This window comes from Dipodomys spectabilis, unplaced genomic scaffold (assembly GCF_019054845.1).
Source record: "Dipodomys spectabilis isolate Male_0828 unplaced genomic scaffold, ASM1905484v1 ptg000046l, whole genome shotgun sequence".
NCBI lineage: Eukaryota > Metazoa > Chordata > Mammalia > Rodentia > Heteromyidae > Dipodomys > Dipodomys spectabilis.
Window position 1 is genome coordinate 6,599,524 of NW_024870723.1, and position 71,876 is coordinate 6,671,399.

Here is a 71,876-nt window from a genome sequence, read left to right on the forward strand (position 1 = left end):
TTTTTTCTGTGAAGAAAAATAAATACAAATAGATTAAATATCATACAGTGTATACACAGTAAGTTGTGTGAATCCCTCTTGATAATTCAGATGATTTAAGATAAACTAATTAGCAATTAAGGCACTTCAGCTCCTTCATTGGATGTCTGTTTATATGAAAATAGTTGAGTCAGTGGATATTCTTGGTTGTATTTCACCTAGCTACAAAAAAGTCTTAGAACAGGGGCAGGGAAGTGTAGTGGTGGAAATGGGAGGGCAGGGATGTTAGGGGAAAAACAAGGGAGGAGGCAACAATGCTTGATAAGAAATGTAGTCATTATCTTGCTCATGTAATTGTAACCCCTCTGTATGGTATTTTCACAATAAAAAAAACCAAAACATTAAGAGGCTGGAAAGGTGGCTCAGTGGTAGAGTGCTTGCCTTGCATGCCTGAGGCCCTGAGTTTGATTCCTCCGCACCACATAAGCAAAAAGAAAAAAGCCGGGAGTGGCGCTGTGGCTCAAGTGGTAGAGCACTAGCCTTGAGCTAAAGAGCTGAGGGATAGCGCCCAGACCCAGAGTTCAGGCCCCATGACTGGACCCAAAAAAATTAAAAAAGAAAAAACTCTTAGAACATTAGCTTGTTTTAGCTGTTTGTGGTATAAAAGAACTTACAAACTTCATTTCTATTTTCCAAATTATGAAGGACTTTTATCTTCAAAAAAGTTTCTACTACAAAAAAAAATCTACTTCCCAGACTAACTGTATAAAGTGAGGTATTAATAAAAAAGATTTACTTATGAAAGTACTTATCTGGATTCTAAAAAGTTGTATACTTATGAAGTTAACTATCTTTAGTCAAACGATTTTTTATAGTTGGTTACTTCAGGAAAGACTGTAGCATACAACATATACTGTTGCATACAGTATGTATATACTTTCTCCCAAGAAATTGAATGTATAGTTATTTAGCTCATGAGTTAGGAGATAAACTATAATTTTTAGATTATCTGTACATTGATCTTGGAATTTTAGCCATCAAACTTTAGCCAAACTCTTGTGTTATTTATTCAACCTGGTATGAAATTATGCACAGAAAAAGAGATGTGGCTGTTTGGTTGAATTAAGGACGGTCTCTTACCTATCGTTTTCCTCAGATCATGTAGGAATTTTATAGTCTTCATTAGAGACTTGACATTTATGGGAACTGAGAAGATATGTGGAGAATATTAAATAGGCAGTTTTGAAAGCTTTAAGGAAAAATTCAATGTATTGGTTCTATGACACCCTCAAGTTTGTGTACTTATTATTCTGTCTTCTGTGAATGATGATATCATCACATTCTTAAGATGATGAAATAATTAGATTGTAAGGATATTCTTATGCCAGTAATTTCTTCTTCATTGTCAGAGAACTATATTGTGTCCTGTTTATCAAAGATCCTTTAAGCTGCATTTGTTTTGAGGGGATTTTAAAAGATATATATATATATAATTTTAATATTATTTTTTGCTGGTCCTTGAACTCAGGGTCTGGGTGCTGTCCCTGAGCTTCTTTCTCTCAAGGCTAGTGCTGTACTACTTGAGTCACAGCACCACTTCCAGATTTTTCTGAGCAGTTCATTTGAGATAAGAGTCTCATGGACTTTTCTGCCTAGTCTGGCTTTGAACCTCAGTTCTCAGATCTCAGCCTCCTCAGTAGCTTTATATGAAGCAAAACATGTAATTAAGTATACCATTTCAATGTATTTCCTATACACACATGGAAGTGTGCAACAACCATCTTAGTTAAGAGAAAGAGTATTTTCATAAATTCCCTTATGCCTCTTTAAGCCAGCACTCTCTTCTATCCAATAAAATGTTGAAGAAGAAGTTGGAAATGTCAAGGACTTTAAATAGCAGTGATTCTGAAAATATTTTAAGAACTTAACAGAAAACACTGTCAGAATGAATGAATACATAGGAATTGTCAGCCAACCAATGGAAATTACAAAAACAATGACTGTTCTATAACAATGAATGAATTGAGAGCCAGGTGTGTTGGCTCACATATAACTGCCATTCTAGCATTTGGGAGGTTAAAGCAAACTCATCATGAGATCAAAGCCAGCCTGGCATATGTAGTGAGAACCTGTCTTAACAACAACCACAACAACAAAAAAAGGCCAAAATAAGTGTATATTTCAAATAGAAAACTTACTGAATAAGCTTACCAATGGGACCCTAAAGAATAAAAGGCTAGTGACATGAAATATAACTCAATGTGAGGTAGGTTATGAGAAAAAGAGAGAGGAGTGATCGATAAAATAACAGTGCCTCACCGGGCGCCAGTGGCTCACGCCTGTCACCCTCGCTATTCAGGAGGCTGAGATCTGAGGACTGCGGTTCAAAGCCCACCTGGGCAAAAACTCTGTGAGACTCTTTTTTTAATTTATTGTGAAAATATTGTACAGAGGGGTTACAATGACATGGGCAAGGTAATGAGTACATTTCTTATCAAGCATTGTAGCCTCCTCCTTTGTTTCCCCTTCCCATCCCTTCCCATCCTCCCCCCCGCCCCCCACCAAAGTTGTAAAGTTCATCTTCCACATAACAACTTGTACATCTCACTGTTGGAATGGGTCCACCTGTATCCCTATTTAAACGATTTGTTTTTTCCCTTCCCCTCCACAAATTATACCAACATCAAATACAGTGAAAGCAGGGGTTATACCGTGGGGGAGGGACATACAAAGCAACAAAGAAATAGTCTTATAAATGTGTTAGAAACAATCGCATGAAAGAAAAAAACATTTGAATACATATCTTAGGGTTCATTTCCCTAACATCAACTTATCTGACCTTTTCTGCTTGACTCAGACATATACTGTAAGACTCTTACCTCCAATAAACCACTCAGAAAACCATAAGAGGCACTGTGGCTCAAGTGGTAGAGTGCTCGCCTTGAGCTGAAGAGCTGAGGGACAGCACCCAAGCCCAGAGTTCAAGCCCACGACCAAAAAAAAAAAAAAAAAAAACAGTGCCTCAGTTACCTATGAGACAATATGGAGAAGTCTAACATGCGTGGAATTGGATTCTCAAAAACAGAGAAAAAAATGAAAGAGAAATTAAATCTTTATTATAGCCAAAATTTCCCAGATTTTATTTACAAAAAAGTACAAAGTTATGAATCCCAAGCAATAAAAATACAAAGAAAACCATACCTAGAAAATTACAGGGCAGATTGCTGTGTTTTGTGCTAGTCAATTCTCAACTTTGTAGCATACTTAAATCATGTAGAAAACTTTAAAAACAAAAAAACAAAAAACTAATCTCTTGGTTCTACTCCATGCCAATGGAGTAAAATCTTTGGGGTGGGAGTTAGGTATGAATATTAGTAATCCGGGAAACTGTTATATAGCCAAGATTGAGAACCAGTGCTTATGTCCCTTACCACTAAGAAATAATTATAGGGCTGGGAATGTGGCTTAGTGGTAAAGTGTTTGCCTAACATTCATGAGGCCCTGGGTTCAATTCCTTGTTGCCACATAAACAAAAAATAAATGAATAAAAATATTTTTTAAAAAAAAGAATAGCACTGAAATAAGGATACAGGTTGACCCATTGTAACAATGAGATGTACAAGACACTATGTTGAAAACTTTAAAACTTCCAGTGGGGGGGAGGGGGAAGGAGTTGGGGAGATGGGGAGGGAAGCAATGGTAGAGGAAAAACAAAGGAGGAGGTAACAATGGTGGATAAGAAATGTACTCATTACCTTACTCATGTAACTATAACCTCTCTGTACAGTATCTTTACAATACAAAAATACATACAAAAAAGAAAAGAAATAGCTATAACTCTCATGTGTTCCTGTAGATTTTGGAAGCAGTGTCCCACATGTGTAAATAGCAAACTGCCCCCCATCTAGCTGATGGATGTAAAAGTAGTGAACTTACAGTGCAGCCTTGTATGCAAGTTAACTGGACAGCGGACCCTCACGACCAGTCATAGTCTATATAGGTAAGTGGGTCTAACAGCCACTATCAGGATCATTAATCCAGTCCTATAAAGAGATTTCACTTTTCCCTCCATTTTTTTTTTTCCTGTTGGGGCCTATACTGGGGCCTTGAACTCAGGACCTCACATTTTCTCAGCAATTTTTTTCTCATGATTGTCTCTCTACCACTTGAGCCATGCCTTAAGTTTTAACAAGCCAGTAGGAGCCAGTTTCTGCACACTGCTGCCTGCCTTTCCACTTTCCCCTGTTTTAGCAGAACTTTCCAGCAGGTTCCTTTTGGGATTTACATGGATCATGGTCATTTCTGATCCTTGCAACCAAGATATCTTTAACTAAAACTTTCAGCTCCTGTTATTCTGGACAGTTACAGACAATTCACTAAAAATATGTTCTAACCAGCTAATTTTTTTCCTAGCCACATTCTTTAAAAATTTATAGCAATTTTCATTTCTTTTTTTTTACAGTGAAATTATTATTTTTTTATTGTGAAAATACTGTACAGAGGGGTTACAATTACATGGGCAAGATAATGAGTACATTTCTTTTTTTTTTTTTTTACTTTGAACATGAAAACTCAATGTTGGGATTTTTTGTGTGTGTGAAAATACTGTACAGAGGGGTTACAATTACATGGGCATGATAATGAGTACATTTCTTATCAAGCATTGTAACCTCCTCCTTTGTTTCCCCTTCCCATCCCTTCCCATCCCCTCCCCGCCCCCTACCCAAGCAATTTTCATTTCTATGCAGTATTAATACCTATTTCTTTTTTTGGGGGGTCCGGTCACGGGGCCTGAACTCTGGGCCTGGGCACTGTTCCTCAGCTCTTCAGCTCAAGGCTAGCACTCTACCACTTGAGCCACAGCGCCACTTCCGGCTTTTTTTTTCCCTTTTTGCTTGTGCGGTGCTGAGGAATCGAACCCAGGGCCTCAGGCATGCAAGGCAAGCGCTTTACCACTGAGCCAACTTCCCAGTCCCTTTAATACCTATTTCTGCAAACTCCCAGTCTTCGCCAGCTCTAAAAATGCTTTTCATCATTGTAGTTGCTGAAACAGGTTTGTTGTTGGAAAATCATGCCCTCTTGTGTCCAAATGGAGAACTTGATATTAGATTTACAAGGGGCTTCATCCAGGTATTTACATATATACATACATACATTACATCATAATTGAATTCATCTCCTGAATCAATCATTCTCCCTCATCCTCTTTCCCCTCTTAAAACATTCAGCAGGTTTCATTGTTGTTTTCATGCATGTATATAGTTCCTGGACCATATTCACCTGTCTTCACATTTCCATTTGCCCTCCTCACTCCCACTGCTACCCATTCCCACTGGTCACATGTTTTGATTGTAACCGTGAGACTCTATTTGAGGGAACAGATTGTCAATGAATTTAGCTATGGTTTTTTTTATGAGGACCAAGACGTGCACTAGAAACTTGATGGCCACCAAGTCCTATTCCAGGACCCAGAGATATTGTGCATGTTTGTTTTCACACAATGTTTCTTTCTTAATAAAGCCCAAGAGAACTTGATGCTAGAGTTTGTTTTTTTTGGGGGGGGGGTCTGGTCGTGGGGCCTGAATTCTGGGCCTGGGCGCTGTCCCTCAGCTCTTCAGCTCAAGGCTAGCGCTCTACCACTTGAGCCACAGCGCCACTTCCGGCTTTTTTTCTTTTTGCTTATGTGGTGCTGGGGAATCGAACCCAGGGCCTCGTGCATGCAAGGCAAGCGCTCTACCATTGAGCCACCTTCCCAGCCCCTGATGCTAGAGTTTCTTAGCCTTGGCACTAATGGCATTTTGAGCCAGGTATTTCTTTGCTGAAAGGGAATGTCATGGGCATTTTAAGCTGCATCCCATGCCTCTACTCATTAGATACCTATGCACACACCACATGCACACACCACTTGTGACAACCACAAATGCCTTCAGACAAGACATTACCACTGCCAAATGTCCCTAAGAGTGGGGAAAGGAGGGGAGTAATTCCCAAGCTGAGAAGCAATGATAAAGCAAAAGTAAACCACACAATACTGCCCTTGAAGTAGCACTAAACCCTGTAGGTTTTGGCACACTGTTGGAGCCTAAACCTGAAAACAAGCTGCAAGTCCTCTGAGTTCCCATATTGTGTACCACGGGAAGAAAAGTTCCAGGTGCCAGGTGCAAAACCTCCTGTTTTTTAAATAGGACATACGACCTGCAATCACAAGATGACTTTTAAAAATTAAATTCATTTCTTATAAGGCATAATAGGAGTGAAAGTTAATGCAGTCATCCACTTCTTTAGTAAATAGGTGAGATAATTGGTACTGGAGCTGATCCAAAGGCAGACAGTCCTGCCTGTGAAGAGCTAACGATTCTAGAGGGGTTTGGTGGGGGGATGATTCAATTATAAGTTAAAGAAAGTCCAGTTCCAACTTGCTTAACAGCAAGGAGACTTTACTGGCTCACATATTTGAGAAGCACATGAGCAGTACAGATGGTTAGGTAGTTCTGTGTCTCATTCTAAGGCTTACCTACTTCTCATCGGAAGCAACTAGAATTTTAAGCTTCCTTATTTCTAGGAAAACATCTGAAACTCACTTGTTTGGGCTACTTTAGGTACTTGATCATCCCTTAACCAGTCACTGCAACTGGGTAGGGAGATGGAAAGTGAATGAGCTTGGCCTAGATCACTTGTTCCAACGATGGCAGGCTTCCATAGAAATAGAGTAGGTTCCCTAAAGAAGATGAGACTGCTGGGAAGTAGGAGAGAACCATACATCCTAGGTGAATGTGAGGCAGGCAGTCAGAGCCCTCTGTGTTTTTTGTCATGCAGGCTCTGCCTGGTGATTTTATCCAGTCCCAAAGCCCCATTTTCATGGGTATCTAGGAATTTGCAGGCTTCCCTGCTTCACACCTGCTGCTTCTCCCTCAGAGACCTCAATCCATCCAACTTCCCAGTGACTCCTCTTCTGTCAAAGATCAGTTCATGGGTCAGGCCTCTTAAGTTTTTTGTTTTTTTTTTTCCCCAGATCCCTAGATATTCTTCCTTCCTCCATAATTCCATAGCCGAGTACTCACCTACATTTTGTACTTGCTCAAGTTCCACAGTCCTGATTTTCAAGCTATATAGTCCACGATCTGGCTGTTAAAAGAGTTTTCAGGATGCTCAATTCTCTCCCTTTGGTACATAACCCTTCGATCGTGATTCCCTAGATGCCCAGACATGTCAAGATAGTTACAGTATGTGTAAGACTGTTACAAAAACTGCATTTGTGGACTGGGAATATGGCTTAGTGTAGAGTTCTTGCCTAGCATGCATGAAACCCTGGGTTTGATTCCTTAGTACCACATAAACAGAAAAGGCCACAAGAGGCGCTGTGGCTCAAGTGGTAGAGTGCTAGCCTTGAGCAAAAGAGCTGAGGGACAGTGCCCAGGCCTGAATACAAGCCCCAGGACTGAGGGGAAAAAATGTATTCATTGCATGACATGTGACCGTAACCCCTCTGTACATCACTTTTACAATACACTTTTACAGTAAAAGAATGAGGGAGGTAGTCTAGTGCTGTTGTATGAGCACAGGCTTTAGACAGAAATTTTGAATCCTAGCTCTGCACCCCTCCAGATTTGAGTCTTGGACTAAGATCCCTACTTACCCCTTTTAAAATGTATGTGAAGTGTGTTGTACATTCAATAGACTCGATGGCTGTCGAGCTGATATATTCACTAATACAGTACACATTTAATAAATACTGGTACTGTCAGAACAAAAGGGTCTCACGTGATAGTGACTTTTGCTATGACTGATAAAAGCTTTGTCCTTCCAAGAAGGACAAAGAGCCCGCTATGTGGCACACATCTATAATCTCAGCACTTGGTAGGTACAGGCAAAAGGATTGTGAGCTCTAGCCCTGTCCCCTGTCTCAAAACACCAAAATGAAAAGTGGGGGAAAGAAACAAGTCTTTCAGGCCTTGAATAAACCTCTCCCATTCCAGCTGCATGCCTACATGTGCTTCCCAGATTCAAACTGGAGTGGAAATAGGTGTGGCTGACCTGTCTACCTGCCCCTTGCCCTGGCACGCCTTCCAAAGGACTGACATGGTACAGCAGTGGTTACACAGTGTTTATATCAGCCTGGCATACTCAATTGATAGGTAAGAATAACCGTCTTTCTTACATGATGCATTTAAATTTACATAATGAATTTGAAGCAGGTTTAATGCACTAGAAGTGGGAGATGGTACAGGCCTAGGATGTTATCTAGTTTTGAAACCATTCATTCCTATGTAAAAATTCTATGTAAAAAAAATTCTATGTAAAAAATCGTATGTAAAAATTTGCAAGAATTTACACTTGTAAATTTTTTTTGCATTTTTGCATTTGTAATTTCTTTGCAAGTTGCATTTTCCAAGATATGAAATGTGGCCCTACATATGTGCTGTATCGGCACATTTGTTCTGTGGGCTTCTAGGTTTGAGCTCAGCATAGCCATTTACCACCTGGATGGTGTAGCTTTTCAGAACCTGGCTTTTCCTCATTTGTATAACAGGACTAATCCTCTACAATGTGGCCATTATACACTATTGAATCCTAGCTATACATCTTTTTAGATCTGAGTCTGACTAAGGGATTTCCACTTATCCCTATTAAAATATATATCAAAGTCAGGAAACGGTGGCTCATGCCTGTAATCCTATTCAGGAAGTAGCTATAGCAGCAAAAAGTTTGCAAGACCCCATCTCAACGATTACCTGAGTATGGCGGTATATGCCTATCATCCCAAAGTATAAGTAGGAGATTGGGGTCCAGGCTGGTCTGGACAAAAAGCAAGCACTTGTTTCAAAAGTAAGAGCATAAGGGCTGGGAGTACAGCTCAATCAGTACAGCACCTGCCTAGCAACCATATCACTACATGAGCCTGATGGTAGGTTATTTGGTAGTATTGGGATTTGAAGTCAGTATTCTGTGCTTGCTAGTCACATTTTCAACTTACCCTTAATAACTCCCAGATATGGTTATGGCATTGCTATCTCCCTCTGCCCTGTTCTCTCACTCTGGGCTTCAAGTGATCTCTGCTGATAATTATTTCAGCCCATGTTGCAAAGCTCAATAGAAGCATAGGTTTTAGAAGTTTTGGAGCAAACCTCAAGCCTGATCTTTGTGGTACTGTCTTTGTAATAGGACATACATTTTTCGGAAAGGCAAGAAGGATTTCTGAGTCTAAGAACCTAAAATTCTACAGCTGACAGTTCGGAACATCTTTGGAAGGAAATGCATAATCCATGACCAGACCAGAATATATTGAGAAAATAATTTATTGAAAAGGAGAAATTTAAAAAAAAATGTTTAAGTATTATCATTAACAAGGCTCTGAATTTTTTCCATTGATGATTTAAAGAATTTTAAAAATCAAGAAATTCCCTCACAATTCCTTTAGCCTTTTTTTCTAAACTTCCACGGTAGATAATTTCTTTGGTTCAAGACTTCAATCATTAATCACAACCTACTCTAGACAGGGTCCACCACAACCTGTATAATGAAGAAACAAGATCTTTAACTGGTATGTGATCTCTATTTTCTTTTTCAAAGCCCACTAATTCAGGAGGGGTTTTTTTTGGGGGGGGGAGGTATTGGAAATGTGATTTCATTCATTCACTCATTCCTTCATTTGGCAAGATTTAAGAGTTAGGAGGCAAAGTGAAATGGTAGAAAAAAAATGTAAGCTTCATTTTTCTCAAGCCTTTTGCTCTAGTCATCAAGCCAGTGCAAAGGCTCTTCAAATACACTGCGTGAAGATGAAAACAAATGACCTAAACTGGGATATAAGGAAAATATAAATATATATGCAGGTGTATATGTTGCCTGCCAACTTTCTGTATGTTGATTTGCTGATCTTAATACATAGAATGTCACTGCTTCTCTTAGAGAAGGTGATTGAATGCTCAACTGCTCAGTCATGACAACTGGGCCCTCCCATTGCTATTCTTCATGCTTTTGTCACAAAATCAATTAACCATTTTGTCCAATAGATCTGGTTGCTTATACTTCTGTAGTGCAGATGAGAGTAGGAGAAACGGACATCTTTTGATGGCAGGACTTTATCCTCATACCAGCTCTCCATGTTGAGGCATGATGGGCTAAAGAACCCTGAGGTTTCGAGCAGGTAGCAGAATCAGCGGATAACACATTGTCTTCTGATGAAGCCCAGCTTCTTGAAGGCCTCTGTATTCTGACACCATCCACTTCTCCTCACCAAGTGACTGAACACTAGTCTGGTGGATTGAATATGACTTAGGCAAAACAAGAAGTACCTTCCATTCAGATCCCTGCTCTGTCAGTCATGGGGTTGAAGAGGCTGGAGGTCACCCACATGCCCTGTGCCACTTAAGTGACAAGGCTCCAGGGTGTTCAACCCCTCTTTCCCCACTCTTTCTGTTTGCTATTTCCTGGAAAACACAAAGTTGAGGCTTTGTTTTCATGTCAAGCTGGGCGTCCACTGGTCCATTCAGATTCCCTGGGACTCTCAAGATGCACAGCCAGGATTTCTCCATTGGGAATCTACCCATCTTTTGCACAGAAGCCACACAATATTCTGATGAGCAAAGGACATGGACAACTCATGACTTGAAGCAATCAGTTTTGAAGCCTTTGAGGATTGCCAATGTAGATAGCATCCTTACTAAAAGCTCTCTTGCCACAGAGCAACTTTATGTTGCTTTAGACCCCTCAAAAACAGGAAGACACTGAAATTAATGCTCTTCTCCTTACCACCCCCCACCCCCCACGCCAGCCATAGCTCACTGTCAAACACTTTCCTTGCTACTTTGTTCTCTGATATGTTTACCTGACATGAGTAAAGTGTTCTGGCTTTTTCTTTGCCTGTGGCAAATTCTTTTTGGTTCAGCTGATAGTATTTCCCCCAATCTATTATAGATAAGAAATCACTGGGAAATTTACATCTGATTCACTGAGGCTCAGAGTTATAAGGCAGAATAGCATGATTTTGCCACGTGGATGTTTCTGTTAGTGATTATAAAAGTAAAATTTCTGAGGAATTAGCCAGAATGATCCTCTCTCAAATTCAGAAACCCATCAGCACAATGTAAAATCAGACATTATTCCTGACCACACTATACTCTTTTGTTTGCCAAGCTATCTTGACAGTTTTAATATCTGTTGGCAGACCTATATGATAATCCCAGCAGTATTCTGGAGATAAGATTTTAGTGGGTTTATTGAGAAGGAAATATTTGTTTAGGTGGCTCTCATCATGCCACTCAGCTTCTATGTCATTTTTCTTGTCCTGGAGGATTCCTTTAAAGCACTCCTGGGTGAGGTTGAGAACCTGAATGGGTGTTCCTCCAAAAATAGCTGCATGGTAATAAAAATCCCCTTGTCCAAATGGAATGTATGCTGCAGACTCCTCCCGCCTCTCATAGGTAAACTTATCAGGATCCTCCTTGTACCACCAGGCCTGGAGCTGAGCCACCAACTGGCCCAAAGTCTCCACACCAAAACTGTCTTGGAAGGTCTGGTCGACATCCATACAGAAGAGGAAGTCAACCTCATGTTGGATGTGGGTTGAAATATGTTCCCCAATGGTCTTCATGCGCATCATGCTGATATCCTGCCACCTCTTCTCAGGCTTAATCTCAAACACTTTGAGGGAACGCAGAGGATCCAGCTTTATCAAAGGCATCTGGGACACATCATCCACCATGATATAAAAGATGACTTTGTGGCCCACCATGAAGTACCTATTAGCAGATATTATGAACTCTTCCAAGTAGTGCTCAATGTATCTGAAACAAAGAAGAAAAGGAAAACATTTTATCTTTGGATTCTTATAGGCTATCTCATGCTACTATAATCTCATAATCTAAATTTTATAATTAAAAAGGGAACCATTTCTCCCCAACCCAGATGGGTATTCTTTGTGGAGAGACATTTGTGAGTGTAACACTCCTGCTTACTCAATACCAGTCATGTCACTTAACTCTTAGGGAAGTGGAATGATTTATCTAGCTGCCAATTTTGGAAGAGCCACTGGGCATGCACAACCCTGTCCTCTTGCTCTTGGAAGCCAGCCAGCCTGAGAGAGCATGTATTCTCAACTGTTCTGCCTTGCAATTAGCTTAGTGGTACAGACTCTATTCCTGTATCTGGAAGTATGGAGTTTCTAATGTTGTAGATGGCTGGGTGTCTGAGTCCTTCTAATTCTGTGGTTCAGTTGTTAGGATGTTCAGGGCTTACAGATCCAAATGTCAGCTTTAATTGTAAGAGAGGTGATATTTATGATAATTTCGAGGATTACGGTTCAAAGCCAGCCCAGGCAGAAAAATTCATGAGACTCTTATCTCCAATTAACTGCCAGAAAACTAGAAGTGGTACTGTGGCTCAAGCAGCAGAGCTCTCACTTTGGGCTGAAGAGCTCAGGGACAATGCCCAGGCCCAGAGTTCAAGCCCCACAACTGACAAAAACAAACAAACAAACAAAAACACCCAAACTATACCTCAGCATTTCTACTGCCAGATCAGATGTAAAGGTGACATGAGCCTTGAGACCACTTCCCTATCTTGTCTACCTCTATTTTTGGCTAAGCCCAACCATCAGCATTATCTCTTCCTCCTCTTTGATGCAGAGAATGGGGCCTGGACATGGAACTCCTTCCACATAGCATGGCCATCCTGCAAGTCTCCTATGGTCACCCCAAACACTAATTCATTAACCAGAGATAGCCCTTATAAATTCATCCAAATGCTAAAGCAAAGATTTCACCTTACTTAAACTATTTTTTTGTATTTAAAAATAAAAATAAAGGGGCCAAGGATGAGGCTTGGTGGTACACTGCTTACCTAGTGTGTATGAAGCCCTGGTTTCGATTCCTCAGTATCACATCAAGAGAAAAAGCTGGAAGTGGCACTGTGGCTCAACTGGTAGAGTGCTAGCCTTGAGCAAAAAAGAGCTCAGGGACAGTGCCCAGGCCCTGAGTTTAAGCCCCAGGATTGGCAAATAAATAAATAAATATAAAAATAAAGCAAAAATAAAAATAAAAAGCTAGTTGCTACTGGCTCATGTCTGTAATCCTAGCTAGTTAGGCAGCTGAGATCTGAGGATTGAGTTTTGAAGCCAGCACAGGCAGGGAAGTCCAAGAGACTCTTATCTCCAATAAACTGTACAGAATAAGCCAGACATAGCACTGTGGCTTGAGTTATAGTGCTGTGGCCTTGAGCAAAAGAAGCTCAGGTATAGCACCCAGGTCCTGAGTCTAATCCCCAGGACCAGCACATACACACATACACAAAAGATTTTCTACCCAAAGGAAGTCCTGATAGTTACCAGAATTTGAGGGTAGGCTTCACCCACTTTAACTACCCAGAACCATTATCTAAGGATTAGGAGTTGCTAGATGACAGGACCATATGTTTTCTTTTAGCTCAGTAAGCATAAAGGCTACAGACAGGACCCACCATTTTTAGTTCCAAATTTCTATTTCCTGTCTGAGGAAAGGGACATGTTTTTCTCTGTTTTTTTATATTTCTCCCTACTTTATCCTGAAATACTCAAATAAATCCTTACTAAACTTTTCTTTTTAAGTCTGAGACCAGGATTCAAACTTAGTACCTGATGCTTTCACCCACTGGCTAGAGCTCTATCAACTCAGCCACACTGCCAATCCCTAAACAGTTTTTAAAGATGGTTAAAAAACAGTTTGAGGTTCATAGCAAAACCGAAATTATTGAGAAAAAGTATTGAGCTGAAAGTATTGAGAATTCCCATGTGCCTCCTGCCTATATTTATGCACTGCCTCCTGCCATATGCCTAAAACAGAATGATAAGTTTACTAGTCAACAAACTAGTACACTACTATTTCCAAAGTTCAGAGTTTGTATTAGCATTCTGCAATTTTGGGAAAATGGAAAATGACATGTATCTACCATTATAACGGTATCAGACTAGTTTTACTACCCAAAATTCCTATATGCTGTTCCTGTAGTTTTGCCTTTTCAATAATGTCATAGTTATAAACGCTTTTCAGATTGGTTTATTTCACTTATTTGTATGCATGAAAGACACATGCCTGTCTTTTCATGGCTTGATAGCTCATTTTTTTTAGCACCAAATATATCCTATTGTCTGAATATTCCACATATTTCTTTTCCATTTATCTGTCAGAGGACAAGTCAGTTCTTTCCAAGTTTTGCCAATTTTGAATAAAACTTCTAAAAATATCTGTATGCGGGTTTTTGTGTAGACATAACTTTTCAACTCATTTGGATAAATGTCAAGAGTATGATTGCTAGGTTATGATAAAAGTTGGCTGAATTCTGTAAGAAACTATTGAACTTTCTTTCAAAGTGGCTATACCAAGGTTCTTATCTCTTCATTCTTGATGTGTTTCTTTTAAATTTTGATTATTTTAATAGGCATCTGGTGACATTTTGACTCTTTATTCAAACAATACTATATCAAATATCATTTTGTATATCAGTACTGGGGCTTTAACTCTGGGCCTGGGCACTTTTGTCTAGCTTTTTACTAAAGGTTAGTGCTCTACCACTTGAGCCATACCTCCATTTCTGGCTTTTTTTTTTTTTTTCCTGGCTAACTGGAGATAATGGTCTCAAGGACTTTCCTGGCTTTGAACTTCAATCCTTAGATCACTGGCTCCTCAGTAGCTAGGATCATAGGTATAAACCACGGACACCTGAACATAAGCTACACACTGTCTTTGTGAAGCCATGAATGCTATAAGAAGAGGAAGAAGTTGGATGGCTAAATTCAATTCGTTCAAACTTAAAACACATGCCCAGTGAATATGGACGGAACACACTACCTGCCGATCATGATGTTTTGAAGATAATAACAACTGGCATTTTTTTCCCTTGCTATTTGGATTTCCTTTCTTCGCTTGCAAAAAAAAAATAAGAAGAAAATGTGCTTTTGTTGTCCACACCTAGAAACCCCAGGGTTTATAGCATTGGTTCCTTAAAGGAATAGAATATACCTGAGTACTACAGAGATTTTTGACATGGCTTAGGGCCAGAACATTATTCTGTACTCTGGAACTTTAAGAAAAATCTAGTGTTTTCTGGAACTTGGGAGACAATACTGGAATGGGTGTTGATATGGCAATGTGAGGTTTAACGCTATTTAGATATTAGAGCACTGCAGTCAGCTCAGTGCATTGTTTGAAAATAAACGAAGCATCATACCTCCTAAAGGTCCAAATCCACTTTAATGCTGCTCATTACAAACAGTCCTCTTTTGTAAAAGGTGAAAGATTTATACCGTCAGAAGAGAAACCAGAGTATAAACAGTCCTCTTTTGTCTGGGAGCTAAGAGCACAGTTTCACAAGTATGTGCAATCTACAAAGTTTTGTTGTTGTTTTTTCTGCAGAGTTGCAATTGGGTAGGTAGTTGATGCCCCTGTTCATAAGTGAACGATGTTCTGTTATTTTTGGAAAAACCAGGATCAAATGAATCTATCTGCACTGCAACATAGCTGGCCTGTCCCCTTTTATATCAATTGATTAGGTGAATTAAGCACTTGCTCCCATGTTGCAGATGTTTTTGCCTGAAACCCAAGACCTACCTTCTGAGGTAGGGGTATGTGGACTCACCTACTGGTTGCCATTTAGGTCTCTGCGGAAAAGACACTGAAAGTGCCTTACTTGAAGGTTCTCTTATCTAGAATTCAGGTAAATCATAGATAGCTTTTATGAAGCTGTCCTTTTCCTGACAATGGAACAAGAAAAAACAAAGGACAACTTTACCAGTGACACCTACCTTCCAACAGCAAAGACTGTCAACCCCACAGTGATTTCTTGTTTGGCATAGTACTTTTCTAGGATATCTCTATTGTAAGTCCCTTCCCACACAACGGGTGCATTCCAGTGGGTCACCGTCACAACCTCTGGGCGTTTCCTGGTGATGAAAACATACAGCCCTGTGAGTCAGAAGCAGCTCTGCTAAGGCAGGGCAAAGACTGCAAGAAAAAAAAATGGACCAACTCATGTGCCTCTGAACCTATTCCGGAGGGTCATGTAGGACTTTTTTTTTTTTTCCTTGCCAGTCCTGAGGCTTGAACTCTGGGCCTGAGTGGTATCTCTGAGCTTTTGTGCTCAAGACTAGCACTCTACCACTTCAGCCACAGCTCTACTTCTGGCTTTTCATGGTTAACTGAAGATAAGAGTCTCATCGATTTTTCTGCCTAGGCTGACTTCAAACTGCTGTCCTCCGATTTTAACCTCCTATATAGCTAGGATTATAGTCATGAGCCACAGGCTTGAGCCACTGGTGCCTGGCACATATGGGACTCATACTTCATACGCTCTTCTTTCTTCTCCTACTGTATTTGTTCTCCTCTTCCTTCTGAATATCTTTCCCTTTTTCCCTAGTCTGTAAGCCATCCATGGCATCTCTTGGTTGTTATTTAGCTCTGTGGATGTCATCTGGGCCTGAGAAGATTCTAAATCTTGGTGTAGAGAGATGAGAGAAAGACAACAGAGTTGAAAGAGAAAAGGGATAATTTGCTTTGATCCTGAAAGAGATTTTCTGGGTAAGAACCTGATTGTTGGCCAAAGGGGCTCCATATTAATGGAAATCCTGGTGTTACAATAAATGGTAAGGAAGCCAGAATTGATAGGACTCAATATAAGCGCAAGGAGGACAAAGCTGGAACACAGTGTCCCAGCAAAGACCCCTCTCCTTAGACCATGTTTTTGTTGTGGACACAAAGTGAGAAGGAAGTAAAGAAATATGGTTTCTGTAGACAGAAAACTTGAAAGGGATGCTCCCAGGCTAACACAAACACAGGAAGCTACCTAGGAGCACCTATGAGCACGGACTGTGATGGGGAAATACAGAAAGGATGGAACAGTATCAGGACCCAGCAGAGAAGGAGCTTGAGAGGGAATAAGCTGGTAGCAACTCACCCTGTACCCTATGTGCTCAAGAAGAACTTGTACTTCCCTCTTGGGAGGCAAAAACCAGTGCACGGTCACTGAGAGTTATCCTGCAGTCTGGGCCTGGCCTCTACCTGGCTTTTGCTAGTGCTTTTCTGGGGTAGCATCATGGCTTAACCCCAGTAAGTCAGGCAAGTGACTAGGCAATGTCTGGTCCCAGCTGGCTGTGCTCATACAGCCCTGCTGAGACTGCCTGGGAGACCGGTGGGAACACTGCATAGTTTGCAGCAGCCTGAGGTGTGAGCCCTTAGCCTTATTCTCTCCCACAGCATCCAACCTGAGCTCAGCCAGATGGGAGCATCAAAACTGCCCCAACGGTGCTTCTAGCCCTGTAACAACCCAGCTTAGTTGAAATGACAGGATTTCAAGCCACAACATAGGAATAAGTAAGCACATATGGCATATTCTTCTCTGACCAATGTTTTTAACTTAAATTCTCATGTATTGCTAGCTGTTTTATTGTAGTGCTAGTTTCAGCCTGTCAAGGATCTTTCAGTAGTTCCAAAACAGCCCATTAGCTAAGTCTTACTTGTTCTGTATGAGCCACACATTTGGTAAGCAGATTAAAATTTATTTATTTATTTATTTAGAGAGAAAGAAAAAGAGAAGGAAAATATGAAAAACAGAAAGACCGAAAGAAAGAAAGAAAGAAAGAAAGAAAGAAAGAAAGAAAGAAAGAAAGAAAGAAAGAAAGAAAGGAAGAAAGGAAGGAAGGAAGGAAGGAAGGAAGGAAGGAAGGAAGGAAGGAAGGAAGGAAGGAAGGAAAGAAGGAAGGAAGAAAGAAAGAAAGAAAGAAAAAGAAAAAGAAAGAAAGAGAGAAAGAAAGAAAAGGAAGTTGGGAGCTGATGGCTCACACCTATAATCCTAGCAACTCAGGAGACTAAGATCTGAGGATCACGGTTCAAGGCCAGCCTGGGCAAGAAATGTCTATGAGACCCTGATCTCTAATTAACTACCAAAAAAGCCAGAAGTAGAGCTATGAATCAAGTAGTAGAGTTCTAGCCTTGAGCAAAGTAGTTCAGGGACAGTGCCCAGGCCCTGAGTTCCAGCCCAGAGACCAGCATAAAACCAAAATGAATGAATGAATGAAGGAATCTTAAGAAAGAAAAGGAGGGCAGGCATACTTAACTCAATATGCATCTCAAGCTCAGTACATAGCTTTCAGCTCCTCACTCAATCTCCATGCCTCACCTATGGAGCTATGTCACCACCCCATTCTACAAAGTGAGGCTAGGAAAGGAAGAGGAGGGAGCTTTGGGCCATTTAATTTCTATGAAGAGCCAAACTGGGACTAAGCATTAGGCTGACAGAAATGGGACCCAGTGTGTGACCAATCTGCCATAAACCCCTTAGCTGTAGGACAAATCAGGCCATATCTCCTAGATGTGTCCACATCAGTTACTTGGATAAGTCGGACTCTTCCAAGTAGGAAGAGAAAATAGCAATATATTTTTTAAACCTTATGTTTAACTAAAAATCAAAATGTTCTCTCTCCCAGAAGTTAATTATTCAATTCCTCTGACAATTCCAACATAGGAACAACCCTGACTAAGAAGCCAGACAATAGCCTAGAAAAGCAAGCAGTGAAGAGGGGACAGGGGGAGGGGAATAAAAGGCTGAAACCAACTTCCTGGATGAACTTCTGCATCAAAGAGTTTAGTCATTTAAAGTCAAAACAGAAATTATCCAGGGCAGCCCACATATGTGAAGATGCTCATCTATGACAATGTTAACTGTCTGATATCCAAGATCACCAAGATGGGGCTCTGAAAAGGGGAACAAGTACCAGGAAAGAACTGTTCAAAAGCATTCCTTCCTAACAGAACACTCAACTGTGTGACCTCAGCTTGGCCAGTACAGGCCAAAGGCTTCCTGAAAAATAAGAGTCTCTGTAACTAAAGTACACATGCCTTTAGGCTGTTGTTAACTTTTCTATTTTATTCATGGGTACATTGTGATACTCAACAATTGGTTAGAGGAAGTCTTAAAAACTCTATGAATCACTCAATAGGTTAAGAAATATACAACGTTCATCATTCATTAAGATACAATGTGCTAGATTAAATGAGCCAGCAAAGAGCTGGTGGCAGCACAAACTAGGACTGTGGCTGTGGAGAAAGGAAGGATGTGAGAACGTTTTGGGAGCAAGTATTGACTGTGGTTTAGACAAAAGAAAAGGTCTCCCAGACTCTAGCTCGAGCTATTTCCTGACGTGGGAAATGAGAACAAGGGTGGGGTACAATTGAGGAATCCATCTGGGACATGTGAGATATTCAGGGATGGCAGGCAGGCAGGCAGGCGGGCGGGCGGGCAGGTAGACACAAGTCAGGGTTCCTAGGGAAATATGTGGAGTAAAGGCACAAATATGAGTCATCCACTCTAGGTGGTATCTAATGTCATGGGAGTGAATGGGAACAGAATGGAAACTGGCATAGGAAAAAGAGATGACAGGCCATCTTCTTAACCCTGTTGAAATTTTTGATGGCCAGGAAGACAGAAACCCCTTTACCAAGGATGTTGAGAAGGGGGAATGGAGGGGAGAGAAATGAGGCTGTAGAGTCAAAGAAGCAAAGAGATCTTAATGTAGAAATATGTGCACAAAATAAGTCTGAGGTAGTTTACAGAAAAGGATAAACTGATATTATGTATAATATGTTGATTTACCCATTCATTCTTGCATACAATGATTGGTGTAGGCAAGAAATAAGACTTCCTTGAGAAGGTTTTAATTTTGTATTGGATCAAATCAAGACTCTTTAAATATCTTCTTGCCTTGTATTTGGAGGTAAAGCTAAGCCATTTGTAGGAAAGAAAAGGGTGAAAGAAGTTGGCCATGGTCTCTCTCTCCCGTCTCCCCCTATGAATTCAGCTCTGGCCCTCCCACAGAAACACAGGCCCTTCTTGGCTTGGGTGCCAGTGGCTCATGCTTGTACTCTTAGCTACTCAGGAGGCTGAAATCTAAGGATCATAGTTCAAAGTTAGCCTGGGTACATCATAACTGAAAAAGATTTGCCATATGCATGTTTGATGAGCAAATTCATGACCTCATGAGATTTTTTTTCTCATCATTTCTATTTCATGGATGATTTTAATGAAATCTTAGCACTTTCTTCCCACAACTCAAGATCCTATGGCTTTCTATAACACCTATGGCCAGTAAGGCCCATTCCAGCCCCATTATTTTGTAATTCACCTACAAAGCTAATGACTACTCAGGTTATTATCAAGTTACTGTCAGAATCTTATCTTAACTGAATCCAAGCCACTCAGGAGTGTGAAAACTAAGAATCCTGTCTTGAGAAGAAAAGCCTGGGAGGCTTTTTCTCCAACTGACTGGTAAAAAGCTAGAAGTGGGGTTGGGAATGTGGCCTACTGGTAGAGTGCTTGCCTAGCATTCATGAAGCCCTGGGTTCCATTCCTCAGTACCACATAAACAGAAAAAGCCGGAAGCAGTGCTGTGGCTCAAGTGGCAGAGCACTAGCCTTGAGTAAAAAGCAGCTCAGGAACAGTACCCAGGACCTGAGTTCAAGCCCCAGTACTGGCAAAAAAAGAAAGAAAAGAAAAGAGAGGAGAAGAGAAGAGAAGAAAGCTAGAAGTGGCCAGACATCTATGGCTTACCCCTGTAATCTTAGCTACTTAGGAGGCTAAGATCTGAGGATCAAGGTTCAAAGTCAGCCTGAGCAAGAAAGTCCATGAGACCACCAAAAAAGCCAAAAGTGGGAGCTGTGGCTCAAGTAATAGAGTACTAGCCTTGAGCAAAAAATGCTTAGGAACAGCACTCAGGCCCTGAGTTCAGGACTGGCACGTGTACACACACACACACACCTCTAAAAGTGGAGGCTTGGCTCAAATGTTGATAGAGTGCCTGCTTTGAGCAAAAATTGCAAGCAAGAGTGTGAGTCTCTCCAGGTGTTGGTGGCTCACGCCTATAATCCTAGCTATTTGGGATGCTGAGATCTGATGACTGTGGTTCAAAGTCAGTTCTGACAGGAAAGTCCTTAAGACTTTTATCTCCAATAAGCTACTCAGAAAAAGCTAGAAGTGGTACAGTGGCTCAAAGGGGTAGTATGTTAGCCTTGAGTAAAATTGCTCAGGGGCAGCACACATGTCCTGAGTTCAAGCCCCATGACCGACCAAAAAAAAAAAAAAAAAAGAGGGTGAGTTTCTACATTCAAGTCCCAGTACATCTAACCCAACCTACACCCCCCCCCCCCCAAAAAAAATTATGGCATTATTATCAGATCTCAGTTTCTTGTCAAAGCCATTGCTTAAGGTCTAATACAAGTGAAGACTTTCTCCCAGTAAGGAGTGTGTTCAGTGGCACTCAGGGCACCTGCAGTGCCCAACCTCCTGCAAGCTAAGGACTCACTGCACACGGAGAACAAGCATTCTCTTCTTACTTTGGATCAAACCAGTCTTGCAGCTGAAGCTCCTTTTCTCTACCGTGTTTTATGTCCTCTTCCCCTTCTTGATAACTGTGGATTGTAAGCGCAAAGAGAAAACAAGGTGTGTAAGGAGGGAGATCTGGGATGATAGGACAGTGGGGTACTGTCTCAAGACATATCCTAGCCAGGTGCTGGTGGCTTATACCCATAATCCTAGATCTTAGGCTCACCGTTCGAAGCGAGCATGGACAGAAAAGTCCTTGAGACTCTTACCTCCAATTAACCATCAAAAAGCTGTTGGTAGAGCTGTGGCTTCAGCGGTAGAGCACTAGCCTTGAACATAAAAGCTCGGGGGGGGGGGGGGGGGGGAATTTGTTCCACCAGGAACTCTAAGCATTATTCATACTTCAGATGCAAAGGCACTGTGTTCCCCTCTAGCATCACTCATCCAATCAGCAGCTAGTGATTTAAGGACCCAGGTTATCTCAGGGGTTGGAGAGGACTTGTTAAAGCAGTCCTCTTAAGGACATTACTGTTGTCTTTTCCGAAATTTAAATTTTCAGCCCTCATGTCACCCTTCACTGGACAAAGAAAAAAACATCCTAATCCTACCTGTACAATAGATTCCTTATAAAATTTCCGTAAGCAAGGAAGATAAGGAAGGGAGAAGGTCACGAATATGAAATTCATAGACCATAAAAGAATTGGATTTTCTTCAAGTGTTGGGTGGATAGACAAACACACTCTGCCACCGCCTGCTATTGCCTTACCCATTGTTAAACCAGCTTGGAAACCACCAGTCCTGAACGCTGCTGGCATCAACTTCTGGGTTTCTAAAAAATGAAAAAGAATATAAACATTGTCAGAAAATGAAGCATTCACCACACTGGAATGGGGAGGGGTGTTCAAAGCTTTTTTTAAATAGCAGAGATGACTACTTTTAAATAGCTAACTTGAAGCAGCCAATTCATAACAGAATTTAAAACCCTCTAGATGAATGAAAAGCACAGACCAGAAGCTTTCCCTCTCCCCTAAGCAGCCCCAGCAGGGCAAGGAGAGAAAAAGGGAGTGACTGGCGAGTCAGCAGCAATACAAAAGCCTGAGCTCCTGATCTGCTACTTGCTAACTGTGTGACTAAAACAGGCCATTTTCCTTCCTGGATTTCAACTTTGTCCTCTGAAAGGTAGTAGTTTGGTGATGATGATGATGGTAATGATAACCTACCATGAAGATAATTTTGAAGATTGAATAAGAAAGCGTAATATAAAAGCCTGATAAACTGAAAATTACCGTAACAAGCTGACATCTTAGTAAAAATAAGTACATTTCTAAGAACCATCTCTTCTTCAAAATTATGAGCATCCAAGTTGCTACAAAGGTCAGCTTAGGAATATTCCACTGGCCCAAAGGTCACCAGTGACAGCTTGGAAAATCTGAGGGTTGCTGAGCAAGACCTTTAGGAACCTGTCATTAGAAGCCACCTTAGCCATTCACTTAAGAGAGCTGCCACACTCTCTCACTGTGACACTGTGGGGAGCTTCTGGAGGAGAAGAGAAAGGGGAAGTCAGCCATACCATGTTCTTCAGTTGGTATAGATAAGGTGGCAAGGTAACTCTGAGAAGGCTTAATATTAAGAAACTCGTGTGTGTATGTGCGTGTACATGTATGCGCGCCAATACTAGGGCTTGAACTAAGGGGCTCACTCTCTTATTTGGCATTTTCACACAAGGGTGGTACTTTACCTCTAGAGCCACACCTCTGCTTCCAGCATTCTGGTGGCTCATTGGAGATAAGAATCTCACTGCTGAGTAGCTAGGATTATAGGCACTAGCCACCACTATCCAGCAAGAATTTTTTTTTAATTTTAATTAATTAATTTATTTTATTTGCCATTCCTGAAATCAGGGCCTAGGCACTGTCCCTGAGCTGCTTTTTGCTCAAGACTAGCACTCTACCACTTGAGTCACAGTGCCACTTCCAGCTTTTTCTTGTTTATGTGGTACTAAGGAATCAAACCCAGGGCTTCATGCATGGTAGGGCAAGTACTCTACCACTGAGCCACCTTCCCAGCTCAACCTTTTATTATTATTATTTATTTATTTATTTTGTCGGTTGTGGGGCTTGAACTCTGGGCCTGGGCACTGTCCTTCAGCTCAAGGCTAGTGCTCTACCTCTTGAGCTACAGCACCACTTCTGGTTTTCCGGTGGTTAATTGGAGGTAAGAGTCTCATGGACTTTTCTGCCCAGGTTGGCTTTGAACCTTGATCCTCAGAACTCAGCCTGCTGAGGAGCTAGGATTACAGGCGTGAGCCATCAGCACCCGGCCCCTTTTTTTATTTTTAGAGTCTTGCTATGCTGTTCAAGCCAGTTTCATACTCATCAACTCAAGCAATACTGCCACTTCACCTGCTAGCTGAGATTACAGGCATGTGTCATTACATCTGGCTAAGAAATCTGTTTTAAAGTTCATTTACTTTCAGGAAGAATTTAAAATGACTTTTGATAGAGGTATAGTTATACTAACCAGAGAAACAACACAAGAGTAAACACCCCTAAAACAGTGACTTGGCTGCCCAAGTATGAATTTTCTTACGATCTTGGTCATCCCAAATAAGGTTTACTTTCCTTTTCATTTTACAGCAGAATATTGTCTGAGTAGGTTTAAGCAAGTTCCCACGGCTCCACGCCATATGAGTATAAGAATCAGGATGTAATAGGAAGAGATAAATTATATTAGAAATCACACTAAGGCAAATACAAGCAGTTAAGAACAATACTTTGTGCTGAGCTTCCTGGAACCAAGCCAAAGGTAGGAAAATAAAAGTTTATATAGCTCTGATTGTTTTACTTTAAAAAAATTGTTTTAAACAATGACACATGGTAGTAGTCTGTCATGAGACTCAGGATTTTTTTTTCCCTGATTCATATTCTCAGAGCAACTTTTGTATAGTTCTTTAGGCAACATATTCAGGGCAGAATAATGGAAAATATCTTCCCAGATTGTTTTTTTTATCACTTAGACAGCAATATTTCCAAAATGACACCACATAAAGGAACCCTTGATAGAACCAACATCAAAATGTAAGTCATGCTTCTATAAACTGGGGCTGGAGAAATACAGTTCTGATCCCCAATAGCCAACTCCACAGGTGCATGCTGTTCGCTCCCACTTCAGCCTGAGTACCATCACTGGCTGGAGTGTGAAGGATCAGCAGGATTGGGGTGTTTGCAAGAATAGATGTGGGAGATAGCCAATAGATACCTAGAATTCAAGACACTTACTTTGAGTGATATATCCACAAGAAGGAGCCTTCTGGGCTAAAAACAAACAAGAAATAAAAGCATCATGTTACTTTTATTCTGAGAAAGGCTCTTCTGCCAACAGCCTTACTGAGCCCCGATTGGGCTGAGAACTAGGTTTTACCTGCTGCAAGCAGGTAATCAAGGATAAAGGTGTCTGGGAATTTCTAGTTGGGGTTACTTCAGGCTCTCCAGAGGAAGGGAGTATCTGGAGAATTTCACACCTTTTGTTTGTTTAAGACTGCTGGCTGGAAGTCAGGCCCTCTTCTGCTACCTATTCACAGGTACCTGATAAAAGAGGAGGCTCTGGAGGGGGAAACACCAAGGCCCAGGCTTCCCTATTGAGTTTATCTCCCTCTAGAAAAGACAGCATCAAATGAAGAGCCAAAAGCTCTATGTTGCTAAAAGCCTTCTGTAAAGTGGTACCCAAAGACATCTTGACCAACTAAGGCAGGGAGACTGTCTTGAAGCACCTACAAGGCTGGACCAGGATGATGACTCCTTTGGAGTATCATCTCTATTCAGTTATTCTATAAATATTTGATAGGAAAGTGCTATACACCAACTGCTGGGATATACCGCTGGCCAGGACAGATAGTCCTCATCCTTGTGGGACATAGGATAAGGCAAGCAGAGCGTATTCAGGTAATCACCCAGCTATGTGACTTCATATTCCAAGTATGAGAAAGAAAAGATATTAGCAGGCATGAAAACATCTCTAGAATTTCCAGAAGAGTTGATATTTTAGCTGGAATCTGAAGGATAATTAAGGGTTCACCAAGATGAAGGAAAGAGTGAAGAGGAATGTCCCAGGCAGAGAAAACAATATGCAAAGGCCCTGGGGTGGGAAAGGAGGCACCTACAATGAAATTAGAGAGAAGTAGCTAAAGACTAGAGCTTTCTGGGACCTACTGGAGATTTGCCCTTGAGTTTCAGCCGGGGTGAGACAGGGTCTTGTGTGCATCCGAAAAAACAACAACAACACTGGAAAACAGAGTGCAGGGAGCACAAAGTAGGTGTGGAGAACCACTAGGAGGTAGAGGTAGTGGTCCAGTGGTCCAGCCGCAGAGCATGAGGACACTGACCGGAGAGGCATTTGGGGAAAAGTGTAACAACAGTTGGTATCACACTTGAGAACAAGTTCTAAGCCTCACCTAAAGCTCTAAAGTTCCTAGTTCCTAAATCAGCTTAGCGACTCTGACTGATGATATTCATAACAGGAAGTACTCAGCTAGATACTGTCCTAGGCAGCTTACAGCTTAAGAAATCCTCTCATCAGAGAAGTGGTTTCTGTTTATCACCTCAGTCTATAGATGTGGAAAGTGCGGCACATGGGCATGAAGTGGTTCTTCCCAAGGGAGGAGTAGAAATTGTATGTGAAAATCTGAGTTCGAATCCTACAAGAGGAGGAGGAGTGGGCTGGGAAGGTGGCTCAGTGGTAGAGTGCTTGCCTTGCATGCCTGAGGCCCTGGGTTTGATTCCTCAGCACCACATAAGCAAAAAGAAAAAAGCCAGAAGTGGCGCTGTGGCTCAAGTGGTAGAGCGCTAGCCTTGAGCTGAAGAGCTGAGGGACAGCGCCCAGGCCCAGAGTTCAGGCCCCACAACCGGACCCCCCCCCACAAAAAAAAGGGAGAGGAGTAGGGGACAAAGGGGGAAGAAGACAGAAGATAAAGAACAAAGGGGTAGAGGACAGAAGGAGGAGGAGCATGGGGCAGAGAACAAGAGGAGTAGGAGACAGAAGCAGGAGGCGTAGGGGACAGAATAAGAACAGGAGGAGGACGAGGAAGAGGAGGAGGAGAAAGAGAAGGAGCCCTCCTTCCTTGTGGACCTCCTTTTCTGTGCTGAGTGCTGGGAAGGCTGTGTCAGCCAGGCTGAACTCCCCCATCCAGGGCATTATTACAATCTAGATGGATCAATAAATAACTAATATACTAAATAAATAAGTATACATAATTAATAATAGGAAGTAATATAAAGGATGTGGGGGTAGACCCAGAAACCTAAAATTTCCTAAACCTTGCATTTAACATTTTTGAGACTCAGTGTTCCTCATCTAAAAACTTGGGAGTAGCACCTACCTACACTTTGCAGTTCGATTATGAGAGCAGGAAACTTCTGTGTGGCCTGGGTCCTGGCACTCAGTAATCAATAGCTTCTATCAGCTATCATCTGCCATCACTACCACTGTCATTTTCTTAAAATAGTTACATTTTCTCCAGCTCTAAAATGCTAAGGTTTTTGTTTTTTTTTCAACCAGTCTCAAATTGAATGCTATCCTTGATAACATATTTTTAAGTGCCTTATTGACCAAATTTCTTCAAGTTACTAATTGGTACATGTGTTCGACTTATTTTTAAATCTTTTTGAGTTTGTGGTGAAGGTCAGTGTCCTCAGCTCATCTCAGGCTTCCCCAAGGCTAGCCTGTAAAAGTGGCAAAAGCTGCTTGCTCTCTTTGAGGCCTCTTACAGACAATAAAGTGATTCTGCATACAAGAGAATGCAGAATCTGGGTATAAGACAATGGCTCAGAAGGGCCATTGATGACCATTCATAAACAGCAAGCACACCCAGCACTGAAAAATAACCCTCTTCCTAAGAGGTAGATACCAATATGCACATTTGAAACTTTGGCTCCCATATTTTGGACCACTCAGAATATGGAGGTACAGCTGTGGTTACAACCCTAATCACCAAAGTTATGTAATCGAGTGTTGTTCAGGTTCAAAGCTTGAAGGCTATCTAAAAAGCATTCCAACTCCAGGTAGGAATCCCAAAGTGCACTTCCTCTTGAGGATACACCTGACTGCTAGTTATTCCTTCATTTGCCAAAGTATCCTGTGCTGTGTTGTCCTCTGAGCAGATGCTGCTGCTACTGCTGCCTGTTAAAGAGCGAATGTTTGAATCCCACCCCTCCAAATTTTGTATGTTGAAGTCCTGTTGCTCAAGTTACGGTAATTGGAGGTGGGGCCTCTGGGAGGTTATTAGGTTTTAAATGAGGTTATGAGGGTGGGATCCCATGATGGAATTAGTGACCTTATTAGAAAGAGACTAAAACTTGCTTGCTCTCTGTCATGTGTGCATAGGGGGAGAAAATGCCATTTGCAAGCCAAGTAAAGAGCCATCACGTGGGAATCAAATCAGCTGGTACTTTGATCTTGAATTCCCCAGCCTCTGGAACTGTGATAAATAAATTTCTGTTGTTAAAAGTTACACAATGTATGGTCTCTTGTTATGGTATGCTGAGCTGAGCTGAGCTTCCTCAGCTCTTGCATGTGAAAGGGAGTTCTAGGGTCCCTATCCCCAAATCTGAGTCATCTCTTCTTTGAACCAGTTTCCTCAATTCTAAAGACCTACTTTTCAGACTTTTAAAACTTGGTCACCTACTAGCTTGTCAAGTTTTTCTCAAAATTAGTCATTCAGAATGAAACATGAGAATATTCTAGAAGTGGTTAGACATGTGCCACACCTTAAGACTAATTAGTTCTGTGTTCTTCAGATTTCTCTGCTATCTATCAATGCACCTAAAGGTGTAGTTCCTTTTTTTTTTTTTTTTTTTTTGTAGACAAGACAGTCAAACTGGTTCATTAATTTACGAACTGAAAGAGATATTCAAATTGAGCTGGGAAGGTGGCTCAATGGTAGAGCGCTTGCCTTGCATGCATGAGGCCCTGGGTTTTATTCCTCAGCACCACATAAGCAAAAAGAAAAAAGCTGGAAGTGGTGCTGTGGCTCAAGTGGTAGAGCGCTAGCCTTGAGCTGAAGAGCTGAGGGACAGCACCCAGGCCCATAGTTCAGGCCCCATGACCAGACCCTCCCCCCCCCCCCAAAAAAAAGAAAGAAAGAGATATTCAAATATTAATCTAGGCAACCATCCTTGAATTCAGGCCACTGAAACATTTCACTAATGGTGTCATGACAGTTTTGTACAATTCAGTTATACAAGGAACTTCTTGAAGCTGAAAGCTAAGCTTTGCCGTAGACTCTTAAGTCAAAGCCAGGCTGTGGAGACTTTTAGGCTAGAATCCTCTACTGTGGTAATCTTTAAGGCACTGGAATTTCTTCAGAAAGCACAGAGGCGGCTCATATAGTTGAATCTACAGATGAGTTTGATCATTCATAAACATTTAATTCATTCTGTTTTTAAAAGCTGAGAGAGAGAGAGAGAGAGAGCTAATATTTCAGCGAGGCACAAATGAATCACTAGCAATTCAATGTGTATTTTTCCAGCAAAAGTCAACAACTTGAACTGCTCCTTTAAACTCTGCAAATATCTTACTGATTGCAAAACTCAGGATAGATTTCTCATGGAATTCCTGTCAGAAATATCTAAAAGGTGATTTTCGTATTGGATTACCACTACAAAAATGGAAAAAAAAATTTAAAATCAAGATAATAGGAACATAAGAGGAATTATGAATTCATTAGCCAGAAATTACTTGGAGAATCTGGTGATTTTTAAAGGCATTCTGGGGTTCAAGAATACAAGAATGATGGAAATTCTTATTTATGGTTTCTGTTAATCCTGATTTAATTCAATTTGGTAACTTGGCTGACATTAGTGAAATGGAATTAAAGCAGTACTTCCACCAACATAATTCCATCTTGTTCCATAATTACCTGTTGATATATTCCCAGAACACAACAATCACAGTCGAGACAACCAGCATCGACAGAATTACTTTTCCTTTGACATTCATTATTTTCTCCTAGAGGCAAAAAAAAAGTGGGGGTGGGGGAGAGAAGAGGTGGAAAATAGATTAAATGAAATCCAGAGCAAGAGATGGTTTTTAAAAATATTTCTTACCCATGTTCACTCTAGGAGATAAATTATGAGTATTGAATTAGAGCTGAGGAGTGTGTTTTACCTTTAATTGCATAAGCAGCCAAAATTAGGCAAACTCAATTAGCAGAGTAGGCTGCCTGTGTTGGGAAGGATGCCAAGAAAAGATCCCAACCCACCATAGATACAGGAAAGCTGTAAGTGGGTCCCCAGAACTCCAAGGAACTCCTGATTCAGATCACCTTATCTTATGACATGTGTCCTTGGGGAGCCACTCCCGAATCTCCTGCCCTTGGGTGACTGGCTACATGTCCTCTGCTCAGAGGAGAAAATGACTCTAGTGCTTTATGCTCTAGGTCTTGCCTACTTCCCAGCCCCACCCAGTTTACCCCCACTACATTCACAAGCAAGCAAACCCTCTGCACTCAAGGATACAGATAGTTTTACATTGCTTCATGAAATTGTGATAGAAAGGGATGCAGTATTGGGTGGGGAAGTTCTTCAGTTTCGTGGTCAAGGAAGACTTGCTGTGGAAGGGAAATTAAAGTTGAATACCAAAGAATGAGCAAAAGGTGAAAAAGATGAAACATTCTGCAAGATTATGTTGCATTATGTTGGCTTTCATCATCCCAGGCCCAGATACCAGACACCTACAGATCACCCATATAGCTTGGAGCCTGCCGAAAGTATTCCAACTAGCTAATTCTAAACTGTTCCTTTGCCATGCCTTGTCTTTCTCATGAAAACCCCAGTTAGGTTTCTGGCCTCATCCTTCCCTCCCCACCCCCCCCGCCCCGCTCACCCCAACACTACTACCCATCTTCCTTCTCTTGATGATCCTGAGGACTTTTCCCATGTGGTCTTGCGTACTGTGCCATGCCTCTTGTATTGAAGTCCTGTTAGCATAATAAACCTGGCTTCTTTTCCTGAGGCTCTTCCCTGTGTCCATCCTTGACCACCTGATTGACCATTGTATAAAAGAACGCAGAACAGAGTGCCAGTGGCTCATGCCTGTAATCCTAGCTCCTCAGGAGGGTGAGAGCTGAAGGTTGTGGTTCAAAGCCAGGACAGGCAGGAAAGTCTGTGAGACTCTTAACCACTAGAAAACCAGAAGTGGCATTGTGGCTCAAAAGTAGTACAGCACTATTAGCCTTGAGCGAAAAAGCTCAGGGACAGCACCCAGGCTCTGAGTTCAAGCCCCACAACTGACAAAAAAAATAAATAAAAAATAAAAAAATACAGAACAGTGACCTATGCTAAAAAGGAGACAGAGAAATGGCTAGAGGTAGGTTCAACCTAATTATACTTTGGAGGCAGACATAGATAAGAACTGCATGATCTGAATCACATGGAATCTAAAAAAGTTGGTCTCTTAAAAACTGCTTACCAATCTGGGTGCTGGTGGCTTGTACCTGTAATCCTAGCTACTCAGGAGGCTGAGATCTGAGGATCGAAGTTCAAAGCAGCAGGGGCAGGAAAGTCTGTGAGACTCATCCCCAATAAAACACTAGAAAACTGGAAGTGGCGCTGTGGCTCAAGTGATAGAGCGTTTGCCTTGAGCTGAAGAGCTGAAGGACAGCGCCCAGGTCCATAGTTCAAACCCCACAACTGACACAAAAAAAAAAAGGTTACCAGAGAATAGGCAAGAGGTAGAGACAGAAGAATGGGGAAAGCTGATAATGGATACTAGGCTATGATTAGATAGGAACAACGAATTCTGCTGTATTATTGCACTATCAGGGGACTACAGATAACAATATTGTACTGTACATTTCAAAAAGCAAGAAGAATCTTCTAAGTTTTCATATAGGAAATTTAAAACAAATGCTCGAGAAATATGTTTCACTTAAACATTACGCAAGGTATATATTGTATCAAAACCTTACATGGTACCCCATTAATATGCTTAATTTTTGTGTTATGTCTACTGGGAAAAATAAATTTAAGTGATTTATCTACTTTGTAGAAAGAGTTGTTAGGATGTGGCTGCTGGTTTTGGCATCAGGGACGAGGGAGAGGAGCAAAGCCAGAATTTTGCCTCCTCAGTGGGTGAAATCTGAAGCATTTACTGAGAAGATAAGAAAGGTTAGAGGAGGACGTGGCTGGAGAATAAGACATATGAGTTTCCATGTGGAACTGTGGAACCGTCTGTGGTAGGTGGTCAGTGAGCTTCCTGATTCAACCCTGGATCCCCACTGCCCTCCTTCCAAGGAATGAGGAACATCTGAAATCATTTGGTATGTGATGACACAGAAACGCATGCTTCTCATCAGCTGCCAGCAGCCCATCTGCCTATATTGATTTTTTTTCTTTTGTGCCAGTCCTGGGGCTTGAACTTAGGGTCTAAGCATTGTAGTTTTTCCATTCAAGACTGGCATTCTACCACTTGAGCCACAGTTCCACTTCAGGCTTTATTTGCTGGTTAATTGGAGATAAGAATCTCCCCATACTTTCTTGGCCAGCTGGCTTCAAACTGCCATCCTCAAGATCTCAGACTCCTGAGTAGGTAGGATTATAGGTGTAAGCTCCTAGACCTAGCTGTACTGGTAATTTTTGATGACTAATAATGATGTTCTAATATCCAAATGATCCTTAGCAGAAAAAGCTTCCTTTCCTTTCAGTGAGTAACTGAAATATAGTTGACACTGAAATTTTTACCTTCTGGGGGCATGGAGGGTCTTTTCCAACTTCTTTCAAAAGAAGTTCTTAGCCGGGCGCCGATGGCTCACACCTGTAATCCTAGCTGAGGAGGCTGAGATCTGAGGATCATGGTTCAAAGCCAACCCGGGCAGAAAAGTCCATTAGACTCTTCAATAAACCACGCAGAAAACCGTAAATGTCACAGTGGCTCAAGTGATATAGCACTAGCCTTGAGCTGAAGAGCTGAGGGACAGCACCCAGGCCCAGAGTTCAAGCCTCATGACCACCACCAACAACAACAAAAAAGAAGTTCTTAGATTATTCCAGTCTCAGGTCTTATCACCTCCTCTTCCACATCTCTCTCATATTGCCTTTATTATTCAACACAATTTTGGGTAAAGGAACCAAAGTGGTTTTCAATTGTGACGCTCTATTCCCCCTTCCTTGGAGAGAGAGCTGTTATGAACCAATAAAAAGCCAATATTGAACCAATGTCAATTTGAGGTGTCTATAAACTCCTAGATTGAGTTTTAAGAATTTTACTATCTGGAAATCACTATGTTTTGACATAGAATGCATTTTAAACATGACAGTTCTTAATAGTGGTGTTCGTAAAATGGGCCGTTGAGAGGATCCAGGGAGACAGCACAGAGCCTGGTGCTTAGCAAATGCTCAAAACATATTTGAAGGAAAGCAGGGACAGATCAGGAATAAGAACACATTATGCAATGAGGTGCAAATAGATGCAAATGAGTAGACTCTAAAGGCTTATCCATCTGTTCTGAGCCTCAGCCTGATTAAGGGCTGCTCAAAAGGGGGACTAAGTTTTTATTTTCTCTGATCAAGCCCCAGGCACTGCTACAAAACCCTCAGCGTGCTGAGAAGCAAAAGCAAGCCTGGCTGGAGTTTCAGCTGTGTCAGCCCCACCTGCTGAGGGTCCCCAGTAAATTGTCTCTCAGTCAGAAGGCTCATTAAATGCAGAAAAGGTGAAAACACTCCCAAGAGAGAACAGTGAAGCTCCCATCAGAGAGAGTCCAACTCAGGCCTAGCTCTGCCTAATCTACCCAAATATGTAAGTGTTAGTGATTTTCTTTTTTTCCCTTTTTAAAAAAAAATTAATTTTAGGAATTAACATCAAAGGTAATTCTCAGAGCCCATTTCTTTCTGGACTTCATAGATGGCTTGAACCTGCTTCTTCTTTGACTGTGGTTAACTTTCCCTCTGGTGTGAATCTTACATTTGAAACTGTCTGAATGAGCCAACCTGGCATCCTTAGCAAAGACCTAGCACCATAACACTAAAAGCATACACACGCTTCCTAGAATCTAGATCCCAAGTTTTTTAGGAAGCTGGCCAGTGAGTCTTTTCAAATATTTTATTTTTCTCTCTGGAAAAACAAAACCGAGGCATTTGGCAGACACTGTAGTCTACAAGTCCTCCTCCTGCATGTTTCTTTCTGTATTTGGGTTTTTTTCAAAACTATAATTCTAAAGATGGGTGGCTGAGTGCCTTACCTACCAGGAAAGAAACATAGGTTTAAACTTAAATGCCTGCAAGGGGCAAAGCACCGAATTATACTAACACATTGTTTTAATCAGGGGAGTAAAACTCTGATGATGTTCCCTCACCCCACTCCTGAGTTACCTTGGCCAGCCACAGTCACAGAGTTGTGCAGGTACATAGTTTTCCCGCCATCTCTGAGAAGCCTCTGACTTAATACCTGTCATTTCTAACTCTACGGCTCCATTTGCTCTGGGTCCCCGGTCACACCCATACTCAGCCATGTAAACCTGGCTCCCGCACAGGATCCCAGATGAAAGCACTTATGCTCCTGGTGCAGACAGTGCAGGTATTTCCCCAGGCAGGGTCATACTGCAAAGTGTCATACCACGCTCCTTGTTCCCTTTTCCCTCTCTCTCTTTTCCTCAGTTATTTCCCTGGAAGGTTAGACAGATTTTTCTATATGTGTGGCCCATAAATTAATTCTTCCCTAGCCACCTGCAGCCCATCTCACTCAGAACAATACTCACCTGATCAGAGAACCATACAGATTTGCCCCAAGTGGGAGGAGTAGACGTGTCCCTTCCAAACAGAGTTCCTCTCTGGAAGGAACACTGGAGGATTCTGTTTTCTCCTCTCAGCTGAATAGCTATATACTCAGAGGTCCTGGAAAAGCCATTATCTCTGAGGGCAGGGAGCAGGCCAGGGTAAAAGCAGTGGCAAAGGAAACCAAACCTCCCCAGCAACCTTAGGAGCCCTCCTCCTTGCCTCTGTCTCCTCCACTGCCCCTCTTTCCCCTGAATCCCTCGTCTTCTGTGAGGAACTGTTCCTTCTCTGCATGGGCCTCAGTCCTGTGCCATAGTGTGATGGATCAGGCTGGCACAGGCCCCCTAGCACCCAGTAGGCGCACCCCATGCGTTTGTGGAGTGGATCAATCAGTAAGAGGAATTGTGTGGGACTTTGGTCTTACTCCAGCACGGGTTCATTCTCAACATGGATCTAGCACCAGTCAGTTCTTAGACCTAAACCAACTTCTTAGATCCAAGATGAAGACCACCACGGTGCTTCCATGGAGACTCACCAAGATGGTGACAAGTATTGGGCTTGGAATGTGGCTTAGTGCTTGCCTAGCACGTTTGAAGGCTGGAAGTGGCGCTGTGCCTCAAGTGGTAGAGTGCTAGCCTTGAGCAAAAGGAAACTCAGGGACAGGCCCCGAGTTCAAGTCCCAGGACTGGCAAAAAAAAAAAAAAGATAGTGACAAGAACTGCAAAGGAAAATAGAGCAGAAAGACAACAAACCCAGTGTTGGATATTTTGGACAAGACTCTATTTCTTTTTTATTTTTATTTATTTATTTGTCGGTCATGGGTCTTGAACTCTGAGCCTGAATGCTGTCCCTCAGCTCTTCAGCTCAAGCCTAGTGCTCTACCACCTGAGCCACTGTGCCACTTCTGGTTTTCTGAATGGTTTATTGGAGATAAGAATCTCACAGCCTTTTCTGCCTGGGCTGGCTTTGAACCACAATCCTCAGATCTCAGCCTCTTGAGTAGCTAGGATTACAGGCATGAGCCACTGGTGCCCGGCTTCTTTTTAATTTTTGTGTATTTATTTTATTGCCTTGCAGAGCTGGGAAGGAAATCTTGCACCTACGAGACCAGCACTCTACCACTGAGCTGCATCCCCAGCCCCAAGGCTTCACTCTTCATCTCCCATGTCCTTGATTATGAATGAGAAGGTTTAGATCCAGCATTCCGGGTAGAAGAACTAGCAGAACTAGAAGACCCTCCTTCGTGCATGAAAGCACCTCACAAAGCAGCTAAGGGGAGCCCGCATCTCCACTGTCGGTTGAGATGAAGCATCTCTGATCCACCTCTGAAAAGGCACAGCTGAGCAGCCAGCTGCTGTACACATGTGCCTGGCACCTTGGACAATTGTCGGGCAGAAGAGGGGATTGAGGCCCAGCCTCACAAGAGACTTACAGTCAGCCCAGGCTTTCTGCATCAAGCTTTCTAAGGCCCTCAGTCTCCTTGTATGTGAAACAAGACTTTTTGGACTTAAATGTTCCTGCAGGCTTTCCAACCACAGGGTTTGCGGCCAAGTCACTTAGCAACATGGAGCTCATCTTGCTGCGGTGGCCTTTAGGCCTTCCTTGATATAATAATCAAATGATATAGGTTTACTAAGCCTCCTGCATCAGGGTCCCTTGCTGTATGGGTCCCTTTGCAAGACTGGGCCTGATTCTGACTGGTGGGTGTGGGAAACCCCCAATGCTTCCTACAGTAAAGGGTGCTACCTGCTTAGAAAAACCCTAGTTGATCTCTGGTGGCTTTCCTGGGACTGCAGGCAGAAACAGGGGATGACTCAACTTGACATGCCCACCCAGGTGCCAGAAACAGCCTGCCCAAGACCCTGGTCATCACCCAGGACCTTCCCCCTTGAACCTAAGGACAAGGAGCTGAACACAGCCCTGCAACATGCTCAGGGGCCATGATGGTCCAGGCTTTACAACCACCAGTGCCCCCTTCATCTAGGACACAGGCCCACCTTCCATCCATGCATAGTCTATGCCTAGTAAGGAGCAGAGAACTGAATTCTCTGGGGCATCTGTCTGGAGCCACCTGAGCAAAAGCCAAAGCTCTGCAGATGTGGCAGCACTAGTAACAACTGTGATTAACTATGTTTGAAGCAAAATGGACTTAACCTGGTTGTTTTCCCCTTCTGTTGAAAAGTATACTAGACCATTAAGATAAAGAGACAATTATAGAGTATGCAGCTAAAATATAGCAGGTACATAAGGCAGCTATGCACAACTTGACTCATTTTTGTGTTGCTTATCAGTCATTTTATTATTAAGCTTCTCTGGGTTGTGTCATACCTGGGAGAATTGTCTGTTTTCATATTTGCTGTGATATCTGCTCATGGTCTAGGTATTCAGTTTCATATCTAACATTAACACTCTCCTTTAAAAGGCCCACCCCTACATCAACTTGAAGCTCTCAGTACCGGAGTCCTTCCTGATTACCAACTGAAACCCTTTCCCAGTAGTCTCAATTCCATCTCAGCAATCCTGAGAAGTCACTCCATTAGCAGTGAGGAAAACGGAGGCTCCGAAAAGCTAAGTCACTAGCCCAACTTAAACCAGCATGAAATGGTGGGACTGGAATTCAGAGCCATTGACCCCTTTTAATGACCCCATGCTTATCCATGGATTCATCATTCACATTTCCATCGTGGGTCCTCTCTTTTTGTTGTTCGTGATTATCCAAAGCTAGCCAAACACTAGCCAGGGCCACCACAAGCCAGGTTTCCTTGGACCATCTGGGAGTCTGCCTGGCTCAGCTCCTTTGCCAGCTCAGGCATTTCCTGTGTGCTGATATGGGGTGTCCTCCCTCACATAATTGGTTTACCCCTCATAGTGGTCAGTATGGTGGCCTTAGCTTGGCTTTTTGGCTAAGACTGAACTTTAGTGAAAGAGAGTAGTAGGCTTAAGCTGGCTAAGCACACCCAGTCTTGGCAGAACCCAGGGGCCGCCAAGCCCAGTCTTGGCTTTGGGCAGTACAGGAGGTAAGAAGGGACAGTGTCTTATTATCCTAAAAACCTCTTCCAAAGTGTGGTACAGAGAAATGCTCTTCTTCGGAAGAAACAGGCAGGGAAGTCTGTTTCTAGTTATGTTTTTCATTATGAGGGTCAGGGTAAACACAGACGTAGGAAAATGCAAGCCAGGCCTCAGACTAAATACACAGCTAACTGTTGCTCCAGCCATCACACACGGAACAACCTGTTCCCTGAGTTACATCTTGTAGTGCCTGTTCTTGAATCCCTTTCAGGAAATCTAACGCCATAGCTTTGCCTTGTGGTCTCACCCAGAAGCCACTGTGCAAGGATTTTCTTTTTCCCAAAAAAGACACAAAGCAAGAAACATGGCTAATATTGTGATGTGCTGAGAAGGCTCTGCACGCACCCACAGTGCCCACCCTCAGGCCCCAATGCTGCCCCTTGTTAATTGATCCCTGCAGAGAAAACTCCCCAGCCAGAGCTATGGACCAGTCTGCAGCCCTCTGAGATCCCCAGAGGGAAGCAAAATAAAGTAGGACTTACAGCAAAAGTCCCTGAGCCAGGATCCTAACAGCTTCCACTTCCAGATCCACGGCTGGGGAGAGAAGGCCTTTGTCCCCTTCCAAAACTATTGAGGGAATCTGGAAAGGAGTTTGCGAAGAGCAGGGGTCCTCCCCTGCATGGATCCACTGGACAGCCTCTTGCTGTTGCCAGTGACCCTGGCCTGGCATAAGCAAATCCTGTCACCGTTTCACATACCTCATTGTTTGCTTCTTTTCCTCCAGAGCGAAACACAGAACAACAGAGTTCTATTGAGTTCTGTTTTTTGCAGAAGCAGGCAGGGCTCAGAGGAAGGGAAGGTGCTGAATTCCAGCTCCTGTCAAAAGAATAAACAGCTATTTCAGGAAGAAGGGGGTGGGTGGATAGACAGAGCCCTTGTAGCTGCCGCTAGCTCTGTTCCTGCAACCCCGGGAAATGGGCTGTTTATCAGGTCTGTTGACTCAAAGCTACGTGCCGAGGCTGAATTGGTTCTCTTGAGTACAGTCCATGGCTGGCTTCTTGCACCAAATGAAACTAACAGGACCAAACTGGAGGGTAGGCTACTACCCGGCAGAGGAACACATGAACCACACAGGTCACCTGCTCCTTAGGAAAACCTGGAACCATTTGGGACCTCTACAACCTCAAGTGACAGCTCTCAGGAACAGACAATGATGTGTTTTTGTTTTTTTTTAACACCCCCCAAACCAGCGGTGGACGGGTTAGGCACTCTTGAGAGTACTCAAGACTTTTCAAAGTCTCTAGAGCCCCTCCTCTATACCCTTGAGGGTTTGGACCTGCTAAGTTTTGCTGGCACATTGTATTTTTAGAGTGCTATGAGATCTCATAGCAAACCGTCCTGTAAAAACTTTAAAAGGTCACCGTGGCCCACTGTGCTCCTGGTCTGAACAATGCTCAGCCCTTCCCATACCCGCCCGCCCTCGGATCCCAAAATAGAATCGTCCCACTGGAGGAGACTTGGGAGCAGTGGATTTTCAAGCTAGAAATAAAAAGCCAAAACTTTTCCAAACAGCAAATGAAGTCATTCTCAGATGCCCTACTACACACAACAGAACAAGAGGGCTTTGGCTCAAGACGGGAGGAGGCAATACTCTAAGCTCCTTGCTTCATCCTGCCCAAGTAGACATGGCCACTAAGTACAGGAACCGCAGACTCAGACGACAAAGCTGGACAGGAAGGAATCAAGGACTGACCCTTGGGTTGCTCCGCTATGAATCTAGTTTCTTCCTCCTGTTCTCAGAAGGAAGTTTCGCAGTTTCCTTTTCTGAAGTCCTGAGCAAGTTGATTAAAACAACCCTTAGAGTCTGGAAGCCCTTCCCAAGAGACTCCCCGAAATCCTACCTACAACCTTCAAAAACATACACATTGTGATACTGTCATTCCACTCCTAGCTCTATACCCAAGAAATGGATACCAGGACCATATATACTGGATGAGTTCAGAAGCAAGCAAAATTAAATGTATGGTGTTAGGCATCGGGCAGGTATTTTCCCTAAGGGTGGTAGAAACTGGAGAAGGGGCTTGGTATGCTCTGCCCTGGGCAGTGGTTACATGGACCTGTCCACTGTGTGAAAATGCCTCACCAACAGACCTTTTCCAGACAGGTATTAAGGATTAAAAAAACAAAACTAATCAAAAAAACCTTTAAACCAGCCAGCAGCTGTGTGTTTTGGAAGCATCCTGTCTCCCCTATGGCTTCAAAAGCCCATAGACCATGGATGGTCTCTGCCTTTTCTTCTCTTGGATTGCCCATCCCAATCTTATGTGCTGAACCCCTTGGTCTGCTGTATTAAGAGCCTAGGAATCTGGACCTATGGTCAGCATGGAAGGGAGAGAGAATGGATTGGAATCTGAGGGGCTTGAGATAAACAGGGACTATTGGAGGATGCTGGAGACAGACCCCAGGGTATCCTGCACGCCAAGTACGGAGCCTCTAGCACTGAGCCACACACCCAGCTCTTCCCAGGGCCTCTCAATGAACAACACTGATCATTTCTATTGATCACACACCCACTTTACAGTTTACAAAATAGTCCCTCTTTCTTTATCTCAGGAGACCCTCAGGGTCTCCCAGAAAGTGGCTCTTCACTCTTTTCACCTTATACAAGGTCACCTGCTGGGACATTTCCCTGGTAGGTCCTGTGCTGCCTTTCTTACCTGGGGCCCTCCAAAATAATAAGGCTTTCCAGACTGATTAAGCTCTCTGGCAGACCACTTGCAAACCTGCAAGACAGAAAGTGCAACTTCTGTGTGTGTGTGTGTGTGTGTGTGTGTGTGTGTGTGTGTACGCATGCACACGTGTGCCAGTCCTAGGGCCTGAACCCTGAGCTTTTTTTTTTACACTTTCCCCAAGACTAGTGCTCTACCACTTTAACCACAGCTCTACTTCTGGCTCTTTTGGTGCTTACCTCCAGATCAGAGTCTCAGAGACTTTCCTGCGAGGGCTGGCTTTTTGAACCACAATCCTCAGATCTCAGCCTCCTGAGTAGCTAGGATCACAAGAGTGAACCACCAGTACCCAGCCAGAAGGTATAACTTCTAGAGACACTAGAATCTAGAGGATTCCTCCATCCCAGACACACACCATTCTGGAACTCTCAAAGGAGTAACATTGTGGTCATTCCTTCACAGAGAGGCAACAAGGCATAACGAATAGCCCTGGGCTACAGACTTCAGCAGCTGATCAAAGTGCAGATGCTGCCAGGGCTGGAATGGGGAAGCTCATCATGCCAGCCAGAGGAGCCTCTGGATCTATCCAGTGGCAGCCTGCATTCCGTGCATGCCACCTTCCACATTCTGAATAGAGTGCCAGGGCCTCTGCGTCAGGGTGAGATCCGCTATAGCACTAGTGTGGCAAAGGCTGCCTTTGCATCCCAGGTCACTCCCATGGGAAACATGAAGGTCAAGAGTGCCACCCTGCTCACTTCTTTGGAAACAGGAGGATTAAGTGTCCTTGGCAAATAATGCTTGCAAATTATCATCATTTGCTTAATCTCAAATAGTGTTTAGGGAGGGCATAAAAGACATGCCTGCCAATGCTTGCCAGTGATAAAGCAGCGTGCTTGGTTTCCTGCGCTGAGTAATGGGATAATTACAAAGCCCTATCTACCTCTCAGGTTGGCTGAGGGCTGCTAAATAGGCTGGTAGTGAGCACCGATGCTGGCACATGGCTGTTCCGGCTCTGCCTCTTGGGCAGTTCTGACTGTAGGTACTACTAGGAACTTCTTGAGGCATCTCAATAGCAAAGCAAAGAGGGGAGGGAAGACAACTTCTTGAGACAGACTCTGGCATGGTTCATGGGGAACCTTACTCCTACCCCAGAATGCAGCCAGGGTCAGGAAAAGACGTGAACACCTGGGAAGCTGACTAAGGAAAGCAGTCCTGCTGAATTCTCCCACCCACCCAGGGTAGCTGGGAAGTCACTACAGAGCCTATAAAGGTAGCTCATTTGTAGGGGGAGAATTTGAGGGAAAAAAAGTTCCGAACAATAGTAGGAATACAACTTGGGCAGAAAAGAGTCCCAACCAAGTACTTACAAGGCCAGTGACAGTTCCACAGACCACAGGGCCTTAAGACAGGTCCTTTTCCCCGTGGGAGCCTTGGCTCCCAGCTCAGCACCAAGACACCATCATAGTTGAAGCAAAGCATTCCCAGGGTGCCCTAGGTTCCTGTGGCTCTTTGATTTGTTGTTTTCTGGGTGGCGAGGGCTTGGCAGAGATGCACAGGTTTGGTGGCTGCAAAGGGCCTGTTCTCACTTGCTCTGCAAACCTGGCTGATAACTGTGCAGCCTTCAAAACTTGCAGACCTACTTTCTGCCTGAGTTGAGTTCTTCCCTGAATTTCCACAAGCCCTGGGAGGTTGTTTGTCTCTCTGTACTTGGAGCTTGGGGTGATGTGCAGGTTTCCATCTTGTCCCTTCTTCCCCTCCCCTGCCAAGATCCTCAAAAGAAGTAGTGATACCGGATCTGCCACAAAGTCTCTGGGTAGTAGTGTTTACCCAGGGCCTGGTATAGAGTAGAGATGAGGAATGGTAGACAGGCAGACAGAGGTACCCAAAATGCATACATTCCCTAAATTGTTCTAGGTGACTTGACATATATATCACACTGCTGGAGATAATTGGTTTCTTTCTGGTGTGGCAGAGAGAGCATCTGTTCCAAGCTTCTTTTCCTGCATTCTAGTGGTAGCTGGCAATCCTTGGGGTTTTTGGTGGCATCCAAAGTCAAGCTACCTCTGTTGTCACCTGTCACTCTAGGCCATAATGTGTCTTCTATGTCTGGCTTCCAATTTCCTTGGGGGAATTGCCACTAGTGACAATTAACCAATACTCATTGGCTGAGAGCCTGCAACCTCTATGGAACTAACCATGAGGCTGAACCCTAGGTACAATGACAGAGTTCACAGCTCAGGGAAACAAGGAGGTGTTCCTGAAAAGGAGGAAAGTGGATAGATTCTCATAGCACATCTGTTTGACCAGGATTTTTCTGGGAGAGGGATGAAGGAGAAGACAGCTAAGTAGGAAGAAACGAAGCTCCTTCCCAGGGCAGGCTTGGCACCAGCAGCTTGAGCAAAGGCTCCTAGGTGTAGCTGGCACCAAACACTGCACCCAGGAACAAGCATCGGATGAGAAAGTGACATCAGATAGCTGAAAGACATCTTTTAAGATATTTGTCTAGGAAGGGCTAGAGCAAAGGTGTTGGCTAGAGGGGACTGGAAAAAAAAAAAAAAAGAAAAGAAAACTACTCCTGCAGTATTCAGTGGCCATGGAAGCCAGTGCAGACACAAAACCAGACTCAAAGGCAGAGGACAGTGCTGAAGGCTCCCAGACAAGCCCCATGTGGGGTCATCCTAGGCACTAAGGGAGGGCAGAAGGTTGATGCTCTTCTGAACAAAGGGGAAGGAGACAAGGATGGGTGGGTTGATGATCTCAGGGGACAGAGGGGAACAGAAAGCTGAGGGGTTATAGCCTAGAGCCATGAAGTGGGTGGGAGGGCACAGTGGGGGATGGGAGGTAGAAGATAAAGAGCCCCTCAGAATCCGACCCTGAGTCTCTTCAAAACTGAGGAGGGTCATTGAATGGTATCCATTTTCAGTTGTCAGGTAAGAGTGAGTAGGAGAGAGAGAAAAAATCTCTCCCTAGAGGCTAGTCAGGAGGTGAAAAACTCCTGAAGCCAATGGCAGGAGCTAGAAGATAAACTAAAGAAGTGGTTGGAGAGAATTAAGAAGGAAGTGGCACCCTGTGACCCTTGGATTCTGTGAAATAAATTCTCTCACAAACTTTTGCATGAAGGTCCCCTTCTTGGTGAGACATTCACCAATTTAAAGCTTACAGTTTAACTTTCGGCTGCTTATTTATGTGTGTTATACATTTCCTCCTTTGCCACAATAGCAAAACTCTGTAGACAGATGCTTCTGCGTTTTGTACTCATGTGAAAGCACCTGGCACTGGTTAAGAATTTGTAGAAGCTTGTCCATTTCAAGGGCTGGGCTTTGAGCATTCAAAACACAGGAACTCTTTTTAGAAAGGGCAGCAACCCTCCCCCACGGCATAACCCCTGCTTTCACTGTATTTGATGTTGGTATCATTTGTGGAGGGGAAGGGAAAAAACAAATGTTTAACTAGGGATACAGGTGGACTCATTGCAACAATGAGATGTACAAGTCGTTATGTGGAAAACGAACTTTACCACTTTGGTTGGGGGGGGGGGAGGAGGATTGGGTGGGAGGGCTGGGGGAGGATGGGAAGGGATGGGAAGGGAAACAAAGGAGGAGGCTACAATGCTTGATAAGAAATGTACTCATGCCGGGCACTGGTGGCTCACGCCTGTTATCTAGCTACTCAGGAGGCTGAGATCTGAGGATTGCGGTTCAAAGCCAGCCCGGGCAGGAGAGACCCTGAGACTCCTATCTCCAATAAACCACCAGAAAACCGGAAGTGGCGCTGTAGCTCAAGTGGTAGAGCGCTCGCCTTGAGCTGAGGGACAGCGCCCAGGCCCAGAGTTCAAGCCCCACGACCGACAAAAAAAAAAAAAAGAAATGTACTCATTATCTTGCCCATGTCATTGTAACCCCTCTGGACAGTATTTCCACAATGAAAAATAAAAAAAGAAAGGGCAGCAACCGTGATGTTACTGGGTGAGCAGTGGGCTGAGGGGAGTTCTGGTAAACGTGGACCACGAAAAAGACATAGATCCTTGGGCACCACCCTAGCACCACCAAACCAAAATGTCCTAGCTGGGCCCCAGAACCTCCATGTGAACCAGGTCCCCAGATGGTGTGGGCATCTACTTCAGTCTGCAAAGCTGTCCTCTAAGCTTGCTCCCAGGTTTCTAGTTTCAGTAGGCAGCAGATGGTGTTGCCCACTGACTGAGAAAAGAGAGTGAAGGTCTGGGGTCGGGGAGTTGGTGGGTTCTGTTTTACATGTGTGGAGTCGGAGGAAGTCATTGGAGAATGGACAGTGAATGTCCCCAGCCAGAGGCTGGTTTGGGGATTCCAGTGTGTAGGCAAAGGGGGAGCTGGAGTGATTCAGACTGAGCAGGTGTGATTTTTTTTTTTTTTTACAAAGGGGGAGGATTGGAGGGAAGTGGGGGGGTGGGGATCTCACAAAGAAAAGGCAAGAGAATCAGGACCAGGGCAACACAAAGGTCAGAGAATGCCAGGTATTGTCAAAATACCTCACAAGTCGGAGGGCTTTGAGGGTGGTAAGTTACATGGAGTCCAAGTTAGACTCAGCCTGTCTCTGCCCAGTGCTCTCATCTGACTCCTATTTGGCCCCAGCTGGCTCTGGGAGGGAGAAGAGAACCACAGCTGTGTGCCTGGGTGGGTGCTGCTATCAAGCTGGGTGTGAGGGTGACAGGATAACCTGCAGGCAGCTGTCTGAGGATCTTGAGGAGTGCCATAATCCTGTGTTGCTTAGAGGAGGGCCTGGGCAGGTGTAGGAACTGAACTCCAGTTCTGTCCCTGCTTGGCTTTAGGCCCCAGGCAGCAGCCTGTCTGTGCCTGTTTCATTCCTACTCCCCATGCTGTGGGGTGAAAAGGGGAGACTAGTGCTTCTCCTTGTGCATTTCCATCGCAGCACACCCCTCTCCATGCACAGCCAGGTTTAAGAACCCCAGCACTTAAGGCAGTTGATTCCCTAGCACTACAGAATATGCTGCAGGAAAGCCAGCCTGGGCCTTTGGGTAGGGGATGGGCACTCTGTGGGGGCACCTGAGTGGCAGGTGAATAGAATCTTAGGCTTTGTGTATCTGACTGCTGTCAGAAATGCAGAGAATTGAGCTTTAAAGAATCCGTCTTCTTCCTCCCTCGGCCAAAGTACATATGTGTGTGGTGGGGGGCTGGGGAGGTTCTGTGGGAAAGAAGTGAAAATCTGGCCTTTCCTTGTGTTTTTAGTTATTCTCTCTGAGGCAGATACCAACTCCCAGTCCTGGCCTTGTTGGCCCAGGGCCATTCTACTGGCTGCCAACGGCACAGACTTCTAGGTGCCCCAAGAGGAATAAAGAAGTACTTGGGTTTAAGTCTCTCACTCTCCATCCACTCTCTGAGGGTGCCACTAGCCCAGTTCCCTCCCAAGTTCGAGGGGGGAGCATTACCCTATTTACAGCATTCGTGCCAGACAGCCTTTCTCTGTTTAAAGCCTCCTAGGGACAGGGACCACACCACCTGTGTCACTCCTAGACTATTCTGACTGAATGATAGACATCAGTGCAGTGTGTGGCTGAGCCCAGCCCCTCAGCCCACTATTAATAATAACAAAGCCTATCATTTGTTTATATATTGTCATCTTATTGAACCTTTACTACAGTCAGTGGGCACTCTCCCATTTCCCAGACAGGGCAACTGAGGCTCAAAGGTTCAGAAACATGAACAAGATCAGAGTTGTAGCTCCCCATCTCTATCCACGTGAGTGCTATCAACATAGCAGTTCCCTGGAGATAAGGCTCCATTCCCTGCCACACTTTGGGAGTACCTTGCCCACCAGCACCACTTCCACCCACAGACACTGGGTACATTTATGTCCTCACCACTGGGACCAAGTCTACTTCAGGCCCTGAACTGAGTCCCACCCACTCACTGTCTGCTTCCAATCCTGGAGGCAGGAACACATGCACCCAGCCACCAAATACACATGCAGGTCTCAGCTCCTGCCCATCGCTGCCCCATCCCGGCTTGGCCCCAGGTAGAGGGCTCAATGGTATGAGCTGCTGGAAGTCCCTGCCTCTGTCCTCCCTACCCTGCTTCCTAGTGGACTCATCTTTTGTTTTCTTCCTGTCCCTGTTTCTGCCATTGTGTCTCTCCTCTCCTCAGCAGCCTCTCCTGGTAGAAAGGGCTTCTTCCCTCACCTTACAATCATAGCAGTGAAGCTCACTCAGAGCAACCCCTCAAAAATCAGGGTGACCATAGAACTTTCCCCAGGGTCAGTTAACAGGTTATTTTAGTCCTGCCTTTTCTTCTTGAAAAAGTGCCAGTCTGAAGGACAAATAAATCACAACGTCATTTCATGTAAAAATGATTTCAGTCAACTCACGCTGAATAAAGTCTTCTTTAAGCATCCTCAAAGCATCCAGCTTAGACCACCTGGAATTGAATTTAAAAGTGTGTGATGTGTGTGTGGTGTGGTGTGTGTGTGTGTGTGTGTGTGTAGTTGTCGTTTTGTTGGAGCCCAGACTGGAACTTGAGATCCTCCTACGAGTGCTAGGATTACAGGTATAAGCCAGAGTCTGAAAGTCCAAAAGTCCACAGACTTTTGGAAGACTCAGAAACAGTCTTGCAGGCCTCTACCTCTAGCAGGTTACTTCCCTGACTTCTGAGCTTCACCATTTTCAGGCAAAAACAAAACAACCAAACAACAACAAAACTTGGAGGCATAGCAGAAAGGAAATGACTTATCCAGGCCACTCAGCAATGAAATGAAGCCGCTGCCTGGGCCTGGCACCCAGGCTTCCAACGTCTATGTGAGACAAGATGCCTCTTACTCATAACACAGGAAATCACTGAGCTGAGGGAAGAGGCTGGGGGGCGGGGGGAGGGAGGGAAGGGGATGGGGAGAGGGGGGGGTCACCAGCCATCTTCTTCCTGAGCCTTCTTCTCAATTATGCCTGCGAAAGCCCTGGCAACCTCTGCCCAGTGTTGGCCACATTGCCAGCACTGAATGGTTTGGGGTCTACTGATTGATGGCACAGAAAGCCACCAGGAATAAGTGAGCATCGCCATCAGTGACACAGGAACAGAGGGTGGAGGAGGGGTTGTGTTCAGAAAGACCATCATCACCCCTGCAGAATATAAAACAGCTCAGTAACAAAGCAAGGCCATCTGAGAGTCGCTCAAGCTCCATCCATTGCTCTGCCCTCCCGCTATGAGTGTATAGCTTCCTTAAGGGGGCTTGAGCTCTGAGCAGGTACTATGTGTCCCCTTCCTAGTTACCTCCTTCACTGAGCGTTGGTCTTTTGTTCCTCTGAAGATGGCGGCAGACCGCTCTGTGGTGTCTTTCCGTTCCTGTGCTTAGCACTCAGGGCTGAGAAGTGGTTTGGGGTTTTACTTCTCTGTGTGGTTTTTAAAGCACCCACAATGGAAAACTTACAGGCTGCTTTGTCTGTGGGACCCAGGCAGGTACCTTGGCTGCCTGAGTTGACGTCAGCAAGCTAGGCACGAAAGGGAACCCAAGGGGTAATTTTTAGTATTGTTCAACCAGATAGTCCCAGCTCTCGTTCATGGTGGGATTCCATTTCCTGGCCCTTTGTGGTTGCTTGGGGAAGGCCATGTGACTATTCTGACTGATGGGAGGGGGTCTAAGCACTAAGTTGCCTGTACAAGACTGTCTATGGCTCTCAAGCTTTGTTCCACAGAGCACGTTGCAAAGAGTGACTGCTGCATCATCCTAGCTCCTTGAGCAGGGAGTGCAGCCCCCAGATGATCCAATGTGCTGGAATTCACTGGAATAATAAACCTAATCCTGGGCAGGAAATGTGGCTTTGTGGTAGAGTGCTTGCCTAGTATGCATGAAGCCCTGGGTTCAATTCCTCAGTACCACATGAACAGAAAGGGTCAGAGATGGCGCTGTGGTTCAAATGGTAGAGTGCCAGCATTGAGCAAAAAAAGCTCAAGGACGCTGCCAGGTCTTGAGTTCAAGCCCCAGGACTGGCAAAACAAAAACAAAAAACCTAATCTTTTGTCTTGGGCTCAAAGATCTCAGGGCTGTTTGTTACAGAAGCCTAACATAACTCATCCTGACTGCTAAACTGGCCACCTCAGAGAGCAGGAGAGTGTTTACATATTAATTGCCTTCTTTCTAATGAAACTTATCCCCTCCTATTTGGTGAGAATTCTCTATCACTAAGAAAAATGGAGTCCAGGACATTTTTCTAATGTAAAGTATACAGGATGAGAACACTGGGCTCAATAGAAAAGGAATTCTAACAGTTCAATGTGTCTTCTCTGGCCTCTCTTCCCTAGGAAGTAGGAAGATTAGTCATTAGGCCCCACAGGTGAGGGTATATTAATTTTGTGTCACTGTGGCAAAATACCTGAGATAACCAACTTGAAGAAAAGAGAAGCTGTGCACTGGTGGCTTACTCCTGTAATCCCAGCTAATGAACAGGCTGACATCTGAGGATCAACAGTTCAAAGGCAGCCTGGGCTGGAAAGTTCATGACACACTTGTCTCCAATTAACCACCAAAAAGATGGAAGTGGAGCTGTGCCTCAAGTAGTAAAGCACTAGCTTTGAGCAAAAAACTTCAGGGATAGCGCCCAGGTCCTGAGTTCAAGCCCCAGGATCAGGTATGGAACCCACACCATTCCTACAAAGCAGATTCCATTATCCTGTCCTACAAGTCTAAGGCACTTCACAGATGTTATTGTTGATCCTTCTGATAACTCAAAGAATTTGGATTTTAATACAGGTCTCTCTATGTTGCCCAGACTGACCTTGAGGCAGAGAGAGAGAGAAAGAGAGAGAGAGAGAGAGGGAGAGAGGGAGAGAGAGAGGAGAGATGATATCCTTTGCCCATGCTCACATGGCTAAAGGTCAAAGCCAGAATGAATTCAAGTCTGGCTAGCATGGCATCTTAATTCTCACACCGTTCTCTTGTAACCAGCTGCAACTCCACACTTCCTGAGCTTCTGCTGGCCCTCCTCCTTAGAGCTTCTCTTCTGAATTTTTTCACTCTCCCCTTAAGTACTATCATTTTTACATGTCTCACATTCCAAATTATGGGCTAAAGATATGGCTCAGCAGTAGAGCACCTGCCTAACAAACATGAGATCTTGAGTTCAAATCCTGGTGCCACCATAAAGCAAAAAAGAAAACCAACCAGATTTAACTCCTTCTGAGCAAAGCTCTGAATCTCATATGATCATCACAATAATAGTAGCAATCCATTGTAATAGCAACAGCTACAGCACATGCAACTCTTTTTTTTTTTTTTTTTGCTGGTCATGGGGCCTAAACTCTGGTCCTGGGCACTGTCCCTCACCTCTTCAGCTCAAGGCTAGCACTCTACCACTTGAGCCACAGCACCACTTCTGGATTTTTCTGCTTATGTGGTGCTGAGGAATCGAACCCAGGGCCTCATGCATGCAAGGCAAGCGCTCTACCACTGAGCCACCTTCCCAGCCCCACATGCAACTCTTTATTAAGGGTGCACAGCATGCCAGGGTTCCATGTATACAAGGCCCATCGCTGTCTGTATTGACTGAGGCCACCTGTCATGCCTCCTCCCACTCCCAGGCAGTTCTTAGGACTCCTTCCCCAGAGTGTGTCAACAGTCACCTCAAACTCCTGACCATCCTGCCTCAGCCTCCCAAGTACAGGGATTGCAAGTATGCACCTCCAGCTAGCCTGCATTTAACTCTAAATGATTCTAAGGTGCATGTAGTAGGTGTTATGTGTTCAAAATCATGAGTGAATGAATGAATTCGACCTCAGATAAGTCTCTCTCAAGTTATGCACCCTTTCTTTCAAATGAAAGCCTGGTGTTTTTTTAAACTGTTTCCAAGACTTCCCCCCAATCTTCCTGACAACCCTCAGAGACCTTGGAGAGAGGAAGTAGGAGGCCCAGAAATCAGGACTCTAATACCATCCATCCTTCACACCATTGTCTTGTTTATCTTCTCTGCTATCATATATCATGTTTCCTTGTGCTATTTTGTTGGCAGGAAGGGTTTCTTGGCTTTAAAAAATAGTTTCAAAATGCTGAATTGGGTGAGCCCCAAGAATTGTCAAGGAGAAATTGAAAGAACTCCTTGAAGTCAATGACTTTCATTTGTTAGGTTTACTTGAGTATGAAGCTATTATCAGAAGCTAATTGTTTATTTCATTGCCATAAGTTAATATATTTTGCTCTGACCCCAAAGTCAACATATAGATTAAAAATATAGCTTAGCAATTGTGTAATTCTTACTACACAGTCGTGTGTGTGTGTGTGTGTGTGTGTGTGTGTCTATGCCAATACCAGGGCTTGAACTCAGGGGCTCACACTCTCACTCAACTATCTTGCTTATGGCTAGTGGTCCACTACTCGACCCATGCCTTTAGTCTGGTATTTTGCTAACTAATTGGAGATGAAATCTCACAGCCCTTCCTGCCCTGTCTGGCTTTGAATCCTGATCCTCAGTCAGATCTCAGTGGCATGAGCCACTGGCACCTAATAATACACAATATTTTTGAAAATAATCTTGTGAAAGAATAAGCAAGGAAGTTATTAAGCAAGATATTAAATTGCACGTAGAACTGATACATAAAAAATACTGGTCAAGTATGATGGTTCCTCAAAAAGTTAACATAAAGTGGGAGGCTCTGAGTTGAATCCTCAGTAATAAATGCATAAATAAACATAGACTTGCCATGTGATTCAGCAATTCAGCATTACTTATAAACCCAAAAGAATAAAAGGATAGGATTCAGAGGTATTTGTACACCCATGTTCATAGCAGCAGAAAGGTAAAGCCAACTCAAAAATATGCTTGGGATAGATAAACGTATAAACACAATGTGGCATACACATGCAGGGAACTATTCTTAGGAAATTCTGATGCATGCTACAACATGGATAAACCTGAAAGTCATTATATTAAGAGAAATAAGCCAGACATAAGGGCACATTTTGTATGATTCCCCTTATATGGGGTGCCTGGAGTCATCAACATTATACAGTCAGAAAGCAGAAAAGTGTCTTGAACCGGGAATAGGGGAGAGGGAAGAACAGGAAGTTACTGCTATATTGACATAGAGTTTCTTTTTGGAATGAGAGGAAAATTGTGGAGATAAATAGTGGTGATGATTGAAACATGATAAGTATACTTAAATACTACTAAATTGTAAACTTCAGGTGGTAAATTCTGTGTTACACAGCTGAGTGCCTATAATCCTAGCTATGCAGGAGGCTGAGATCTGAGGATCCTGATTCAAAGCTAGCCTGGGCACACAACTCTGATACTCTTTTTTTTTTTTTTTTTTGGTTAGTCATGGGTCTTGAACTCTGGGCCTGGTTGCTGTCCCTGAGCTCTTCAGATCAAGGCAAGCGCTCTACCACTTGAGCCACAGTGCCACTTCCAGTTTTCTGGTGGTTAATTGGAGAAAAGAGTCTCATGGACACTCCTGCCCTGTCTTGCTTTAAGCGTGATCCTCAAATCTCAGCCTTCTGAGTAGCTAGGATTATAGGCATGAGCCTGTCTTGTTTGTTCATTTGTCCGTCTTAAGGAGGGTAAGAGAGGGCACAAAAATTGAGGGACAAAGAATGAATAAATGCAGCAGTGGGACCCTCACTAGACACTATGTGGAAAACGAACTGTACAACTCATGGACGGGACGGGAGAGAAAAACTGGGAGAGAGCAAGGGAAGGGGTGACACTGTCCAAAAAGAAATGTACTCCTCACCTGATTTATATAACTATAACATCACCTTTATGGAAACAATTAAAAATTATTTTTAAAAAGCTAAAAGTTAGGGTTGGGAACGTGGCTCAGTGGTAGAGTGCTTGCCTAGCATGCCTGAAGTCCTGGGTTCGATTCCTCAGAACCACATAAGCAGAAAAAGCCTCAAGTGGTGCTGTGGCTCACATGGTAGAGTACTACCCTTGAGCAGAAGCTCGGCGACAGTACCCAGACCCTGAGGAGGAAAAACTAGGAGAAAAAAAAAAAAGCTAGAAGTAGAGGAGCATCTGAAGTGGTAGAACATCAGCCTTGAGCAAAAAAACTAAGGAGAGGGATGAGGTACTTAGTTCAGACGCTAGTAATAACGTAATTTTTTAATTGTGTTATGTATTTTTTTGCCATACTTTAAAAATATTTGCCCAAATTGGAGTCACATAGTACTTATTAGTGAACACTGTAAAAGGAGATGATAGAAAAATGATCAGTTCATCCTGTCTCCCTCTCTCCAATAAGAGTATCTTTTGTAATGAGGCAGAATTGTCTTTAATTAAATAAATCTGCTCATTCTCTGACACGCTCCAAATCCATTGTTGATCTTACATATAAATGCAACTAATATTCCTGTTCTTAAGAGAAAAAGCCAAATTCAAGGATGCTAACTAAAATATGCTCTAAGCTGCTCAGTCAAAACAAGTGACAGGCAGAGTGATCTTCTTTTTGAAAGACTTGTCATTCTCATCTCTATTTAAATAAACTTTGAATAAAAACAGAACCAAAGAAATCTTCTCATGAGCCATCCCAGAAGCTGTCTGGCCTGGAAAGATTCAACCACAAACCAAAGAGAAAAAGAGAAGTTACAGATGAGTGGGCAATGGCCAGTGTGATGTTTGTTCTTTTCTTTCTTTCTTTCTCTTTCTTTCTTCCCTCCACCCCGCCCCCCAGGACATTAACTCACTGCAGCTGAAAAAGTGACTTTGTCAGTGAATTGCTGACCCTTCTGCTTCCGTGTGGAATTCAGACGCCAGAAGAGTCTCACCATTTGTATTCATTGTAAAGTTTCCTCTAACACCTTCAACTGAAGGTAAATGTTGAATCAACATTTAAAGAATATTGACTTAAAGGACAGCCAGAGGGTCTGTCTGCCAGGGTGCCCTCCGTTCCCAGACACTGAGGTCCACCGTGCCTGGCCGCTGGCTGCCTGCTCGGTTCTCGGCTGGCTCAAGGACAGACAGCAGAATTCTCTGGGAAGGTTTGGGGGAGCTGAAACAAATCTCCTAAATCTCCCACTCCATATATCACAGTGTCCTTAGACTCTGTCCTTCAGGGTTCTGATGTCTCTAACCAATGGGAAAAGGGCCAGTTTGTAGGATTACTGGGAGAGGGGTACCTGTGGTCATGTAAGTAAAATGCCATATTCTTCTGAAATACATGTCTTCATAGCGTGATTAGAGAGAGAGGAAGTTGCCCAAATGTAGTCCATGCTGGGCGTCACTAAAGACACTGAAACAAAGAGAGTGGGGATAAGATCTCCCCCATACCTGGCTCAAGGATTGCAGCCCTGATTCCCTACCCTGTCCTATGTCCAGCTCCACCATTAGCCATATAGCCCCCTCCATAGAGGCCGTGTTGAAATTAGGAGGACAGGACATGGGTTCCAATTCCCAGATAAACGTATTTATCAGGCTGATATTAGGAAGACAGGACGTGGGTTCCAATTCCCAGATAAACGTATTTATCAAAGTTCAAGAACATTATGAGCAGTCTTGTTCAAGGTCATAGTTAAGAGATAGCCAGTTTGAAGGTTTTCTGGAGTTCCTTTGGTGTAAGGGAAAAGGGTTGTATAGTTTTAGTCAATTATCTCCTGCCTCTTTCCTTTAAAAAAAAAAAAAAAAGTCAGGCACCTGTATTCCTAGCTACTCAGGATGCTGAGATCTGAGGATCATAGTTCAAAGCCAGCCCAAGCCAGAAAGTCCATGAGACTCTGATCTCCAATTAACCACCCAAAGCTGGAAGTAGAGTGGCTCAAGTCACACACACACACACACACACACACACACACGTGCACACATGCACATGCACATGCACGCACACACACACACAAACACACACCAAGGGAAAAAAAGAGTTTAAAGGGGAGAGGCATGAGTCTTTGGGCACTTTGGTTATATATCCCTCAGTGTTCTCACCAGTAAAGTGGGTGGATGGCTTCACCCTTCTCTGGACATGAATGATTATCTTACTTAGATTATTTGATTGACATATACCCCCACAGCACCCACACTAGGCATAAACTCCTCAGTCAGCAGTCAGCAGAAGGGGCCATGCTGTATGTTCTATGTTGTATGTTGATTGTGTTGTTATCAGGGCTCTGCCCACGGTCAGTACTGTGATCGTAAGGAAACCCAACCTGCTCGGCACCCATGGCTGCTTCCTGCCTCAGTTTCTCTCCTGTGCAACATGGAGAGATAAACTAGGGAATGTTTAACTTTCTGCCATTTCCTACATTCTATGACTTTATAATCGTGAGTTTAAAAAAAAAAAAAAGTGAGTAAAGCTGGGAGCTGGTAGCTCACACCTGTAATCCTAGCTACTCAGGAGGCTGAGATCTGAGGATCAAGGTTCAAAGTCAGCCCTAGCAAGAAAAGCCATGAAACTCTTATCTCCAATAAGCTACCAGAAAACCAGAAGTGGAGCTGGGGCTCAAGTGGTAGAGCACTAGCCTTGAGCTGAAGAGCTGAGGAACACTGCCTGGGCCCAGAGTTCAAGCCTCACAATTGACCCTCCCCCCCCAAAAAAAGTGAAAGAAATAGCATTTATGGTTCCAGTAAGTTCTGTAACTAAGGCTATGAAACATTCTCTGGGCTTCAGCTTCCCCAACCACAAAAGGAAAGTTGAGGTGCAATATTCTAGGTTCTTTCTATGGCCAATCAGTGTGTTTCTGGTAAGGAAGGTTCCCCCTCTCCTCCCCACTCACCCAAAGCTCCCTTTGGGTCCCAGCACACAAACAGGAAATGTGACCTGGGCAGCCAGCGGATGAGCAGCTTGTCGCTCTATGCCTGGCATGGACAGCCTCCAAGGGAACAATGAGTTTCTTACTTCATTTTTCTAGCTAGAGCTTGGTCATCAGCCCCCAGGGCCTTTGTTCACCTCTGCTGGGTCTCCTGGGTCACCACACCCCCTCTAGTGATAGGTGGCCCATAGCATAGAATGGGCGGTTGGACAGACTCAGGTTTTGCAGTGACTGAAGGAGATGGCAGGGCGCTTTAGGGAGCGGGGAGAGGGTGGTCAGGACTCCTGGCTCTAGCCTGGCTCAGTATGAGCTTGGGGAAGCTTCTGCCTCTCTCTGGGCCTGGCTTTTCCCCTTCTCCTTGATGGCTTAGAGATTTTCTTTCTGCAGGGTACTGTGGTGAGGGTATCACTTCATTGCCAGTATCTCAGCCCCCATTTTTCTCCTTACCTGGCCCCCTGGGACATTTCCTAACTTCCTGAGAATTCAGTTTTCCCATTTGTAAAATGTAATCATCCTTACGCCTGGTTTTCTGGTTAGTGAGACAAAGCCCTTCAAAATGCCCAGCATAAGCCTGGTGACACACACCCGTAATCCTAACTACTCAGAAGGCTGAGATCTAAGGATCGAAATTCAAAGGCAGCCCAGGCCAAAAAGTCCCCATGAGACCCTTAGCTCCAATTAACCACTCGAAAACCAGAAGTGGTACTGTGGCTCAAAGTGGTAGGACACTAGCCTTGAGCGAAAGAGCTTAGGACCTGTGTTCCAAGCCCTACAATCAACACCACCACCAAAAAAGTACCTGGCATAGTATCTTTCTTGTCTTTTCTTTCATGTTTGTGTGTGATGTGCGCACGTGCGTGTGTACTTGGACTCAGGGGACTTTTGCTCAGCTTTTTCCATTGGTTGCTATGGCTCTACCATTTGAGCCACATCTCCAATCTGGCTTATGTGGTTATGTGGAATCTGGCTTACTGGTTATGTGGAATTACAGTCCCAAGAAGTTTTCTTCCTAGGCTAGCTTCGAACTTCTATCCTCAGGACCTTAGTAGCATCCTGACTGGCTAGGATTACAAGTGTGAGCCACAGCAAACCAGCCCAGCATAGTATCTTCAAGTGAGCAAAAAAGTATCCAGTAAGCATGAGCTATTATTGCTTTATGATTTGCTTAATCTGGCCTTCAAATACTTCCCTTTTCCTGTTTGCCCATCTGTGAAGGGGGCACACAGAACCCAGACAGCCCTGTTGGCCCAGTGGAACATATCCCAACCCCAGCCCTCTGAGAAAACAAATCTGAACACCAGGCTGAGCCAAGCAGAGCAGGAAAAGGAAACTGGAGGGGGGGAGGCAGGAAATCCCCTGATGCTGCCCAAAGCACATGGATTAGGGGATTGGCTGCTGCCCCAGTTTCTGGGCACCAAAGAAAGCCACCAGCTGCTCCCCAATTCATCAGTGGAGGAGTGTCTGGCCCATTTTGTGTGGGGGCCTGCAGAGATGAGCAATCAGAGGCTGCAGAAGCTGATGGCTCTTGGTTTGTCTCTGATCCTACTTCTGCTCCAAGCTTCCAGAAAAAGGGACAGTGCACAGATATTTCCATGAACCCTGCTGGCTTCCGTATTCTCACTTGCAAAGTTGCTGACTCTCCACTTAAGCCACACCTATCTGCTGGTTAATTGGAGATAAGAGTCTCAAGGGTTTATGTGCTTGAGCTGGTGAACCACTATCCTCAGATCTCAGCCTCCTGAATAGCTAAGATTACACATAAGCTAGATTTTTCAACCTAATAATGGTACAGAAATCATTTGATGCATGCCATAAAAACCGTTCTTTAAAGCTCCAATTTTGATCATTTTTCTGGGCTAACCATAGCCGGTATGGATCTGTCATGTGCATGTGACGCTGGGCAGCAACAGCCCTGCAGTCCTAAGAGGACACAGGTGGGCTACGCTGCTAACCCAGGATGCTCCATGGCTTAGGAGCATCCAATCCATTTTCCATGTGTGATGTTTTCAACTTACAATTGGCCGACCTAGGTGCAGCCCCATCAGAAGTAGGGAACCATCCATGTCTGTTTTGTCAGCAGCTGGGAGAATGAAAGCTAAAGGCTATCGGTGATATCTCTCAGGGCAGTACTTCCTGGGGGGGCGGGGATGGGGGGGAGGGCCTGCAGACAGATGATTGTTGGTTCCTCCATGAGGAAGCACAGAAATGGAGTCATGCAATTTTGCTGCATTTGACCAAAATACCAATGCCTGGAGTATTAAAAAGAAAGACAGGAATGTGTTATGTAAACCAGGCCAGGTGCCGGTGGCTCACATGTGTAATCCTAGCTGCTTAGGAGGCTAAGATCTGCGGATTTCAGTTCAAAGCCAGTCTAGGCAGACAAATCAGAGTGATTCTTATCTATAATTTGCAAAAAAGCTGGTGTGTCTCAAATGGTAGAGTGCCAGCCTTGAGTGAGCAAGCTAAGGAAGAATGTGAGGTTCTAAGTTCTATCTGCAATAGCAGTGTGTGCGCGCGCCTGCACACACACACACCATATACCACACACACACACACACATACACACACAGCACACACAACACACATAACAGATTTAAAGTGGGATACAAGGGAGAAGTAGAACCATGTTCTGCCTCCTGGGGCTATGTTCAAGTTGGAATTGTGAGTCTACTTTGCTAGAGTCCTGTGCCTTAGCCAAACGTTCTCCTAGAACCTCATATACCTTACCCAGAGGCAAAGGAAATGGGCCACAAAATATCTAGGGGTGCTGAAAAATGGAGTCTTTGGAATTTTTAGAGGGCCAGCCCCCTAGTGTAAGCACAACCCTGAAGAGAGGGCCAGGACCAACCACAGAGACCAGAGGGAAGTCATTTAGACCTCAGTATGAAATAGCCGCCTAGAGAGGAAAAGAAGAAAACTCACAGCTTAAGAGCCAGTGTCCCAGCTCCCAGCCTCCAAGCTGCTGTGGATCTCTGTAACCCAGGCAATATGGAAACGATGTCTTCATCAGGTAGAGACTTTTTATAGCTGAAAGGGCTCTCTGTTTAAATCCTTGTCATTTACACATAAAGAATCAAGGCTCAAGGAAAGATGTAGCTGGTAGCAGAGTTGGGCTGAGAACCTTTGAAGGTTCCTTGCCCTGTCTCCATTCATCCATTCAATTGATCAACCTATGCTTGTTGAGGACCTACTATGTGCAGGCCAGTACTAGAGTAAGCACTGGAGATAGCCATAAGTGAATGAATAAATGAAAGGTTGTAAAGCAATAGATATGATGGACTTGTGGAAAATGACTCGGGATGGAGAGAGCAGAGGACTCTTCCCACCTGTCTTTGCAAGCTCATACTGTGCTGGAATTGGTTCATGCTTACTTGCATGGGCCAATTATATATTTTAAATTTTTTCCTCAATTGACACATGATTGTAAATGCTCATAAAGTACAGTGTGATGTTTTGACAACATCAAACTTTATACAGTGGCAATCACATCATAACCATGTGCACAATATGCAATGATCCAATTGTAAAATGCTCAGGAATTTGGCAAACCCAGTTGTTCAACCCAGTTGTTAAAAATCTAGTGTGATAATTTTTACGATTCAATGAGCTATACTTGGAAACAAAGCTAGTAAAAGTTCATTATTTCCTAACCAGCATGTTATATCCTCCTGAGGTTACTGTTAATCTGTTGTATCTAGGCAGTGTAGAAAATATCATATGAGGGTACTAGCCTGCCCAGCTTTTCCCAACTCCTCAGGAACTGGGTCCCCATGGAAATATTTATACCATAGAAATTGGCTTTTGATGAAGAGCTAGCCACCAAAACCTCTGTTAACACAAAGAAATAGGAGAGGAGGGAGGTGGCTGAACTCTCCTGGGGGCCGGAACAGTCACGTGGTCGTGGGCTTTTCCTCCTCTGCTGTTAAGTTTCTGCCCCAGGACTGCAAAACCAGAATGCCTAAGTAGATCTGTCTGTCTGTCTGCCAAGGAAGTGCTCTCTTCAACAGAATATAGCAAAGATGAGGACTCCCTTGATTATCTGTGTACTTTTGGCAAATTAAATGCTATTTTGAAGTATCTTGGGGAAGTGAAAATGAAAAAAGAGCCTTGCTGAGAATCTCTTTGCATATAGCACATACGGCTGCTCTTTGGATTCCTCTAGGTTGTGTGATCTTGGGTTTCCTTCCTCTGAGGGTATAACTAGGGAGTGATAACATAACTAATCCACTAGCAGTAACAATGGCAGCAACCACCACTTGCCAGCACCGTGCGCCAAGTACTTGACAGTCATCTCTCAGTCCACAGGAGCATGCTAAGGCCCAGTGTTTTGGTGTCTTGCTCCATCCAGGGCAGTCTTACTTCTGAAAGTTCGCCAGAAGATTTATTCCCACTCTGTGACCTTCCTTAGACCTACAGAACTCAGTAGTGCTATAAGGTCCCCATGTCAGGCAACATTTATGGACTTGGTGGCTGCCCAATTGGTGTCCTGAGATCGCCATCCCCCACCAGAACAAAACAAGTGCTCCCCTGTTTATCTGTGCACACCTGGAATGCAGAGAGAGACCCAGGCATCGGCCACTTAGTGGCTCTGCAGGCTAAGGAAGCTATGGGAAGGCAGACACTGGTCAAGGGTTACTCACAGAAGCTCTCGCGGCAGCAAAGTAACAGAATTAGTTCCTAGACCATCATAGTGTTCTGCTTAGTTTACACTGGTTCTAGCTGTCTAGCTTTTCCAGCCTTCTCAGAGACACTGTGAGCAAGGATCCAATCTCCTCTGAAGGCATGCCTTTTCTGCCCCTGGGAGCTAAAGTCTCCTCCAATTGCTTATAACTGATTCATCATCTCCTGCGCTTCACAGTGGTGTATTCACTGTGTGGACCCTGAGCATATCCATGGCAGATTTCCATACAGGTCACAGAGAAGATTCTTAAGCATTCCATTCGATTGGCCCTTAGAAATAGTCATTCTTGTCAGAGCATGATGGTACATGCCTGTAATCCCAGCACTGGGAAAACAGAGGCAAGAGGATCAAAACCAGATCTGCACTACAAGCCACCTAGATAGATCCTTTTTCTTGCCTTTGCGTAATAGCAAAGGGCCCCTCAAAAGGAACCCAACCCCTAATTTTGGAAGCTTGGCTTTTCCCACAGGCAAGTTCCTCCTGGGGACAGCTAGCCTAATCACTGGAGGACGTGTGGTCTCCAGGAGAGAGGAAGACAAGCAGCTGCTCCTCTGACACGGCTTACTCCAGCGTCAACCCACTGGGCGGTTGCCCTTTGCCCCAAGTTTGTTCCTTCCTTTGTGTTCCTCTGAGCCACCAAGCAGCCATAGTGGGTGGGTGGTTCTCATGACTTCTTCCTCAGCCTGGGAATGTTCTTTGTCCTCAGGGTAAAGGTCAAGACTGCAGCCTTCCCTGCCCCCACCCCAGTCCCAGTACACACACCAACCCCCAAACTTTTTGGTGGTTCTCACCAACAATTAGCCATTTTCTTGCTGTCTACCAAGCTAGATTCTCCCCGCTCCCCCCCTCCCCAGCACTGTTCTTGGCTAGATATGTAGTTCAGTGCTTAGGAGGGTCTCTATGGATCCTGGATGAATGAATGAATACGTTTAGGAATGGCACCATGAATGTTCATGACTGCCTTAATTCACAGCTCAATTTTCCAGAGAAGGTACATCTTCTAGAACCTCAATTCCTGGTGCCCAAATTATCAGCAGGGAGCTGGAAATAGCAGCTGCTTCTTCTATGTTTTTGGTTTGAAAAACCATTACTTGTGCATTTGGACATCTGCATGTCTTTCTGCTTAACTGTTAGGTGTTGCTCAAAGTTTGTTCCGTTTGTGTGCTGTACCATTTGACTGACAGGGAAATTGAGTCTCCCACAACACCTCAGCTGGCAGCCCCAGAACTGGGTGCTAGCTACATGGTTACTTCAGTTCTAGCCCAGATTTCTTTCTAGTGTCCCACCCACAAGGACAGCCTAGTTCAGGACCTTTATAGCAAGGCTGCCAAGGGGGAGTAAACTCAGTCTTAAATGGAATGAAAACTCATTAAGAACTAAAGAGCAGCCCTCCCCTGTCCCCAGCCTCTTTTGGTGACAGTTTTACTCTCTCTCAGGTTGATCTCCATCTGTATGGCATCAAGCAAGAAAGCTTTCCCTGACCCCTGACCCCAATGAAAGTCACTACAGCTACCTTCCCTTCTTGAAGCCACCAGGAGATCCAAGCCACCTTGCTGAGAGTCCAGATATGACCTTATTCCCAGTAGGCACTGGCCTATAGCCAGCCCATAGCACTCTCAGTCTCAGTTTCCCCATGTGTAAAATAAGGAAATAAGTCCTTCTTTACAGATCTCATGGGGCTTTTGATTCTCAGATGAGGTCAGTATCTGATCTCACTTCTCAAACTGCCAATTAATGTAGAAAATTGTAATTCTAACAGTTCTGTATTTGTCTGCTTTCCCCTAGATCTCTCTATCAACCCACAGTCAGCAGACCCCTCCCAGGGGCCCTTCTCTCTGTCCAGCCCCCTTACCTCACTTCCCAGAAGCCTTTTCTTTCTTCTGGCTTACTTCACTTAATATAAATTTTTCCAGGTCTTTCCATTTCCTAACAAATGGAATGGTGTCATTCTTTCTGATGGAGGCATAGAATTCTATTGTATATATGTCACATTTTCTTGATCCATTCATCTACTGAGGGGCATCTGGATTGGTTCCATAGCTTAGCTATGGTGAATAATGCTTCAATGAACATAGTTGTGCTGGTAGCTTTAGAATGGCCTTGTTTCTCAGCTAGGTTTTGCTCTAAGTGTTCTTCTCCAAGGCTTTGCTCCATGCATTTTCCAGCCATCCACATCTTCTGATCACACATGGCTTTGGAAAGGAACCACGAGAAATGCATGCCTGCCACCCAAGACCCCTGCGACTGTTGCATGGTGATTCCCCAGGTCACTGAAATACAAGCATGAGGCATGGGTTTCCACCCCTGCCTCCCTTGCCTCTACTTTATAAGGTTGTCTTTGGCAATAAAAAGTAGCATAAAGGTCTCTAGAACACAGGTCTAGGAAACTCCCCAGCCATCTGCTCTGTATGTCACTGAGCTTTGTGGTACCACACTGATTTGGGGACAGCTTTTAGCCAGAGACTGGAAAAAAAAAATCTATTTTTGTTTCCTCTTTTTAGAACTACAAGGCCTTTCAGATGTAATTCTGGATTGAATATGTTCATGGATGATCACTTTACCTACACAATCCATGGACTAAATCACATTACTCTAGACTTTCCAAGTGACCCCAACCAACTTCCCTCACAGGAGCAAAAGCAGTGCTCCCAGCAGCCAATCTTGGGCACAGGCAGAGCAGTGAGGTGCCTGCCTTAGGTCTGACAGTCATCAAAGACTCATCAATGGCCCTCTGAGGCCAAAGTGGCCATCAGAGTATGTCAGGTAAAGAGCTCTGAGGTCATGCGAACAGTTATCCTCGGGATCTAGCAGCACACAGCCGAGGAAGGAAGATAAATGTGGCAGAAATGTAGCTGGGCTGTGAGCTACAAGAGGCTTATTGTGCTGGTGGCACCGGAGGGAATGGCTAACTGGTGCAGTACAAGATGAAGAGTCTGCCTTCACTGAGACACTGACCCCTAAACTGGGTCTTAAAGGATCACTAAGAGTCTGCAGGTGAATTTGAATATCCCAAGCAGAAGGAGCAGCATGGGACAAAGAGTTCCAGAAACTGGAAGCAGAAGTTTGAAGAGCAGGGTGAAGAAGGCAGGGGGAAACTTCAGGGTACCTGGACACAAGCTGATACCTGAGGTTGGTGGCAGCCTTGATAAGATCAAAACACCCAACCAACTTGTCTGCCAAGAAGACTTCAGATGCAGTGACAGAATAACTGGAGAAGACAAGACTGGGGAGAAGACAGTAGCTGGGGTCCATTTGGAAAGGGGTGTCCCTGAACCAGCAGCAAGGGGAGAGTGGGGAACTGAGTCTAAAAGGACTATCTAGAGAGCTGCTGGAGATAGAGGGGTAAATACACTAGGCCATAGATTTGATAGTGGGGAGAGAGGGTGCTGCAGTTTGGATAAGTGTTCCTCAAAGGCCCATCTGTTACAGACTTGGTCTTGAACCCCTGGTGCTGTTGGGAAGGGGTACAACCTTTCAGAGGTGTGGCCTAGCAGGAGGAAGTTAGGTCATTGGGAGCAGGGCCTAAAAAAGGGTATTGGGATCTTGGACTAAGGAACTCTTTTATGCTTCTTAGCACTATGAGGTGAACAGCTTTACTCTACAGCATACACCTGCTGTGACATTCAACTAACTACAGGCCGCAAATCAATGGAGACAATCTACCAGCCATGGAGTGACACCTCCAAAAACATGAACTAAAATAAATCTTTCCAGCTGGGTGCTAATGGCTCACACCTGTAATCCTAGCTACTCAGGAGGCTAAGAACTGAGGTTCACAGTTCAAAGCCAACCTGGGCAAGGAAAATCTGCGAGACTCAACTCCAATTAACCACTAGAAAACTGGAAGTGGCGCTGTGGCTCAAGTGGTAGAGTGCTCGCCTTGAGCTGAAGAGCTCAGGGACAGCACCCAAGCCGAGTTCAAGCCCCACAACTGACAAAAAAAATCTTTTCTCTCTTCATAAGCTGATTTTCTAAGGTATTTTTATCTCAGTAATGGAAAAGTAACTTGACACAAGTCAAAGTGGGGAAATAGGCGATGACTCCCAGAGGGATATATTTGTAAAGATATAGACACCTGAAAGAACATTACCATGTTTGAACAATTATCCCAGAAAGTAGGCTGTGTGATGGGGATTGAGTTGGAGAGACATGTCTCAGGGGGTCATAGTAGTGTCACCTTATCTGTGATTTTGCCTTTTGAACTTTCAGTTACCCCATATCAGCTGTAGTATGAAAATATTAAATGGAAATTTCCACAAGTCATAGGTTGTCAGTTGGGCGCCACTTAAAACAGTGTGATGGAATCCCACCCCATGCCACTCTGTCCAAGCCCATGACTTGAACCATCCCTCTGTCTAGTGCTTCCCCACTGTATATGTTACCTACCCTTACACCGAGTAACAGGAGGGACCAAAATAAAATAAAATGAGAACACAGTACTATCTGAGGTTTCAGAGAATCCACTAGGAGTCTCACAGGTATCTCCCACAGAGAAGGGACTCCTGAACTAACAAACATATCTGGTCAATTGGATTCTTGTTTCCAAAAATTCATTTCCTGCAAATAAGCAAAGTAGATATCTCTTCCTAGTTGACTCTGAACTTGGTCATATGACTGGTAGTGACAATGGAAAGTAGGAAAAAGTGACAATATGCCAGTACAGAGTGAAAGATTTTAAATATATCAGGCCATCACTTCGTGCTCTAGCTTTTACCTTGCTGATATATATGTTGATATGTATTTTATATGTGTATATATGAGATATACACACATATATACAAATACACACACACACACACACACACACACACACACAAACACAGGCCTTAACCTGGATCCCAGAATAAGAAGACACTTGGGGCAAAACTTCTGCCTAGCTTCACCTAGGCAGAGCCACAAAACCATGAGTCACATGATATTAGCTTTGTAGGTAATATATTATGTGAACAATACATAAATAGCTTAAAAGCCAAACATGTATTTTTTGCTGTGCAGCAAGACTACAGCAGAAGCTAACTGAAACTGCATTCATGAGATGAGAAGTTGAGATTGTGAAGACCCACACATGCCATGATAAGGAGATGAGAGCAATGGGGAGAATCAACAAAGAATGGTTTCACTGGTGAGTCTTTTCCCCTTCCTTCACTCATATCCAATCTTATATCCAGTCTCTCTTCAGATGTCTTGAGCTGGCATCTAACTCAATCCTCAGGTATCAGACTCCTGAGTAGTTAGGATTATAAGCATCAGTTACAGGCATATAAACTAAGTCAACTTTTTTAAAATATTTTTTTAGGGGGGGTACCAGTCTTAGGGCTTGAAGTCAAGGCCTGGGTGCTGTCTCTGAGGTGTGTGTGTGTGTGTGTGTGTGTGTGTGTGTGTGTGTGTGTGTGTGTGTGTGTGTGTGTGTGTGTGTGTGTGTGTGTGTGTGTGTGTGTGTGTGTGTGTGTGTGTGTGTGTGTGTGTGTGTCCTAGGGCTTGAATTCAGGGCCTGGGTGCTGTCCTTGGGCTTCTGCTCAAGCCTAGCACTCTACCACTTGAACCAGAGCACCACTTCAATACCTCAATAAGGTAGCTGTGTGTGTGTGTGTGTGTGTGTGTGTGTGTGTGTTTTCCCTAAAGCTCTACCACATAAGCCACAGCTTCACTTCCAAGTTTTTAGTGGTTTATTAGAATCTCTAAAACTTTCCTGCCTGGTCTAGCTTCAAACCATGATCCTCTGATCCCAGCCTCCTGAATAGCTAGAATTATAAACTTGAGCCACTAGTGCCCAGCTTTAAGTCAATGTCTTTCTTTTTTTTTTTGGGGGGGGGGGTGGGCAGTCCGGTCATGGGGCCTGAACTTTGGGCCTGGGCACTGTCCCTCAGCTCTTCAGCTCAAGGCTAGTGCTCTACCACTTGAGCCACAGCGCCACTTTTGGCTTTTTTTCTTTTCGCTAATGTGGTGCTGGGGAATTGAACCCGGGGCCTCATGCATGCAAGGCAAGCACTCTACCACTGAGCCACTTTCCCAGCCCCTTAAGTCAATTTCTTAAAAACCAGCTATGCTCATTGATTGTTTCCACTGCTTCCCTTCTCACCCCTCAGCAATCTTGCAGGCTTGTCCTCATCTCCACCAAAACTACTTGCAGTGCATTTCCAGTAATCTGATCTCCCAATGCAACTTCCAAGTTGGTTCCAAGTTGCACTTGGTTCCTTCCCTCCTAAATCATGGTCCACTGTGCCTGCACAAGCCATCTTATTTCAGTCTGTCCCTGTTCATGCTGTAATCCCCATAAACCAAAAGAAAATCATTAAAAACATAAGATCAAAGCCACAATAAGCTACCACACACCAAGTCACTAAAATTACTTAAATTAATCAACAGCATCTCTTGTCTAGCATATGGACAGCCCTAATACATTGCTATAGGCCTACATGATGGTATATACTGAATGACCCAGTAATTTCACTCCTGGCTCAAGGCAAATGGTCAAAAAGAACAAGACTGTTCACATAATAGCCTTGAACTGATAATAATCAAAATGTTTATGAACAGAAGAGATAAGCTGTGCCATAGCCATGCAATGGAATACAACTCAGCAATAACAAGGAGCAATTCATATGCACACACAATACACATAATTCTCTAAGCATCATGTTAACACAATCCCAATACTTGAGAGGCTAAGACAAATTCAAAGCCTGCCTGGGCTACATAATGAGACTTGACTCAAACCACCACTCCAAAATAATCATAATTTCATTCAGTGAAATAAGCTAGGCATGTAAGAATACGTACATACCATAGGACTTCATGTACCTGAAGTTCAACAACAGGGAAAATTAATCAGTGGGTGATAAAATGAGAAATTCATTAACTGGGTGGATAGAAGGAAAACTAATTAGATATAAGAAATTTTAGGCTGATGCAAACATTTACTGTCTATTTTGTTGTTGGTGGTGGTGGTGGTGGTCATGGGGCTTCAACTGTGGGCCTGGGCACTGTCCCTCAGCCCTTTAGCTCAAGGCCAGTGCTCTACCACTTGAGCCACAGCGCCACTTCTGGTTTTCTGGTGGTTAATTGGAGATAAGAGTCTCACAGACTTTTCTGCCTGGGCTGGCTTTGAACTGTGATCCTGAGATCTCAGCCTCCTGAGTAGCTAGGATTACAGGCATGAGCCACCGGCACCCAGCTTACTGTCTCATTTTTTATGGTAGTTACACTGGAATAAATATTTGTCAGATCTCATTGAGCCAAGTACTTAAGAGTTGTGGATTTTAGTGTATATTGATTATACTTTAAAAATCAAAAGGGCCAGTATGTTGGCTCACATCTATAATCCTAGCTACTTGGGAGGCAGAGATAGGAAGATCAAAATCCAAGGCCAAAGTATAAGACTGTATGTAAAAACAAAAACAAAAAAGGTAGAGTCCTAGCCTAGCAAGCTCAAGCTCAAGCCCTATTAATGTCTAAAATAAAATTAGAAAAAACAAATTGTCAGTATCTATAAAATAAACTGCAAAGCAAACAGAAATCACAGGACATTCATTTCAAACAAAATAATGCTTATAGTACAAATGCACATGTACAGCCTCTCAACTTAATATGTCCTCCATTCAACCAATCCCTTTCAGTCTTGCTGCACCTGATGACATCTATCCATTAGCCATTTTCTAACCTTGAGGAGAGATGCTGACTGGAAAGAACACAAACCTCAGAGCCAGTCAGAAATGCATACAAGTCCTGTCTGCAGTGTACACACTGAGTGTCCAAGAGTGAGTTATATAGTCTCTGTGAAACTTCATTTCCTCATCAATAAGACAAGTCAGTGACATCTCTTCTTACCCTGCTGGGCTGGGGAACATGCGAAATCAACCTACACTTAAAAGTCCCACCATGGGGCTGAGAAGGTGGCTCAGTGGTACAGTGCTTGCCTTGCATGCATGATGCCCTGGGTTCAATTCCATAGCACCACATAAGCAGAAAAAGCCGGCAGTGGCGCTGTGGCTCAAGTAGCAGCGTGCTACCCTTGAGCTGAAGAGCTCAGGGACAGGGCCAAGGCCCAGAGTTCAAGCCCCATGACCACCATCAACACCCCATGACCACCAACAACAACAATAACAATAGCCAACGGCCAGGGGCTCAGGCCTGTAATCTGAGTTACTCCGGATGCTGAGATAGATATTAGGATTGTGGTCCAAAGTCAGCCCAAAGCAGCCAAGGTCAGATTCTCATGTTTAATTAGCCACCTAAAAGCTAGAAGGAGAGAGGTATGGCTCAAGAGTACCTGACTAGGTAGGCTGATGGTAAAACCTGGAAATGGCTGCTCAGGGCCACTGTGGCCAGGAAAAGGCCTGGAACAGTGGCCATGGGGTTCTGCCACCGGAGGACCTGAGTCTAATCACCTAGCATACTTCTTGACCTCAGTCACTCTAGGGAAAATGACCAGATTAGACTAGATAAGAGGAAAGTCCAAAACATCCTCTGTGCTTTCCCAAAACAGAAAGGCAGAAGTGACTCCATCTACAACAAGTGCCAGAGCCCTGCCTTCTAAGTATTCCTGGCAATAGGGCCCTTTAGCAAGGCCTCCAGGACCTGGAATCCTCTAGGGATTCTTTCAGCCCTGCCTTACTCAGTGATTGAGCACCTGTTACTGGTAAGAGAGATAACTTGGGCCTGTATCCTGCCTCCATCTGGACAGGAGGCAAAGCGCTCCCAGAAATAACTAAAGAAAGTAGAAAGTGCTCTATAGTAGCCAAGCAGGGAGAGTAACTATGCCCCTACCCCTTAAGGCCCTTGACCCTCCTAGTATTTGCTTACCAGAGCCTGGGGGCAAGGGACTCTCCAGCACTAGCCTTTATCACTCAGTCCAGGAACCTGACAAGACAGCCCAGGGGGGTGTCTCTCCTTCCAACTGGGAAGAGGCCAGCCCGGTGCTCCAGCTTGCATCAGGGCCTCTGGAAGTAAACCTATTTATTCCCAGGTAAATAAAAGAGACAACCAGGCCTGCTGGGGATCCAGGAGCACAGAAGACCGAGCAACACCACCACACACACACAAAACCAACAAAAAACCAACTCACACACACAAAAACCAGCCTCTTGGGGATGTGGGTATAGGTTCCTTTTTTGGGGGGGGGGATGGGGGGAGAAGAGGATTGAAACCCCTCAGTGCCTGTATTCCTCCCCATATCCTTCTGATCAGCCCTCCCCCAGCGCCCTCTCCACCTTCAGGAGGGAAGAGGAGGGAATCTTGAGACCCTCGGCTCCCCCACCCCACCCCCTGCCATTTTTAACCCCTTTTTATTGTTTCCTGGGTGTGTTTTTGGTGTTTGGGTTTTGTTTTTTTTTTCCATGAGTTTGGGCGACCATTCCATTCCGTTTGGCTTGGTTTTCTGCCATTTTCAAAGGCGCAGTGAATGGCCGTCCCCTTTGGACTACGAGGTGGTTTGCCAAGTTCCCGGGACCCGGTGCGTCCTGCATTTCCCCCCTGCAGCCAGCACGGTGACTACCGAAGTTCTAGTGTCAGAACCCCCATGTTGGCTTTGGTCCTCGGCTTTGGTGAGCTCTCGCGGATCTGTCTGCGTCTCCCGGTCTCTCCTCCCCACCCCACCCCCTCCACCCCCAGCTCCCCTTTTCCCAGAAGCCCTCTCCCCTCCCACCTCGTCCGGGACCGGAGCCGCGGCGCACGGTGGCAGACCGCTCCAGCCTCCCCGGGCACGGCAGCGCCGACTCCGAGCGCTCCACCCGCCCGCCCCGCCCCGCCCCGGCCCGGCAGGAGTCTCCGGGCGGGGGAAATGGGTCCGGCCGGGGTGACCTGGGCCCGCAGATCCCGCAGTCTGGATGGCTCGACCGGAGGCAGTGACCAGCCCAGGATGGGGGATGGAGGCCGAGTCGGAGCTGGACCTCCAGGAAATGGCCAGAACAAAAGCAGGGACCACGAAGACAGGGCAGACCCAGGGCGGGGGCGGTGACCCGCCCCGCTCTCCACGCTACCCACTCGCGGGACATGGGGGAGCCCTGCACCCCGCATCCCAGCCCCCTCACGCGTGGCCCACGGCCGGGACTCCTTCCCTGCCCCCCCCCCGCCCCCAGCACCCACCTGATCCGCAGGACCCAGGCTCCAGGGCCGGCGCGGTCAGCGGCTCCGGGGACCCAGGGCAGTCAACGAGCTGTCTCCGCGGGAGCCAGGCCGGGCGTGGCGGGCGGGATGCGCTCCTCCCTCCCGCCCGGGGACCGGGGCGGGGGCCCGGGCTGCAGCCGGGGCGGAGGGTCGGGACCGCCTCCTCCAGGCAGCGCGCGGCGGGGCCGCGGCGGGCGAGCGGGCGAGCAGCGCGCGCGCTGGACGGCAGGCTGCGAGCTCTCCAGCCCGCCGCCGAGCGGGGCTGTCCCCGCCCCGGACACAGACGGCAGCTAGGGGAGGCCGGCCCCGCGGGTGCGTGAGCGAGCTCGGTGCATGTGCGTCTGGCCGGTGCGCCAGGGATGCTGTTTGTTTCATTTTCACTCAAGCAGAAAAAAACCTGAAACAAGCAAAAAGAAAAAAAAAAAAAAACCACGCTCCCTGGGGCGCGCCCCTGGGGCCTCCTGCCCGCTGTGGTCTGCACACGGCTATAGTGGGAGGGAGGGGACGGGCATCAGTCACCCTGGACTACAAGCCAGGTACCCGGGAGCCCTGGCGCGCAGCCAGACGCAGGGGGTGCCCTAGACTTTGCCCACCATTTCTTTCCCCCAGAAAGGAATCGCCGCAGGCTGGAAAACCGTTGCTGTGACTCTTGTTGAGGTGATGAGGTGGAAGTTCCCCCCCCCCCCCCCCCCAAATCCTGGTTACCAGGCCCCTAGCAAAGGACCTGCAGGTGCTGGTTCACAGACTTCGTGGTCTTGGAACTCACTGTGGCTGAGATCAGGTGCCCCAGAACCCCTGAGGTCCTGTTCTGGGATTATTTATGAGGACCAAATTGAGTTGTGTTTCAGAGGTTTGGGTTTCTGTGCCCTGGGTGAAAGTGATTCACTACTAGGCCCCTCAGGCTCTACTCATTTATTTGAGTTGTCTCTCCCCCCCCACACACACACACACCTGTGCTTTGGGCTCAGACAGATCTGTTTTTACCCAAAAAAAAAAATTCCTTTGTCAGGCTCATGCTAGTGGTGCACCCCTATAATCCTAGCTACTCAGGAGGCTGACATCTGACAGTTGCAGTTCCAAGGCCAGCTGGCCAAGGACTCTTTTTTTCTCCAGTCAACCAGCAAAAACTGGAGCTGTGGCTCAAGTGGTGGAGCGATAATCTTGAGTGAAAAAGGGAGCACACCTAGGCTCTGAGTTCAAGCTGCAGAACCAGCATCATTTGGCATTGAATGTAATTTCCATGGACTGAGAAATTCGCTTCTGAAATAGCAGAATGCATTGGAATGGAATACACTGGGGATGGATGGACATCATGAATGCAGCCAACAGCTCAGGCATGATGTGTAATGTTCATTGTCTCCTACTAATGAGGAAGGAACAGAAACTGGGTGAATACTTGAAGGGCATACAGAGCCTACAAGCAGGTAAAGTCTCCCGTGGAAGTTAGGAAAATGGAGTTTCCTGGTGAGTGGTAGAGTGTGGTATTGGGAGAAGCCATTCAGTGTGAGGTGTTGGGAGAGGCCAGTGAGCTCAATGCAGCCGGCACAATGGGCCCTTTACTAGATGATAAATTGTGCCTTCTCTTCTAGGAACACACTTGTCATAGTTCATTGGCAGTGAGCTCTACAGTAAATACACAGTGAATGAGGAGGCTGCAGGCATTATTTCCTGCTTTCCATTATTGTACTGGAGAGTACATTGTTCAGCTCATTAAGCTGAATTATAAATTTTTTTTAAAAGAAAACAATGGGGCTGGGAATGTGGTCCAGTGGTAGAGTGCTTGCCTATCAGTAGAGTGCTTGCCTAGCATGCATGAAGCCCAGGTTTCAATTCTTCAGTACCACATACACAGCTCAAGTGTAGAGCGCTAAGTGTAGCTCAAGTGGTAGAGCACTAACCTTGAGCTAAAGAGCTCAGGAACAGCTCCCAGGCCCAGAGTTCAAGCCCTAGGACCGACAAAAAAAAAAAGAAAAAAGAAAGAAACAATGGTAGTGAATATGATGGCCTATAGTGATTAAGATCAAAAGATGACAGAAATTCTATGCTGTTACTCTGTCACACCCAGGTTAATCAGTTAATGTTGATTTCAATTTTTTTGGGGGGGGGGTGGTCCAGTCGTGGGACCTGAACTCTGGGCCTGGGCGCTGTCCCTCAGCTCTTTTAGCTCAAGGCTAGCGCTCTACCACTTGAGCCACAGCACCACTTCCAGCTTTTTTTCTTTTTGCTTATGTGGTGCTGGGGAATCGAACCCAGGGCCTCATGCATGCAAGGCAAGCGCTCTACCACTGAGCCACCTTCCCATCCCCTTGATTTCAATTTTTAAATTTGTTAGCACCTCTCTCTCTCTCTCTCTCTCTCTCTCTCTCTGTATGTGTGTGTCTGTACTAGGTCTTGAACTCAGGACCTCCCACTCTTCCTTAGCTTTTTCACTCAAGGCTGATGCTCTACCACTTGAGCCATGCCTCTACTTCCAGCTTGTTACTGGTTAGATGAAAGTAAGAGTCTCTCAGATCTATCTGGCTGGCTGGCTTTGAATCATGGTCCTTACATCTCAGCCTCCTG

The 71,876-nt window shown here is 44.6% G+C and overlaps 1 protein-coding gene across 1 annotated transcript; it reads right to left on the minus strand.

The window, feature by feature from the left end:
* Positions 1 to 9,259: 9,259 nt before the first annotated feature.
* Positions 9,260 to 37,932, minus strand: Ggta1 (glycoprotein alpha-galactosyltransferase 1 (inactive)). The gene is made up of 7 exons (XM_042678674.1): positions 37,847 to 37,932; positions 29,231 to 29,319; positions 24,597 to 24,632; positions 22,085 to 22,147; positions 21,330 to 21,404; positions 15,752 to 15,889; positions 9,260 to 11,762 (listed from the first exon to the last, which is right to left on the minus strand). Exons 2-7 carry the CDS (start codon positions 29,308 to 29,310, stop codon positions 11,069 to 11,071), a joined length of 1,086 nt encoding a protein of 361 aa, XP_042534608.1. The 5' UTR covers positions 29,311 to 29,319; positions 37,847 to 37,932; the 3' UTR covers positions 9,260 to 11,068.
* Positions 37,933 to 71,876: the final 33,944 nt, after the last annotated feature.

What these genes read in the sequence shown, in the direction of transcription:
- Ggta1 (XM_042678674.1), bottom strand. Translation starts at nt 29,310, where the DNA reads ATGAATGTCAAAGGAAAAGTAATTCTGTCGATGCTGGTTGTCTCGACT. An exon ending in CAAGACTGGTTTGATCCAAA is followed by an intron (nt 15,890 to 21,329) that starts GTAAGAAGAGAA and finishes TTTCATCACCAG; the next exon opens with GAAACGCCCAGAGGTTGTGA. An exon ending in ACAGTCTTTGCTGTTGGAAG is followed by an intron (nt 11,763 to 15,751) that starts GTAGGTGTCACT and finishes TCTTTGTTTCAG; the next exon opens with ATACATTGAGCACTACTTGG.